Source organism: Solanum dulcamara, chromosome 10 (assembly GCF_947179165.1).
Source record: "Solanum dulcamara chromosome 10, daSolDulc1.2, whole genome shotgun sequence".
Taxonomy (NCBI): Eukaryota; Viridiplantae; Streptophyta; class Magnoliopsida; order Solanales; family Solanaceae; genus Solanum; species Solanum dulcamara.
Genome location: NC_077246.1, coordinates 3,869,423 through 3,940,587, shown reverse-complemented (window position 1 = coordinate 3,940,587; position 71,165 = coordinate 3,869,423). Strand labels below are relative to the sequence as shown.

Sequence of the window (71,165 nt, the reverse complement as noted above, 5' to 3'; positions counted from 1 at the left end):
ACTCCGTTCCTTATAGCCTAGTCTATATCCATAGCTAATCGACCCTGGGGCAAGCTTTCCGGTGTCCAAGTGTCAAGTCCCGAGGGTTTGTGTCCGCCAAAAGCGTTAGAAATCGTAGTCAACATTTTTCCAGTGCTTCAGCGGGAGAGAAAGGAGGCATTACTCCCATAAAACGTGCAACCAACCTTTCCTTCCCGCTTCTTCCTTGAGATTCGATCTCATAAAGAGAGAGCAACCTGTGCCTTTGAGTTGAGGCCGCTAACGGCGCAGAGCGAAATATCTCTGACACTGGCTGTTCTTTCTACCTAAACTTGCGACCAGTCCATCCTAAGACAGATAAAAAAAGAGTGGGGAACATATCGGTCGGTTCGATTCGATTTGAAGTTTGTCAGTTTAACTTATCAGTTATCGAATCATAGTTATGTTAAATTGTTATGAAATTGTGAAGCTATTGACTTATCGATTATTGATCGTTATTGATTTGGTTATCGGTTTAACCGTAAAAATTTGACACAAAAGAAATCATTGAAAATCACTTAAAATAAGCTGACAAACCAAATGAATCATGTATATGAGTTATAAATTGTAGTTTGCTCAAAAAAACATTATCACATTATAGAATAACTGAGAGTTTAGGATAACCTGAAATAAAAGTATAAAACTAAACTCTAAGTCAAGAGCTTTATATACCAAATGGTATAATAATTTACTATCGGTGTTATCAATTAACCCATTATGAAAAAATTTTAAATTGTTAAGAACCGATAATCCAACAATAAAAAAAAATTAAAATCATTATCGAAACCGCTAAACCAATAACCATTATCGATAAATCAATAACTTTTTTTTATTGGATTATCAATTTCGATTCGATTTTAAACAGCCCTAAGTATGAGATAAGTGATAACACATGTGTACACTCTACCTCTCAAACGTTATTTATAAGATAGATTTTACTGAGATAAGTGATAACATATGTGTACACTCTACCTCTCAAACGTTATTTATAAGATAGATTCTACTAGATATGTTATTATTGTAACTTGTATGTATCAAAATAAAAAAAAAAATATTTTTATTCTATCTCAATTTATATAATATTTGTTATATCATATTAATATAATAATTAAAATTTAGATAATTTAAATTTCGAGGAGCAAAAAATACAAGAGGATTAGTAGTACTAATGTAAGTATTATTGTATGCAAATTTGAGTGCGTTTAACAGATCACCTCTAAGAAGGAACGTATAATATTGAATTTCTTTAGCAAGAAGATTTATTTAAATATCTAAGATGTAAGAACAAATTGTGAGAATTGAACTATGAAATATTAAGTAAAAAAAAATAATCACATAAACTTCATAGTTGAATAATATTTTGATTGGAGTATTCAAAGAGAATTGATAAATTGAATTAAATTGAAATAAGAATTAATAGTAGTTTGATTTAATTTCATATTGAAAAAGAAAACATTATAATTGTTTGATTTGATAATAATTAATTATTTTTATTAGCGTTGTTTGTTTTATGGGTTTTATAATTGTTATTTTTGTTTATGTTATATTTTAGTTCAATGTCATGATTTATTTTATATTTGTTTGAAAAATTATATAATTGTTATATTTCACTAATTTATTTTTTTTGAAAAAATTAGTACGAAGGTCTTATCGAAAACAGAATCAAATTCAAAAAAAAGTAAATAAAATCAAAATCAAAAGAATTAACTTTAAGGATTGATTTGATTGAGAAACAAGTTATTTCGGAATTAGCTATTCTAAGAATTTTATTTCATTTTTAAATAATTAATTTACAATCGTTTTACGATTTTATGCCAATTAAATATAAAATAAAATTATTTTAAAATTAATTATATATTTTTTATCTCTCATATTAAACAAGTTTCGAATAACATGCAAAGTTGAAAATGAACAATTAAAAATGAATCGACCTTAAAATTAAAATAGCAGCTAGAAACTAGTCAACAAAATTACATTATTACCTTTTTAAAAATAGTCTTCGTCGTAATTTCGAATTTTCCGTCGGACTTCCTTCTTATGAGAAGCGCCGGAGATCGGAGTTTCGTTTTCCGGGCCCATTCTCTCTCTACATTATAGGTACTTTCTCTCTCTAAAATGTAACAAGGCATTGGTAAAGCTAATTCATTTTTGGCTTATATGTAATTCGTTTCGATTTCTTTATAAATGATGGATTTTAGCTTTATAAAGTCATTTTATTTCCTAAATTAGGTTTAATTTGAGCAAAATGATTAGTTAATTACAAGTAAAGTTGGGATTTTGAATGAATGGGGTTGATTAGAGCAAAAAAATAAAAAAATACGGATGTTTCATTTGTTAAATTGATTGATTGATGGATGGATAAATATGAAAGCTCGAGGGAATTTTAGTGTCTCAGTTGATTGGTTACATGAATTTTCACCTCTTAAGGTGAGAGATCGATTCCGTACCTTTTAATCCCCTCTGGATTTCCCTATCCCAAACCCCCAATTTTTTAAAAAAATAAATATAAAAGCTTATGAATTTCTTGTGTTTTAAAACTTTAAGATGTTTTCAGTTTGATGTGTTTGGAGCAGCATTATCAAATCTTGGAAATAAAGGAGAGAAAAAAAAATGGGTGTGAAGCAAGCATTAAGAGCTATTGATGCATTTCCTCGAGCTGAAGAACACTTGTTGCAGAAAACCAAGTTTGGTGCCTTTGGTATTTGATCTTAATCCTTTTTTATTCTTGTGCTTTTTCTTTGGTTTACAAAATGAGCCTGCATTGAGTGGAATATATATTGGGATGATTCTTATAGCCAACCTTAACTAATGTGGGAATGAGGAATAGTTGATTGATTCTCTGCATTTGTTCTTAATTATTTCTTAATGAGATAGGCTCGCATCTAGAATTCATATAGCTAAAAAAGAGGAGCCCGGTACACAAAACATCCCACGTTAGGAAGATTCAGGTAAGGGCTTCATCCCAAGGGATGTGATGTTGACAGGTTACCCTAATACAAGTATTAGTGATTGCTTCCACGGTCTCATACAGATGATCCAACTAATTTGGGATCGAGGCATAATTGATCAAAAACAAAAAGTGTTGAAAGGTTTCATTTACCCTTGTGAGTGGAATGAATAGAGAGGATTCTTATAGCCAGCCTTAACTAAGGTGAGAATGATGCATAGTTGATTGATTCTCTGCGTTCTTAGTTGTTTTACTGGAATTCATATAGCTGACTTGAGACAAAATTGATCAATTCCATGTATTGTCTTAATCTTCTCTTCTCTTTATATGAGAACCTAGGAATTGTTTTGTATTTTATTTGGATGATCATGAGCTAGTTTTTATGTGATCATTGAATTTAGGAAATGATTATAAGAGATCATTTTAAGGCTTTGAATAAAGTAGTATCCTTTTCCTTGTATGATCGCTGTCCAGAAACGAAATGTCTTGAAAACTTCTCTTTATCCTTGTTAGTGTTACTAGTTACATTTTCACCTCTTTGCCTTGGCCATCTTTGATTTTTTTTCCTCTTTGGTTCCTTCGTTTTGATAATTTGATTTCAGATGACAGGAGTTTTGACTACTCTTATTCTAAAAAGTATTCTCATAGCAAAACATTTGATCTTAAATCCAACAATTATTTAGTACTTTTGGTTCATTGTTAGAGGACGGTTTTAATTTTTAATTACAATTCCCATCTTCATCAAGTATAGGGTTTTTGGTTGAGATTGGTTTGAAGAAGAGGTGCATGCCTGATAGTTGTGGAGAATAGATGAATGATGTGTTCATCAATTGTTCTCTCTATTATCTAGAGTACTGCCTTGAAATTCAGGCACTTTACTTTCTAATTTCTCAAACTCATTTTCCTCCTATTAGAAACCATATGGCCTTATCCCACATGAACCGGGCCTTGTTCTTGCTCTTCCGTCGATTTGCCTCCACGGATTCCTTGCCAAAAGATTTTTCGGTGGATATGGTGTATGGTACCACTTGCTTCTGAGCTATTGGATTGATTCCAGTACACAATCCCTGGAACATCAACCAAGGAAGTTAATCCCAAAAGAATGAGAAAATCAGTTAGATATAGGAGATCTTTTTAGCTGATTTTAGGTAGATGTTCTAGAATAGATTTATTCATCAGATATTGGAATTCGTTTGATATGTAAGTTTTCATGTTCTGCAGATGAGAGTATTCAGATGTTTGAATTACTGGATTTTTCTTAGCATTAGATGAGAATGACACTTGAGTACTGTTGAGTAGCAGAACTTCCACTCCTTATTTTCACCCACCCCAATTGTTTTTCTCTTATTTTCATGATGATTTGAATGTTAAAAATAGAAAAAGATAGCTATTTCGTAAGTAACAGATTACGAGGATGCAACCTATTGATGGTGAATGCCACAATGTTTATGTGGGTGAAAAGTGAAGTTGATCTTTACCTGATTGGTGCTAACCACTATATATTTGTGCTTTATCTGTGTTACCTATCCCCGACCTTTTCCGTGAGAATCATAAGCAATTCTCTCTAACATTTTCACCGATTTAGCTTTACTTTTGAATGAACATGTAGAATATTTCTTGCTTATGTTGTGTCTGTGTTTTACTTGAGTTTGATTCTTTTACTAACTTTACTCTTTCTTCTTTTTTCATTACCAGTTTCTGTTGTGGGACTGCTAATTATGGTAACATTGTTCTTGCATGAACTGAGTTACTATCTTAATATAAATACTGTTTATCAGGTAGTTCACATCTCTTTGATGAAATCATCTTCAAGTTTAGCTTAGTGTAGCTCATTTGAAGTGAGTTTGTGTTGTGACTTTCGTTTGTGCAGATGGCTGTTGACATGAGACGTGGAGAAAATCTTCCCATTCACATAAATATGACATTCCCCTCTCTACCTTGTGATGGTAAGTCAATATTCTCTACTTGCTGTTCGGATTTGTTTATTTATTTTAATATGAGTTTTGCTTTTCTTTGGTAATAATTTTTTCGTAATGTTTCAGCGGTTGATCAATTTATTCTTTTTGGTAGTTCTAAGTGTAGATGCTATTGATATGTCGGGGAAGCATGAAGTAGATCTTGATACAAACATATGGAAGGTAATTGGTCTACTGTGACAAATGAAAAAATTCCGCTGCCCATCGAACTGAAAACTAAACAAGAATGTTTTGTACTACAGGGTAATGCATAACACGGCTAGATTGTTACACGTTTTAGTAAATTGTGTTTCTTACTGTTTCAAATGAAAAAGAGACTAGGATCATAATGTTAATGTTGTTGGATTCTAGTTAAAGAAACTTTTATGCCTTAGATAAAAGTTTTATGGGATGAATCAATTTGTTATCATGTTATCAGACCTACAATAGTCAACGCAATTATTCTGGTGCCTTTCCAGTCAAAAGTATTGTAAACAAAACTTTTTGTTTCTGGTTTGTCATATAGAAAAAAAAAATCTACTTTAAGCGTGCGTGTCAGGGAAATGGAAGAAGAAAAGGATTGTTCTGTTTTTACTGATTTTTTGGATTTCACTTTTGTTTTTGGTTGTCTTCTTCTAAGATATGTTTGTAAATTTACTGGTTATCTAGTCACTGGTTCTTTTTTTTTGGCCGGGGGGGGGGGGGACGTTTGATTTTATCGTATCCAAAACGGGCAATCTAGTCATAGTGGCATCTGAATAATTTAACGAATATAATGTGTTTCTAGTTTTGATGGTTATGACTTGCAGCATTGATTATGCCATGCTTAGGTTTTGGGTAAGATACTTTGATGTCCATTCTAGTTTGTCATAACTACTTATCCTCCTCCTTCATTACAATTTCAAAATAACTTGTCATCATCCTACCTTCTAAAGTTACAGTCTTTAAATACTATTGATACTATAAGAAAAGTTCTCTTAATGGTAAAAGCCAAAAAGGAAAACTTAACAAACACAAAAGAGATGTAGGTTAAAATGATTGACCTTTTTACTGTTACCATTGTCAAAATAAAATAAAAAATGATTGACCTTTTTACTTTTCTTGTATTTCCCATTAACACTTCATATTGGTTTATATTCTGTCAGTAGCTTCATAGGCTAGATTTTTCGTAAACATATTAAGGATCTTTTAGCAATAAGCAGGAAACTTTTTGCATGGGTGGTTTGTCCAAAATACCAATAACTTATATGCCCAAGAGGCTGTAGTTATGGAAATGAGAGAGGCGGTCGAGGCTTTGTACTAGTAAATTACAACTCTACTGTAGTTTTCCCGAGAAAAAACGTAATGCCTCACAATATGTAGGACAATTATTATAATTCCCTATCACCTGCTCTCTTTGTTAACCCGGCAATTAGGGATGACAGTGTAATTTCCCCAACATTTCTCATTCTTTCTTAACTTGGTATTAGCAGGCTAGAACTTCTGGTAGTCTTAAATCTTACAAATTTGAATTGTCGTACCTTGGCATCCACACCTTCCCAGTTTCAGTCTGTTAGTCAAGCGAATATATCTTTGCAAGCTTTGTAACACTGAAGCAAACTATGAAGATATTTGTTATTTGTCTTCTATTTCATGTTTATAGTAGTTGCAATTTTCTTTTTTGTCAAATTGGTATTTATTTTTTAGATTCAATCTATACTCTATAGTGTATGCATGCCCAGGCATATCCTTTTTTTTTCATGCCTTTTCGGCAATCAAGGTTGAGAGTTTTTGCAGCTTCGCTTGAACAGTGATGGCCATATCACTGGCACTGAGTATTTGTCAGACCTTGTTGAGAAGGAACATGAAGCTCATAAACATGGTAATGCCTTTGGTTCTTCTGCATTTGGATAGTAGCATTAGTTTAACTCTCTGCTTCTCTTTATCTGAGTCCAAGTTGTACACTGGTGTGCTTTTGCCTTAAACCTGCTTTATGCGGCCTTGGCTGTTGATCATGTTAATGTTAATTTCTTGACAACTATAAAGAACTTTGGTTGAAGGGGAGCCTTGGAGTAACTGGTAAAGTTGCTGCCATGTGACCAGGAGATCACGGGTTCAAGCCTTGGAAACAGCCTCTAGCAGAAATGCAAGGTAAGGCTGCGTACAATAGATCCTTGTGGTCGGGGCCTTCCCCGGACCCTGCGCATAGCGGGAGCCTTAGTGCACCGGGCTTCCCTTTTTTATAAAGAACTTTGGTTAGACCTTAGCGGCTTTTATCAAATTCTCTCTTTCTGGAAGCGGATAAATGGATCCAACTTGCAAAAACCAAATTACTTGAGAAATTCTTTTTTTATGGATGTATCAGTTGATTAATTTGTGCTCTAACTTGCATAACACAATTGAGTATTAATCTCCTACAAATTGATAACATGGTTTTAAGTAACAACTTTTACCAGATGTGCACAAAGAACATAATGAAGATTCAGACAAGATCCATCTACAGGGCATTGATGAAGAATCTCAAAATATGATCAAGAAGGTTAAGCAAGCATTGGCTACTGGGGAAGGCTGCAGGGTATGTTTTGGTTGCTTCGTATTATGCCTGTTCTCGTATTTGTGATTTCCCCCCACCCCCACCCACATTATCTTTCTCTCTTTGGGCCTAAAATATGTGGCCACTTTGGCTAACTAAGTGATGGCAGTGTTGCACCAACTGATGATGACATTGTTGTGTGCAGGTGTATGGCACTTTAGATGTCCAGCGAGTTGCTGGGAATTTCCACATGTCCGTTCATGGATTGAACATTTTTGTTGCTCAAATGGTCAGCTCTGTTGATATTTTATAATTTTTTTTATAGATTTGATGGAAATACACTACTGTTGGAAAGTGTATACTATTGCATTGAATTTTGTCCTATTCTAAGGTATCTATCGGGTCAAATTGTTTGAGCAATTGTGATCCTTGAAATTACGGCGGTATAGTTGGAAGATGCTAAAAAGAGTTTGTTTAAGAAACTTGGGCAATAACCCTCCCAAAGGTGTGAGAGTTAGACAGTTCTTTTCGTCGGCTTCCGGTGTTCTATCAAGTTATATGTTGGTGGTTTAAGTAAAGTGAAAGCTCTGATTCAATCAAACTTGCTAGTTATTTTGTACTTGTACACGGCAAAAGGAAGGTTGTGCTGAAGCTACTTTTCAGATTTTGCTTGTATTTTGATCTATGATTCTTAAGTTGTACAGAGAGTTTCTAGATAGTTTGTGAAACGAGTATAGAGAAATTAGCAAGCCATATTTCTTAAGTTGGTCTGAGTTCAGAAGCTGATTTTCATTTTTATTTTAATCCATGTTATGAAGTACAAAGACTAGCCTTTGAAGTATTACTTTCTCTTTTCACTTAAAGAGTATTTGCTCACTCTTATTTGCATCCTTTGAAAATGCAGATTTTTGAAAGGTCTACTCATGTCAATGTAAGCCATATTATCCATGATTTATCATTTGGGCCCAAATATCCAGGTATTCACAACCCGCTAGACGGAACATCACGAATTCTCCGTGGAGCTAGTGGCACATTCAAATATTACATTAAGGTTTGTGAATATCTAATTTAGTGTTTTGTTTGAATGCATTGCATAACAACACAGCCTTGGCCATTCTTTCTATCTTTTTTTTAACATAAGGAGCCTTGACCAAGTTTCTTGAAGTGATGGAAAAAACATACTTGTATTTATGGCTGCATGCTTCAGTAATTTGCTGGATTATTTCGTGTTGTATGGCATATGAACCAAATTGAAGTCCTAACCCTGCATTATTTTCCTTTACTGTAGGGACCTAATTATCTTATTCTTCACCAAGGCTAAATATCTGCAATTGTTAGCAGCCAGAGTGAAAACAATTAGCGGATTTGTTCTTTTTGAAATCCTCTCCCATGGGCCAGCAGTGCCCTTTACCACTTTTTTATTCCTTGATGACTTGGACCAGTAACCTCATGGTTGGAGGTTAAAGATCTCCTCCACTAGGCCAACCTCCTCTAAACCATTTAGGGGTTTCGTATGTTGCGAATCTAAAATAAACAAATAACGTGTTTCCTCTCTAGCGACTTAAACTCTTAGATGGGACAATTTACAAAATAATTGAGAGCTTAATCCAAGTCTTACTGCCACTCAACACAATTATTTCCATGTGTTTGGATAAAGAAAAAAAATGAAGGCATGAGAAGTGTGTTGTAGACTTGAAATAGGTACGTCTCCTTTATAACAAAATTAGACTAGATGAGACGGTTCACACAATCTAACAGTGTTGACAAGAAACATTTGATGAAACATGCATCCAGATTGGCTTAACTGGATTTCCTTGTTGTTTTACTTTGAGGGGAAGATAAGTGTTGAGTCACAATGATTTTTTAATCTCTTGGACGTACTCTCGTGCTTCCTTATTTTTACGTTCTGGTTTTTGTCATATAGGTTGTTCCAACTGAATATAGATATATATCAAAAGAAGTTTTACCGACTAATCAATTTTCTGTAACGGAGTACTTTTCTCCCATCCATGATTTTGAACGGACATGGCCAGGTGAGTCTCTGTTCTCCTTCTCCCTTTTCCTCTTGCTGTATTTCATTGTTCACTGAGTGTCTTTTGCTACTTTATGCAGCTGTGTACTTCTTATATGATCTGTCACCAATTACCGTGACCATCAGAGAAGAACGTCGCAGTTTTCTGCACTTTATCACTCGGCTCTGTGCAGTTTTGGGTGGGACATTTGCCTTGACAGGTTTGCCTTTAATACTTAGCTGTGTGGTTTAATTAAGGTGAAAACCACTGATAAGCCATAAGTCCCTGCTCCTCATTTAATTGAACCGAAGGCTGTTGACTTGAATAACTGTGAAGAAGTGAAAAATCATTTCCCCAGGTGCACGATAAATGTTGAGCAATGTTTGGTATGAGAAACTTTGAGTCTTGGGCTTGTCTTTGTTCTTCCTGATTACCCATAAATCAAGAGCTGAATGCTATTTCCTAGGGGGAAATCCTTCTCCAATAGTCTCAAGCAAGTGTTTGAATCTCTTTTTCCCTGTTCTCATGCAAGGAATCTCTGTTTGAACTTTGTTAAAGTTTTTTCTTGACTGGCATTTCCCTCGTAAATTGCTTCTTGCAGAAGAAATCTAACTGTTAGTCAGCCTCTATCAGAAATCTTCAATATGTAGTCAAACATACTGATATGTTGGTATTTGTTTTGTGTAATAGGTATGCTAGATGGATGGATGTACAAGCTTCTTGAAGCTGTTACAAAGAAAAACAGCAGAACTATTGTGCGCTAAACGTCGAGGCATTGCAATACTGATATGTTCAGCCAAGCTGAATTGCAGAACTGGTGAACTAGGCAAAGAGCTTTAGTCAACAAAGCAGATCAACATCAAGTTTATGAACAAAGTTGTTTTTATTCCAGTGATTTTGGTAGCACTAGAAGATCAATTCATTCATTGGTCAATCTAACAAAAACTAGGATTATGAACATTTTACTGGCAATTTTGTTCACTTGTTGAAAAGCTATATAAATTAGCATATTGATCTCTTTTATCAAAACATAGCAGCTCTCTAGTAATAGTTTTTCCTTGTTGATGGGCATTTTTAATGTATGTTTTAAGTAAGCTAATACATTTTTTTAAGATTTGAAAGAAATAGCTTATTTGTTCTAATGATACTGTTTGAAATGTCCAGAATAACACTATGAAGTCTATAATAGTTTAGAAAAATCACTATTTCCAAGTGCAAAACATAAACTAAATACACTTTCCATTGTAACCTTTTTCACCTGTTGATTCAATAATTCAATACATCCTCATAAAATGGTTAATAAATAAGGTCTAGGCTTGTACAAAATTTATACTGAAATCAGAACATTACAAACACTAGGTACTACTAGCAAGTGCCAACATGATCTTTTGCAAAAAATATTCATCCCAAGCTTGAGATCAAAGAATTATAAACATAAAGCGAAGAAATACAATGCCAGTAATGATGAGAACTTGGTAGCTATCGATTACATATAAGCATGTAGGTGCCTTTCGAGACCAAGTAGATGTTGAAGTGTTATTTTATAATGTAATGAGTTATAGCATCTTGTGTAGATGCTGATACTCTAACTACAGCACCTGATAATCAACACATACACTTCACACATCGGAGTTCATCTTCATCATCATCTATTGAATGGCCACATCTCCTGAATCAACCAAAGCCATTACGTGAGAATATAATCCTTCGGTTAAAACCTTAGGAGCTTCCTATGATGGAGGCAGCATGATATTATTAAAACCTTAGGAGCTTCCTATGATGGAGGCAGCATGATATTATCAGATCATTCTTTGCTTCTGGTATTATACATCAGACAAGAAATATACAGGACCTCTAAACAACATTTCACTATTAATAACCATGTTTTTAGTGGAACCGATCTTTCATGTTATGTTATATGTTTGGTAAACATCATTTTTTGTTATAGCATCCAAAAAGATATCGGAACAAATGATGTTATAGAGAGGTTTGACTGTAATATCCCCGCCCCCTAAATTTTTCTGGTCCTAAGTACAATGAAATGCAGCATAGTAGTCAAAACAATCACATGCATATGTTGGTGGGCCTAATAGCATCATATCAACCAATGTGAGTTGACTGCAGTATCTTTGGAATAATTCATCAGCTGCAACATGTTTTATGTCCTTCTGAAAGAATTCTTCCCACAACTACAAAAACTATTCAAGGAGCAGTCCCTCCAATATGTGCATCATGACAGACCCAATAATAAACCGCACGCTAGCTTAACATCCTATAGACTTAGCTTTTTTAATCTTCTTTTCAACATTTTATGTTCAGTAGTATCTACAGGTATTGGAGAATGAAACTTGCCTTGCAACGGAGTTAGAAATGGTTCCTTCCCCGACTCTGATCACCATTCCCCACTATCTTTGTCATCTCCGAAGTCATCAAAACGGCTTGAAGGGGTGTTTCGGTCATAATCCGAATCTCCAAATCTTCTAGAACGGCCTGAACCCAACTCTTCTGCAAAGTTAGTCGACCGATTTGAACTTTTGGAGCTTCCAAAACTACCAAAGTTACGGAAACCACCCAAACGTTTTGAGCCTCGTGTGTCTCCTGAACCACCACCAAACTTTCTGGAGCGGCCTGAGCTAGGTCCACTAAAGCCACCCCTTGATCTTCCTGAACCAGTTACACCGTATCCACCTGTTCGAACAGAAGATGAAGCGCCTTCTCGATCAAACTTGCTGCTCTTATTTCCATAGCCACCAGAACGGCCTCCACCAAAATCACTAGATCGACTACGCATGGTGCCGCCTCCATAGGAGGAGCCAAAGCGGCCAACATCTTTGCCCATGTCACTATACATTTCTGCTGCTCCAGCTTCTACTTTAATTGTTGGGAGCTTTTTTCAGCAAGTACATGCAGAAAAGATAATTCGATGAGAACAATTCTGTATTCAGTGTAGCATGACAAGAAAGAACAGGGGAAAACTGTCAGCATCATAAAGGAGAGAAGTCCGGTCATCACCAGCTAGCAAATTTTCCTTATTTAAGATTTGAGTTTAGGAGATGAACCATCAAGAACTATTAGAAGTGAGTATAGAAGAACTGCAGAATATTTCAGCCCAAAAATGGTATAACTAATATGAGGATAAGTTATATGGAAATTTATGTATTATTTTATATGGGATAGAAGGTGGAATATGGATTTTAATTCCGGAAACCAAACCTGGTATAAAGTAATACTGATTTACATACCAAGATTAATTTGGCTTATACCTCAAACCAAACGATCCCCCAAGGGTCTGCGGCTAGAAACAGATCATTATGCAATTACCACAAACAAGCATAGCAACATGCATCTATTGCATCCTCCCTATCTCCATAAGTGAAAATGACAGCAAATTCAAGTGAGGATTGAATAAGTAAAACTGTAAGGTATAAGCATCCTTACCTCAGTAAATCTGCATCCGGCATCATGTTCAATACCTTTTACATCCCTATGCTGTCTTGTGGAATGCATGAGAATGGCACTTCCTTTCTTCCCAGCACGTCCAGTTCGACCAGATCGATGAACAAAGATCTCTGAATTGTTCGGAAGTTCATAATGTATCACCTGAGCACCAAAATCTCTACTTTAACTTCACAGAGCAAAATAAGATAAAGCAAACTGCATTAAAGAAGACTCTAAACCTTCAAGCATGAACACATTTCTTCTCTTTCTGTTTTGGATAACAGCATAAAAGACTTTTTTTCTTAATAGTTATTGAAGAATCACCCAACTGCTTCCTTCCCTGAACAGCATTTTGAGCTCACTAGACATGCAGCTATTGAAAAGCCATTGTAGTGCGCTCTTGGTGCACATTTCTCTTATGATAAAATATTTACTTATATTCTTGAAAAGGTTTTGTTTGTTTCTGAAAGGGTGTTCAAAAATGACTCTGTAAATGATGTGAAATTTGTCTCATATATGGCAGTGTTTATATGTTTATCATAATTTCTTTAAAATTTTGTGTCCTACACTTTCTAAGATTCCATAAACATTTAAGTTTATGTATAGTAACTTCTAACCTCAGGTGACGTATGTAGCCATAACTCTTTCTTAGAACCTAAAACGGATTTATAAGCTTATCTTCCCTCCTCAGTGTTTCTTTTCATGAAGTGGAAATAGAAAGGAAGACAAGGAATAAGAATGCTTGAAACATGGTTAAATAATTAGGCAAATAAAAGCATGAAAGACCAACCAGATCAACATTAGGTACATCAAGTCCTCGAGCAGCAACATCGGTGGCCACCAATACATTAAATTGACCTTGTCGGAAACCAGATAAAGTTCTCTCCCTCTGGCTTTGTGAGATATCTCCATGCAAAGCTTCACACTTCAAAGTTCTTTGCATTGCACCTGCTAACCTATCAGCATCACGCTTTGTTTGAGTGAAGACAATACACTTGCCTCCTTTTGCATGCTCCTGAAGAATAAATATATGCTCAGACATGAAATTTTATTAGAAAAAGAACAAGAAGTCATTTTACTCCTTATGGTGGGCGGCAACAACATATATGACAATAAGAGACTTATAGCCTGTTAGACCAAGCTTCTAAAATCAACTTAGTTTAGAAACAGTTTGTATTTGATTAATCAATTCAAAAATCACTTTTGAAAAGCAATTAGTGTTTGGCTAAACTTTTAAAAAGTGCTTCCAAGGGGTCATTTGGTAGTGTGTATTAGGTAGAATAAAATGCTGCTATAAAATTTTAGTACAATGTTAGGTTGCAAATTTAAGTCTAGCAAAACTAATATTAGTATTACTTATACACACTATTCAATACTATTCTTATACAAAGTAAACCATGGCATTAACAATACCAGTTCTATTCTTATACTTATGCATGCGGTACTATTTATGCAAGACAGCCTAGTAAGCTATAGATTCATACCGATATTAAGGGTCCAAGAACTGCTGGTTTTTGACGCATCTCACAAGCAATTGAATACAAGGAAATGCCATCAGCTAATTTCTGGTCAGAATCTCCTACCTGCACGCACATTTACACATAATTATTGAGCATAGAAAACCTCTAGGATACTCGACACAAATAAGACAGTAAGTTAGAATAGCAGCCTCACAAGATCAACGTGAATTGGTTTCTTCAAGAACTTCTTGGTAAGTTTCAATATCCAACTTGGCATCGTGGCTGAAAACATCAATGTCTGATGTTTCTGCCGAACATTTTCTAAAATGGTTTCAACATCCTCTGCGAATCCCACATTAAGCATCTGATCAGCTTCATCTAGAACAACAAACTGAATATCTGACAAATTCAAAGACCCTCTCTTCAGCAAATCTATGATACGACCAGGTGTCCCAACAACAATGTCTGCTCCCCTGTTCAGAGTACTCATTTGGCGTGAAATGGGGACCCCACCATAAACACATAGCGTATCCAAAACAGGAGCAGACTCATAAAATTCTTTATCCACCTGGCGTGCAAGTTCTCTAGTGGGAGCCAAGATCAATGCTAAAGGGTTTCTTCCCCGTCTGTATAGTTTAAAATAACCAAAAAATAATTCAATTGTAACGAATTTAACATTATCAACAGATTAGCAGAATTTAATAGTCATCAATAACTCAAGAAAATGACAAAAATGGTGCCTTATCTTTGATAGTAGGTTTAAAATAGTCATTTAAGTATCACTGGAGCAGTTTTGATCCTTTAAGTTTGCCAAAAGTGAGCATTTTTAGTCTTCGTCGGATATTAACCAAACTCTGATTGTTAAATTTAATCGAAACAATGAAAGTAGAAAATATTTAACGGGAACTCACATTTAGGAGTACAAATTTTGTAGTATATGTTCTTTTTTGTCTATTTCAAGAGCTTGGTGCAATACCACAAATAATGGACCATTTTTATCATTTTCTCTCAATAACTCTTTGACAAGCTTAAGATGAGATAATACTTTATGTTGCTACCATAGCTTCTTTTTTTTTTTGAAACTAAATGTTGCTACCAGATCTACCTATTACTAAATAAACCTCACAAAAAAACAGAGTGAAGTGATCAAACCCATTTTTTTTGTTGAAGCGAATGATCTTATCCATGATAGGAATGCCAAAAGCTAGTGTCTTTCCAGTTCCAGTTCTAGCTCGGCCAATCATGTCGGACCCCTGCATTGCTGGTTCCAAAACAGCTTTCTGATACAAGCCAAAAGGAAAAACATCCATCTTGAATCAGAATTTTTTCATAGATTTTCAGTTTTGATCAGAAACCAAGCCAAATGAAAATATGTCTATTAGAAGAACAAATATTTAGATATCTCTTCCTTTATCCGAGGGAGGCCCAAAACAACATATTAAGCAAAGCATATAAGACCAAACACAAACAAGAAAGCTCGCCCAAAACAATTGACAAAAATAAGTAAAGAACAATCTTTCACACCTGACACACCTCAATGTTCTTTACAAGAATTTATTAAGGGGTTGTTGTTTGACCATGAGAATTATTCATTTTTCTCTATACTGGGATTTGTTGCACTTGAGCCGAGGCCCGAGGGTCCTTCAAAAATAGTTTCTCTACCACCGTGAGGCAGTGGTAACTGATAAGGTCTGCATACATTCTACCCTTCCCAGACCTCACTTGTGGAATTTCACTGAGTATGTTGTTGATTTCAAAATAATTTTTCACTTTGTTTCAAAATTACTATTTGGTTGTAAAACTCCGCAAATCTAACTTGGAATTAGATTCCAAATTTGGAGAAGTGCACAACAACATACCCAATATAGTCCAACAAAGTGGGATCTAGCAAGACTAGCGTGGCCCAAGTTTAAATAGTCCAAAGCATTCTAGAAAAAGAGGTAACAAATGTACACGAAATAACTTATAGTAAGATAGTAACAAAAACAACATATAGTAACACAACAGTAACTACAACAAATTAATACCACAATCAAAGTACAAGATATAGCAGATAGTAAAAGAACCCGAATTACAAAATCTACAACAGCAACACTACAACTATTAGTAAGGACGGATATCTAAACAAGGCACTTCAGAGAACCGCCTTTAAGCTTAAATTACTATTTTTTTCTCAAACACAAAATTATACTTAAAAATAAGAGGTAAAATGCTTTTCTTTTTCTCAAATGGAAATTACTCATTTTATCAAAAAAATTGAATATCAATCAACGAATACACAAATATAGCAAAATTAGGAGCTAAAAATGCAATCCTTTTAAAAATAAAATAAAATTATAACAGTTTAAAACACCTGAATTGGAAAAAGACTAGTAATTCCCCTTTGTGCCAAAGCTGAAACAATTTCCTCAGAAATCCCAAGTTTCGAAATCTCAATCCCTTCATCACAATCCTCTTCCAAATCCACCATCGCCGTCGCCGTCGCCGTCGCTGCCTGTAAACAACAGCCACCCCCATGAAATCCCTTAACACTATACCCAAATTTACCATTAACCCAGTTCATTGGTGGTTCTGATATCGTTAAAGAAGTGGTAAAGCTGTGAATTTGAGGAACTGGAAGGGCATTTCTGGGACTAAATTTGTCACTGAAGATATGGGAAATGGCATTAATGGAGACCCTTTTTGAGGTTAGTGAAGATGAAGACTTTTTCAGTAGAAAAAGACTGTTCATTTTGCTATATCTCAATGGACAAGGGAGGAAAGCCATGTTTTTGCTAGGGTTTTGGTAGGGTTTATGGAGAGGAAGGAAGAATTGAGGAGAGTGTTAAGTGATAAGGTTTTCAAGAAACACTGGAAAACCAAATCCAAGCTGAAAGTCTAAACTAAAAGGACTTTAATAAGATAAGGGGGGAAAGAAATATTTAGTGACAAAATGCCCCTTAGGTCTAAGACTAGGGGTTGTTCGGTTCGCGGACTAAAATATTACGAATTTAGAACATATTTGGATTGTCGTGTAGAATATAAATATTGAAGTGGAGGGGCCGAGCTAGAGGAGTGGAAGGGGCAAAAAATCATGATATATATATACAAGGTAAAATGGTTGTCCACTTTACAATGGTGGATAGTCCATTTACTTTTTAAGTGGGTAAATTGTCCATTAATATTTTCCTCCACTTGTAAATATGGCTATAAATATAGTCTTAAACTTCAATGTAAAAACACACAAAACACATAAAAGAAGAAAATTACTATTACTCTCTCTATATTACTACTCTCTCTATATTAATACTTATATATATATATATATTCTCTTGTTCTTCTTCCTTTATAAAATTGTCAAGTTAGTTAATTTATAACACGTTATCAGCACGAATCTCTAATTTTTCAGAAAATTAACTTCTATATCAGGGATATCTACTAAAGAAATTTAATTTTTAAGTTATCTTTGTTACTTTTAAATTAATTTTCATTATGTCAAACTTGTCAAAATTGGAATTTGTGGCACTTGATATTTCTGGTAAAAATTATTTGTCATGGTACTTGATACTGAAATTCACCTTACCGCTAAGGGTCTTGGTGATGCTATAATTGAAGGAAATACAGCATCAAGTCAGGATAAAGCAAAGGCTATGATTTTTCTTCGTCATCATCTAGATGAAAGCCTAAAAATGGAACACTTGACAGTGAAAGATCCACTTGAATTGTGGAAAGACTTAAAAGGGAGGTATGACCACCTCAGGGCAACGGTATTGCCAAGGGCTCGTTATGAGTGGATGCATTTACGGTTTCAAGATTTTAAAACCGTAATTGAGTATAATTCTGTTGTATTTAGAATAACTTCTCAATTAAAATTATGTGGGGAAACTATAAATGATGAGGACATATTAGAAAAGACACTAACTACTTTTCATGCCTCTAATGTAATATTACAGCAGCAATACCGTGAAAAGGGTTTTAAAAAATACTCCGAATTGATATCATGTCTTCTGGTGGCTGAGCAACATAATATTTTTTTAATGAAAAATCATGAAGTCCGTCCCACTGAAACTGCTCCGTTACCGGAGGTAAATATGGTAAAAGCACATGGTCAGTCTGAAAGAAGACAAAATAAAAATTATGGGCACAATAATGTGCGTGGACGTGGCAATGACAGAAGACGATTTAATAATCGTCGAGGTGGTGGTCAACATAAAAGGGAGAACAATATCAGTTCTCAAAATGGCACTTCAAGAAGTAACTGTCATTGTTGTGGCATGAAAGACCACTGGAAAAATGAATGTCGGACGCCTGAGCATTTTGTAAGACTTTATCAAAATTCTTTCAAAAGAAAGGCAAATAGAGGTGGTGTCTCTTCTTCTAATACTTATGTATAATATTTATTTAAGGTTAATAAGTATATAATTCCATAAACTAAATTATTGTAACATTCATCATAATTGAATCATATGATTTTTTAAACTTTTAAATTACCATAATTTAACTTTTAAAAAAAAGGGACTTATGTTTTTCTAGCAAAATTGTTACTTATTTTATTTCTTACAATGCATTTTTATTTTATGAAGATAAATAAAATTATCAGTCTTCAATTGGATTTAAGATGAATAATAAAGATATGTGCATTTTGGATAGTGCCACAACTCATACGATATTAAAAGAAAAAAAATATTTCTGTCATTTGATTATGAAAAAGGCCTATGTCAATACAATATCTGGTAGTACAAAATTGATTGAAGGCTCTGGAAAAGCGGCCTTATTACTACCTGGAGGAACGATATTGGTAATTGATAATGCATTGTATTGTAGTAAGTCTCAAAGAAACTTGTTAAATTTCAAGATTATTCGTCAAAATGGCTATCATATTGAGACTGCAAATGAAGGAAAGGTTGAATACCTTTATATTACTACAATAAATATGGAGACAAAAATTGTGCACGAAAAATTACCTGTAATTTCTTCTGGGTTGTACCATACAAATATTGGTACTGTTGAATCACATGTCATTGTAAACAAAAGGTTTACTAATTCTAATAATTTTATCATTTGGCATGACCGATTGGGCCATCCCGGTTATAATATGATGCGCAGAATTATTGAGAATTCACATGGACACACTTTGAAGAATCAGAAAATTCTTCAATCTAAGGAATTCTCTTGTGTTGCTTGTTCCCAAGGAAAACTGATTATCAAACCATCAACAACTAAGGTTGGGATTGAATCCCCTGCGTTTTTGAAACGTATACAGGGTGATATATGTGGGCCAATTCACCCTTCATGTGGACCATTTAAATATTATATGGTCTTGATAGATGCATCTACAAGATGGTCACATGTGTGCTTATTATCAACTCGCAACATGGCTTTTGCGAGATTGTTAGCTCAAATTATAAGGTTAAGAGCACAATTTCCAGATTATGCAATAAAGACAATTCGTCTTGATAATGCTGGTGAATTCACATCTCAATCATTTAATGATTATCGTATGTCGGTTGGAATAAAAGTTGAGCATCCGGTCGCTCATGTACATACTCAAAATGGTCTAGCAGAATCATTGATTAAACGCCTCCAATTGATAGCTAGACCATTGCTAATGAGGACAAAACTTCCTATTTCAGTATGGGGTCATGCTATTTTGCATGCAGCAACACTTGTGCACATAAGACCAACAAATTATCATGAATTTTCCCCATTACAGTTGGCGTTTGGAAGGGAGCCAAATATATCCCATCTTAAAATATTTGGGTGTACGGTATATGTCCCAATTGCTCCACCGCACCGCACAAAGATGGGTCCCCAAAGAAGGTTGGGAATATATGTTGGGTATGAATCTCCTTTTATTATAAAATATCTGGAACCTATGACTGGAGATTTATTTACGGCAAGATTCGCTGATTGTTATTTTGATGAATCAGTATACCCAACATTAGGGGGAGAACATAAGCAGTTGAAAAATGAGATAGATTGGAATTCATTGTCACTATCTCATTTAGATCCTCGAACAAATCAATGTGAGAAAGAAGTTCAAAAGATGATTTATTTGCAGAATATTGCAAATCAACTGTCGGATGCATTTACTAACATTCCACGGGTTACTAAATCGCATATCCCAACTGCTAATGCTCAAGTTCGAGTTGATGTCCCGGTAGGATAACTTATTCAGGCAAATGAGTCTAGGCCACGCTTAAAACGTGGAAGACCATTTGGTTCCAAAGATAAAAATCCTCGAAAAAAGAAAGGAATAAATGATCAAGATGATCATAATTTGAAGGCGAGTGATCAAGAAGAGCCCAGAGACACAACAAATGGTGATACCACCAAGGAGATCCAAGTACCTAAAAATAATGAGAATGAAGAAATCTCAATAAGTTATGTCTCGACAGGAAAATGGTGGAACCGAAATGATATTGTGGTCGATAATATTTTTGCTTATAATGTTGCCATTAAAATAATGCAACAAGATAAGGATCTTGAACCAAAATCTGTCGATGAATGCAGATAGAGAAATAATTGGCCAAGATGGAAGAATGCAATTCAAGCAGAGTTAACTTCACTTGAAAAACGTGAAGTTTTCGGATCAATAGTTCGAACACCTGAAGGTGTCAATCCAGTAGGACACAAATGGATTTTTGTGCGTAAACGAAATGAAAAGGTTGAAGTCGTAAGATATAAAGCACGACTTGTAGCCCAAGGTTTTTCGCAAAGACCTGACATTGACTATATGGAAACATATTCTCCTGTGGTGGATGCAATTACTTTCAGGTATCTAATGAATTTGGCAGTTAATGAAAAGCTTGAAATGCACTTAATGGATGTGGTCACTGCTTATTTATATGGGTCATTGGACCACGACATTTTTATGAAAATTCCCGAAGGGTTCAAAGTGCCTGAAGCATACAAGAATTCTCGAGAAAATTGCTCAATAAAGCTTCAGAAATCTTTGTACGGGTTGAAACAATCAGGGCGAATGTGGTACAATCGTCTTAGCGAATATTTGCTAAAAAGGATATAAAAATGATCCAATTTGCCCTTGTGTCTTTATGAGAAGGTCTGGATCTGAATTTGTCATAATAGTAGTATATGTTGATGATTTGAATATTATTGAAACTCCGGAAGAGCTTTCAAAGGCAGTAAAATGTCTGAAAAAGGAGTTTGAAATGAAAGACCTTGGAAAGACAAAAAATTTTCTTGGTCTACAAATTGAACATTTTACAAATGGGATATTTATCCATCAATCAACATATACTGAAAATATTTTAAAGAGATTTTATATGGATAAAGCACACCCATTGAGTACCCCAATGGTTGTGAGATCTCTTGATATTAATACAGATCCGTTTCGACCTTATAAAAATGATGAAGAACTTATTGGTGCTGAAATACCATACCTTAGTGCAATTGGTGCATTAATGTATCTTGCCAACAATTCTAGACTAGATATAGCTTTCTCAGTAAACTTGTTAGCAAGATTTAGTTCTTCCCCAACACGAAGACACTGGAATGGAATTAAGCATATATTCAGATACCTTCGAGGTACCATTGATATGGGATTTTTTTACTCAAATGATTCCACGTCACAATTGATCGGTTATGCAGATGCGGGATATTTATCTGATCCCCATAAAGGTCGGTCGCAAACAGGCTATTTATTTACATGTGGTGGTACAGCTATATCATGACATTCAACAAAGCAAACTATGGTTGCCACTTCCTTAAATCATGCAGAGATAATAGCCATTCATGAAGCAAGTCGAGAACGTGTTTGGTAAAGATCAATAACTCAACACATTCAAGAAACATGTGGCCTTTGTTTGACAAAAGACGCTCCAACAATATTATATGAAGACAATGCTACATGTATAGCTCAACTGAAGGGAGGATACATCAAAGGAGACAAAACAAAACATATTTCACCAAAATTCTTTTTCACTCATGATCTTCAAAAGAAGGGTGAAATAAATGTCCAACAAATTCGTTCAAGTGACAATTTGGCAGATATGTTCACCAAAGCATTGCCAACTTCAACCTTTGAGAAAATGAGATACAAAATTGGAATGCGTCGTCTTCGAGATATTAAGTGATATTTTCATCAGGGGGAGCAAAATACGCGTTGTACTCTTTTTCCCTTAGTCAAGGTTTTGTCCCACTGGGTTTTCCTGATAAGGTTTTTAATGAGGCAGCACTCAAGACGTATTATCAGATGTGTGTACTCTTTTTTCTTCATTAGGCTTTTTCCCACTGGGTTTTTCCTAATAAGGTTTTAACGAGGCACAACATCTATGGATGTTCAAAATAACAATGTATATTATTTTATTTTTTGTAAAGTTTTAACGAGACACATTTATTGTGGACATCCAAGGGAGAGTATTATCAACCAAGTAAAATGGTTGTCCACTTTACAATGGTGGATAGTCCATTTACTTTTTAAGTGGGTAAATTGCCCACTAATATTTTCCTCCACTTGTAAATATGGCTATAAATATAGCCTTAAACTTCAATGTAAAAACACACAAAACACATAAAAGAAGAGAATTACTATTACTCTCTCTATATTAATACTTATATATATATATATATATATATATATATATATATATTCTCTTGTTCTTCTTCCTTTATAAAATTTTCAAGCTAGTTAATTTATAACAAAATTCATATTTTTTGTTTATATATAGTAGATGATCAATCTAATTGATGAAAATCGTGCACCTGCAACTCCGCCACTAGTGAAAGGTGCGGTTTTAATTTAGTTGGTATGAGTTAAAATAAATTGGGTCCAAAATTACCGACGTGGATAGTTTAATTTTAGAACATGTATAAATTCTAGTTTTTCAAATTCCGTTATTTGAGCAGTTAGTGAATAGTGACATGGATGTGCAATTCTGGTCAAAGCTAGGGCATAAATATGATCAATTATTGACGAATTGCATGGCTATGTCATTTCTGAAAGTTATGTTTGAGCTTTTTCCCTTTGAAATGTTACGCTATCATAAGGAAGGAAAATAGTTTTGAACCTGAAAATCAACCCAATAATTAATATGGGACCCGATCCTGACATTCAAATCGGACAATCAATATGGGATCCGACCCCGAGACCCGACCCACAACCTGACCCCGCCACCCGACCCGAAAACCAACATTCAAATTTGAGTCGATACTCGACTTCAATGACTAATTCGAGATTTGATCATGATACCTGACTCAGACCCAGACACCTAACTCAAGACCTAGCACCCGAACTGGATCCAACTTTGAAATCACCACTCGACACCCGACACGGGACCCAAATTTCGAATTAAACCCCAAAACCTAACCTGAGATCCAATCCTGAATCCTAACCCAGGACCCAACTTTCAAACCGAGATCGAACCCCGACCTCGACTCCAGAATTAGGACCCAACTTCCAAATGAGGACCCGACCTAGACTCCCAATTAAGGATCCAACTTTCAAATTGGGATCCGACCTCAACCTGGTTCGAGATCTGACTTCCAATTCGATATCCAACCTCGACACTCGATCTCAACACCCAACTCGACGACCAATCCTAGACCTGAACCCAACACCCGACTTGGAACCCGGCCTCAACTCGGGATTCGACCCTACTTTTGAATCGCGACTTGACACCCGAATCAAGACCTGACTTCCAAATCGGGACACGACAAACCGACCTAGGACACGACTTACGAATTAGAATCCAACCCCGACACCCAACCCAAATGAACAATTTGAGACCCTAACCCAACACCTAACTTGAGACCCGACTTGGACTTCCGACCCAAAACCTGACCTCGACTTCTAAATAGGAACCTAACCTCGACATCCTATCTGGAATTCGACTCCGGGATCCAACTTCTGACTTAGGACCCAACTTCTAAAGTAGGACCCGATCTTGAATTTCGACCAGAGACCCCGACCCTAGATCGGGACCGACCCTGACGACTGATTCAAACCCAACACCTAATTTGGGACCCGACCTCGACTTTTGACTTGAAACCCGACTTCGACACCTGACTCGAAACCCCACCCCGACACCCGATCTGACCACGAATCCTAACCCGAGCCCAACACCCAAAGCAGGATTTAACCCCGACCCGTCTTGGGATCTGAGAGTTGGGTCACAAATTGAGGTCGGGAGTCAGGTTCTCAATTGAGAATCAGGAGTTGGATCCAAGATTACTATCGGGGATCGGTACCTAAGACTTGAGTTTGGGTGGAAAGTTGAGGTGTGAGGTTGAAAAAGAGATTGGTAAGTCATTTTTCTCAAATTTGAGGAAAATAAGTTGATTTGGAAAAAGACTTTCCAAAATATTTAACTCAACCAAACAAGAGAAAATGGAAAATATTTTCCAGAAAATGTTTTCCTTCCTACCAAACACAGTGGGGAGAAACAGAAAGGAGGAAATAGCACAAGGATGTAGTTTAAGAAAATGGAAAGATTGCCGAGATAGACAAAAGGACTCCTGATACAGTCAAATCTCTCCATAACAACGTCGTTTGTTTTGACATTTGTTTGTTGCTATGGTGAAATGCTATTATAGAGAACATATGGTAAACCATAAGATTTCCAACAAGTATTTTCTATGGCTTCATTAACTTTTTCAAAAGATTCTTATAGCTTTATAATTATAAGTTATGATATGAATGAAGTTAACTTAAATAGAGAGAAATAAACAACACAGAAGAAAGATCACAGATAAAGAAGCACAAAATTTCTGGCAATACTTCAATAGAAATCAATTAAAGAGACATACCAATCATTATAAGAACTCTTTTTGATCTACTTATTTTAGGATCACAAATCACTGATGTTGTTCCATGACAATAAGAAACTTACGTCGTTCAATTTTAATATCGTATTTGAGGGGATTAAATTTTAAGTGTTTGCCTCCTTCGTGTATTCATATGAAGGCTTCAAATTCTCTTAAAGTCCTGAGCAAGGAGAAGCAAACTGAACAAGCTCATCATTTCCTTCAAATGCATACATCTCTCCTTCTTCCAAGTTTACGATCACTTCAAGTCCGTCCCCATTTTGGTTATCCATCAAGACAAACATATTTATTGGATAAGTAGCAATATCCACTTTTCTTGGCCTTCCCCATCCAAAATTCATGGCATTCACTGGGAATTTCCTTAAACTAATCTATACATAGAAACGTCATTGTTTGAGGTCTGTTCGTTCATTTCTCTAGCTATTTTAGATACCTTTGAACATAACAATTCTTCTGATTCAATATATTTGAGCATATCTTGAATCTTCTCTTTACCTTTTCTAAGCTCACTAATTAGTCTTTGCAAATTCATCTCTTCCTTATTCGTTGCTGATACATCGAAAGGAAGAGCAGCATTCCCGGTTAAGTCTGTTGGAACTATTGCATCATTACTTGTTCCGCGTAGATTTACTGCTTGTATCAATAAGGATGGTGTAAAAGTTGGCGTGTTGACGGATTTGCATAGGAATGAAGTGATTGCTTCTACAGTCGTAGGACGGATTTGGCTTCCGGAATCAGCTGAATTAATCAAGGACTTGAGAGCTTTTAACTTAGAGGCTGAAAAATGGTATCTTTTTGATACATTTTTATTTAAAGGAGGATCATTAACCACTTGAAATGATATATGGTTCAACTATTGATGCTCCATTAAACAGAGGAGATGGTTTTGCTTCTGAATCTCACGCGACCATGGCCCAGTCCCATAGGAAATTAGCCATAGTGTAACCATCACTAACCTTGTGGGAAAGGCATGCACCGAGCGCTATGCCACCACACTCAAAATGACAAAGTTTAGCTGCTACTAAACTGTCCGTAGATGGGTACCGAGGATCTATAGGAAGTACCAAGTTATCGATATAAGTACGAGGGTGGTCAAAGATACTAGACATTGGACAATCAATTTGGACTTGGGATAGATCGGCTCCCATGTCATTACATTCGACAAAGGAGTTGGCTCTTAAATGTCCAGCAAACGGCTAGTATGACGTTAGGACTTTGGAAAGGGATTTTTCAAGAATTTGGGGTATCTTCGTTGGATCTGGCATGCTTGTCGTGGTGTCCTGTTTCGGGTAGAATAACATAGCTGCCATGTAGGAGTGAGTGCCCATTTGATCCATAAGTGAGAGCTAGTGAATTCGATGTGAAAGTGGAGTTGGAGAAGAAGGTTTAATAATCTTTTTGGAAAGTAAAACAAGTCTTGAGGCAGACATTTTTAGTTGAATGAATGCAAATGGTTTCTTTTAGCTGCAGGGCACTTCTGGTGTGTACCCTCATATCTAACTCATGATATATATATATATATATATATATATATATAATAGTCTTGAAATTGGCAAGCTAAAGGTGTGGCCTAACAATAGACAAAAGGCGCGCTAGGTGATTTATTCCCCTCTCGTCACACATAATATCCGCAGTTATTTTTATCTATTTTTTGAAATTCAGAAATTGTAAGCGATTCCATAAGGGATTTCAAAGGATTTCTGAAGTAAGTTATTTTTCTTATTATGTTAATATTAATCAAGAATTTCTTATATAGCTAAAACGATCCTCACAAATTGCGAATACTAATTTGTTAAGAATGAATCGGATTGGGGATATGGCGTCATCATTTGCTGGAATTGAAATCTCTGCGAGATTGCGGTCACAATTTGTATCGGTTAAATAAATTGTTGGAATTCCTTAAGTAATACACTCTCGCAGGGCTGTATATTCTTCGTGCTGATCAATGATGATAAGCGCGCTAAGAAAGGTTGCTTCTATCGCCCTTTCTGTGCAACAGTCCACCAGTAGCACAAGAGAGTGTTACCGTACATACAAGAGCGATAGAGAATAAAAGGCAAGAAGTTGACTCAGAATTATTTCAAGGTTAAGTGATAGACAAAAGATTTCTCAAATTCATTAGTTTGATGTAAACACTGACTGTGAGCAAGAGTTCAACTCCAAATTGTCCCCTGATGATGCAAAGAACTTTCTTTAAAAAAAACATCTAAAGCTACACTATGTGTTTTTAAGTAGGGTAGGTAAATATACTTTTGGGATCTCTTATGTCTTTTCTGTTATATCTTACAGTATCCCACATACTGTAAGATTTATGAGTAGTAGTTTCATGTGTTAGATTATTTTGGAGTGACCAATGAGACATGCTATTCTCTCATTCTTGGCATTTGCTTTATAACTTCCATGTGGAAGTTAAACATCATCAAAATTAGCATGTGAATAGCATTCAATAATTCCTCTCCTGAAACTTAAATTTTTGAAGCATATCATAAAAATAAAATAAATATTTTTAAAAAAGGGTAAGGTACTAGCCTACTTTCTAGTGTGAATGTGGATAAAGGGAATGTTTTGTGTATATGATTTCTTGAAAGACTTCTTATATAGTCAAACCTCTTTATAACAACATCGTTTGTTTCAATATTTTTTTGTTGCTATAGTGAAATGCTTTTATCTCGAACATATGATATACCATAAGATTTCCAAAAAATATTTGCTATGGCTTCATTAACCTTTTCAAAAGATTCTTATACCTTTATAATTATAAGTTCTGATATGAATGAAGTTAACTTAAATAGAGAGACATAAACAAAACAGAAGAAAGATCACAGATAAAGAAGCACAAAATGTCTGTCAATACTTCAGTAGGAAACAATTAAAGAGATATACCAATCATTATAAGAACTCTTTTTGTTCTACTTATTTTAGGATCACAAATCACTCGTGCTGTTATCGTATTTGAGGGGGTAAAGTAATGTGTTTGCCTTCTTCGCGTATTCATATGTTGGTTATTCATATGAAGGCTTCAAATTGTCTTAGAGTCCTGAGCAAGGAGAAGCAAACTGAACAAGCTCATCATTTCTTTCAAATGCAGACATCTTTCCTTCATCCAAGTTTACGATCACTTCAAGTCCATCTCCATTTTGGTTATCCATCAAGACAAACATGTTGATTGGATAAGTAGCAACATCCACTTTTGTTGGCCTCCCCCATCCAAAATTCATCTCGTTTATTGGGAAGTTCCTTAAACTAGTAAATCTATACATAGAAATATCATTGTTTGAGGTCCGTTCGTTCAGTTCTCTAGCTATTTCAGATACTTTTGAACATAACAACTCTTCTGATTCAATATGTTTGAGCATATCTTGAATCTTCTCTTTACCTTTTCTAAGCTCACTACTAGTCTTTGCAAATTCATCTCTTCCTTATTCGTTGCTGATACAACCAAAGGAAGAGCAGCATTCCCGGTTAAGTCTGCTGGAACGAGTGCGTCATTACTTGTTCCGCGTAGATTCACTGCTTGTACCAATAAGGATGGTGTAAAAGTTGGCGTGTTGACGGATTTGCATAGGAATGAAGTGATTGCTTCTACAGTCGTAGGACGGATTTGGCTTCCGGAATCAGCTGAATTAATCAAGGACTTGAGAGCTTTTAACTTGGAGGCTGAGAAATGGTACCTTTTTGATACATTTTTATTCAAAGGAGGATCATTAACCACTTGAAATGATATATGGTTCAACTATTGATGCTCCATTAAACAGAGGAGATGGTTTTGCTTCTGAATCACGCGACCATGGCCCAGTCCCATAGGAAATTAGCCATAGTGTAACCATCACTATCCTTGTGGGAAAGGCATGCACCGAGCGCTATGCCACCACACTCAATGACAAAGTTTAGCTGCTACTAAACTGTCCGTAGATGGGTACCAAGGATCTTAGGAAGTACCAAGTTATCGATATAAGTACTAGGGTGATCAAAGATACTAGACATTGGACAATCAATTTGGACTTGGGATAGATCGGCTCCCATGTCATTACATTCGACAAAGGAGTTGTCTCTTACATGTCCAGCAAACTGATTGTATGACGTTAGGACTTTGGAAAGGGATTTTTCAAGAATTCGGGATATGTTCTTTGGTTCTGGCATGCTTGTCGTGGTGTCCTGTTTCGGGTAGAATAACATAGCTTCCATGTAGGAGTGAGTCCCCATTTGATCCATAAGTGAGAGCTTGTGAATTCTATGTGAAAGTGGAGTTGGAGAAGAAGGTTTTATAATCTTTTTTGAAAGTAAAACAAGTTGTTTGGAAGCAGACATTTCTAGTTGAATGAAAACAAATGGTTTCTTTTAGCTGCAGGGCACTTCTTGGTGTATAGTACTCTCATATCTAACTCATGATGGTTATATAATAGCTTTGAAATTGGCAAGCTAAAGGTGTGGCCTAATAATAGACAAAAGGCGCGCGCAAGCAAAAGAAGAACAAAAAAGAGGGGCCTCTGGCTTATTAAGAAGCATATAAACGTGATTTATCCCCCTCTAATCAAGACCACGGTGAGTAGAGTTATTCGATATATGTGTCGATGGAGGTAATGTATCCAGTGGAATAGTCGAAGTACATACAAACCGTGTAGTATCAATCATGAAAAGGAAAAACTTGTATGAAGTATGGTTATGTCATAAGCATGATTAATGATGTGAACAAATCTATTGTTTCAAGCAATTTGAAAGATTATTGAAATGAAGTTGGAGAAGGAAAAAAATTAGAAGTTACTAGTGTGTGGATGATTTCTTCTTCTTCTCTATGTATACTCCTTTTTGTTCTTGGTGAATATTTATCGGCACTCAGTTTTTACATCGAATTAAATAATTTAACCTTAATTATTAAAAAATTAAAGTAAGAATACATAATGCTAAACGTTTGGATAAAAGATGTCTTAAATTCATTATTTTGATGTGTAAACATCGAGTCCCAGTAATAACTTTGTTTTTCCTTGGAAACATCTTAAGCTACACTATGTGTTTAAGTAGGGTAGGTAAAAGACAACACAAGAGGAAAGACCTATAGGGTGTGAGGGATAGGTTATACATGCTGAAATTAAATAATCTATGTTAAAAAATTATTTTCTATCACTTTAGTCAAAATAATATGGTCCATTAAACTTGTTACTTTAGAGTAAGAAAATCAAGATATGTATTGAATATTTTATTCCAAACCCCCTCACTACGGATTGCAAATGGATTGTTTGAATTGAATTTGAGCGATTAAGAAAAATTGAATAAATAAATAAATTAGAAAAATATATGATATATCAAATTTAATGGTGGTGTATATCAGGTTCTTTAAAAAAATATTGATAATGTAGTAAGAATTTAATGCAAAAGTATAATGAACTATGTTGCTTTAGATAGGGGTGGACATAAAATACCGGAAACCGAATTACCGAACCGAACCGACTATTTCGGTATTTCGGTATTCGGTACTTCGGTTCGGTATTCGGTACCGAAATTTAATATTTCGGTATTTCGGTTTCGGTATTTATAATTTTTCCGTTATTTACCGAATACCGAAATTATTTCTGTTGGGCCTCCTAAAAGATGACTTTTAAACATAAAGGGCTATAGGCCCATTCCTATAATTTAACTTGAAGTCCAGCCCAGTCCTTAACAGCCCAATTAAGTATGTTTTTCATTCACTACATCCAGCCCAATTGAACAAGGGTTCCTATGCTTCTCTACAGCAATAGAAATGGCAGAAACTGCTGCATCTCTTTTCTCCTGGAGCCTCTGAAGTGAAGCATGCTCTTTAGCAATAACAGTTGCTTGACGCTTCTCCAACATCTCTGTAGATTGAACAATTTTTGTCTCAAACTCCTTCTCTTGGTCTTCCAGTTCAGTGAAACGCCTCTTCAAGGACTTCTGAAGCCCATGAAAGTTTTCTTCAAGTTGCTTCCATTGCAAGTTGAGAGTAACAGCACGACGACTTTCCAACTCAGCCCTTCAGCTTCACGCCGCCATCCCTTCACTTGAAGGTAAGTTCTCTTTGCTTCTTCTCTTCCTCTTCCTCTTCCTCTTCCTCTTCCTCTTCCAGTCTTCCTTCACATTCTGTCTCTATTTCCCCCCCAAATAATACGCGTACCCTAAATTCCATTTCAAATAGATTATGAAGTTTTTGTCCTTTTTTGAGTTTAGTTGAAAAAAGTGGACAAATATATCTATACACCACGATTTCTGACTTGTGTGTTCTGAAATCTGAACCCTATACGAATTGCTTCTCACTCAGCAAAATACCACACTGACTTGTGTGTTCTGAACCAAGACTCACATATTTGTTGTATTGACATTTTCTGAACCAAGACTCACATATTTGTTGTATTGACATTTTCTGAACCAAGACTCACACAAGACACAACACTTGCCTCCTAACTGTAAGTCATCCCATCCCTCCTAATAACTACTCTTAATTTTTGTATATGGGAATGTGAATTTTTTGTTTTATTTTTGTGATTCTGCATATTTTTTGTGTGTTTTGAATGATTGTTAATTTATGTCTTAAGATTGAGCAGGTTTCATTTTCTATATACTATAAGTGAAGTTTGTGATTTGAAATGAATTGGAAAAAGTAGTAACCAGCTCTTAGGCTCTACTCTCTTTAGCTTTCACTTAGTTGGTACATTACAATTACAATGAACTTGGTTGAGAATTAGGGCTGGCAAAATCAAACCCAATCCGCCCAACCCATTTAAGTTTGGGCGTATTATTGACCCGCTCATTTATAAGTTCAAGAGAAATCTTGTCAAAAAAATTTCATTTTTAAGTTGATATGTTATATACAGCCATAATTAAAAAATAATAATTTTATTAGGTACTAAAATATTGTAAAAGAACAAAAAAACAATTAAAACTTACTAACAAATGGATTGGGTGGGTCTTAACGCATTCTGTAACCCACTACCCAACTTGTTTTGACCCAAGCAAATTTGGATTGGGTTGGGTCTTGACCCGTTTTTATCTTAAGCCATTATGATCCGCCCAAGTTTGAGGGGTGCGTAAGCTGACCCAAACTCCACACAAATTAAAATAAAAACACAGAAGCTGCTACATAGTCACACATTGCTTTCTCAGTGAATACATTAAAAAAATGTATATTGCTAAGAGGATTCACACAGCAGACAATGGCTGCCACTACTTGTAACAACAGTAAAATGGCTACTGTAATAAATTCAAGCACTAATTTGCAAATAATAAAATATCTAAGAAACTTTCCTGCCAATTCCATGTGTAATAGGCTGTCATCCCAGTACCTTGCCATATAGTGTCTGATATTCAAGTTTTCCTTCTTTTGCTGTTGCATTATCCCTGTTCCATTAGTACCTAATGTGTATGGTTATAGTCACCATATACTACCTGGGCAACCTTCTTTTTTCCATGCCATTGCTTCTCAGTTTCTTGAAGTCCAGTGCTTTCTGGGGTCTTTCTTGAGCTATTTGAAACAATTCGTGGCTTATTCAGTTCTTGTTGGTGGCTGCTCATTTGCATGAATATCTCTCTGTGAATTAGACAGGGTGCTGTATTTGCAGTCTAAAATGTGCATGACATCCTGAAACAAAAATCAAAAAGGAAAAAGATCTCTTTGTGAACGTATTTGTGCGCTACATCAAAAGGTTAAGCTGCATAGGCTACATATGTGTGTGTGTGTGTGTGTGTGTTTGTCATCAATGTATCATCCCTAATCTATTGAGAAGTTAACACTCATAATCCTGTCCTTTCCTTGTTTAGCCAAAGCGTAAACTCGAATTGTTATCTTTATCAACAAAAAAAAGCGTAAACTCGAATGAACCCCCTTCATTCTATTTCAGTAGCAAATATGGTACATGTGTGTACTTATATAACCTTAAAAGTAGTACAACCTACCTGTAAACTATGTTTTTTCTTTATTCAGGTTAAATTTTGAAAACAATATATCTCTTTCTTCATGGTACATGACTACATGTGTGCACTTATATAACCCAAAATGTAGTACAACCTACCTGCAAACTATGTTTCTCTTTTTTGAAGTTAAGTTTTGAAAACAATATATCACTTTGCTGTTGTTTATCGGATTTTGTTTATATATATAAAAAAGGGAAAACTAAAATCAGTGGAACCAATGGAACATTGGTAACTCTTCTTACCTAACGTGGTCTTCACATAATTTTCTGGAAAATTTAAATGCTTGTGCTGTAAATTGTAATAATCTTCCACCTCTATCCTTCCAGTAGTGGAAAGATTCAGGGTTCTCTAGGAACACTATGAAAATTTGGTGTCTTCACTGTCAAATGTGAGTGGGGAATGTCATTTTAATTTCATATTTTCGTGTAGATAGTATATATGTTTTTCCTCAGTATAGTCAGGAGACCACAATTTTACCAAATATCAAGTGTTAGAATTACAGAAAAATCTAATCGTATATTTTTACTACAGTGTTATACATATGAAAGGAAAAAAACATACTTCTTTTTTCCATTCAATTCCCTATTTCTCCCATTAAACTGTACATCCTTAAAGTCCACAAGTACAATCTAGTTGTCAAAGAAAGTCACAACTCAAAGTAATTCATGTGTTCGAATCCACAAATGTCAGGATTTGTTGCATGCATTACACCAATTAGTGCATATATGTTGTTTAATGAAGGGTTTATCATTTGTCATGATTAAGTTATGTGTGTTGTTACTTGAGTCCATCCTTAATCATGAAAAATAAGTTTGATTTGATGCAAACAGTGCATCGAAGTAATTTTTTTCCTTAGCCGATTTGCTCGGTTGGCCTCTGCAAACATATTAAATAGAAATGATAAAAAACTTACACCTTTGCAATAATGCTTAAAAAAGTTTTACCTCTTCCCATCAGGTGTTCTTTAGCTGCACGTCAAAGGAAGATGAAAGAACAGATGGCTATATTAGGGAATAATAGAATTGAAGATGTTCGGTGGCTTTGTTCCTTAACCGAATCTGAGCTTGTAAGTTATCTCTGCTCATTTTTCCCTTTTTCTTTTGGGTGATGACAAATATCTTATGTATGATCTGGTTGAATTTTTAGGATTTATTGATAGGTTTGAAAGTTCTGATACAACAACGTGCCAAAAAGATTGGTCATAAGTCTTTAGCTAACAAGTTTGATTTGAAGACCCTTCGAGCTCTCAGTGAGTTTTTTCTTCCTCCTCTCCATAAGATTGTAAAAATTATTCGTTACTCGAAATTTGAATGGTGCATCATCTATAAACTGGGTTTTGCTGTAGTAATTGGTGAATTCTTTGTCTGTTTTTATTTTCCTTCAGATTGACAGTAACCTCTCTTTTTAAAAAATAAATTGTTACACTTGAACTCAATAGCGAAAAACTTGCACATTTATCGTAAGTAAAGAACAAAAGGAGAAGGAAAAGAATGCAAGCAAAAGATGAGAGGGAATATGAGAGGAGGGAATTCAGTTTTTCAGTCATTACATCTGTATTATACTTCCAAACATAATTTAAAGAAAGAAACGTAGAATGGGCAAACAAGTCTGAGATGACATATTCGAGGATTCTAGAAGGCTTAGGACGTATTGGGAACGGCTTGAAAGAGGTTTATCTATGAAGAGCTTTAATGGGTTCATTATGCAGTCGGGCTACTTCATAAGCATCCATGAGGGTGACAGGGTTGGCTATCCTCACTAGAGACTTGAGCTCACATTTCTATACATTGACAAAGCAAGTTACAAAGTGGAATTCAGTAAGATGGAGGTTAATCGTCATCATAACGGTTGCACCCTCCAGTTGCCCCAAATAACTGTCTACATTTCCACATTGCTGAAGTTTATTGAACTTATCTATAAAATCGCTAAACCTCTTGCCAAGCAGAGTCTCACGAAATTTCCCCTCTTTGCCTTCAATTACATCAGAAAATATAAATCTGCCCAGAACATTACCAAGATATACCATCCACTGGGAATCCATCAAATGCTTATTAAATCAGTAATTAAATTGATGCATTAATTGTTAAACATAATTTATTTTTATCTATTTAGGCACAGAAGCGGACGCTTCTTCTTCTTATAAGAAAATAAGAAGAATGGTAGCTTATAGGAAACTTGGTATTTAGAAACGCAATGTATTTTTTCGCATTTCTTTAAAGTTGAATGTTCGTAGAATTATTGAGTTATTGTGGGTTTTACTACCCTAGTGAGGGTTCCTACTTCCTTCATTGCTTATTTCTTCTTGTGTTGTTGTTATTTATTTATCCTGCATGAATATCTTGCATTATTGTGACTTCAAAAAACTTTACCATATATGCCTTAATGAGATCAGGTTTACTCCCCTGGATATTTTGAAAAACAATTCACATAATCACACCTGTTTTTCGGCTGCCTAGGCTTTAACCTACCAAAGTCTTTTTCGGTGTAATTATTACTCCTAGTTATAACATGCAGAAATAATCCATGTAGTTAACATGAATCACACGTCCGTTTAACTGAAGTTCTGATCACTTCATTATTATTTGATAATGTCTTTCGGCAGGTTTCATTTTGATGGAGAATCTTAATGGAAAACTTAAAGATCTCTCTGGTACACCTGGTACAGCCGAGTCCTCATCAACTTTAGATGCATGTAATTTGTTGAATTATGGTCTAGACAAGACTTTTGCAAATATGGGGGTTGAACAGCTGAGCTCCTACATTTGCAACGATAAGAGGAAGAGAATTATGGAGATGTAAGTTCTCTAGAACTCACTTAATCATTACCCCATGAATTGATTTATGAATCATACTGGATTCCCAACTTATTGATAGCTTTGAAAGCATGACTTCACGCACCCAAGGGTGTGGTCTAGCGGTCAGAGAAATGAGAGGAAAATCATGAGGTCTTAGGTTCAAATCTCAACTGAGACAAGAACACTAGGCGATTTCTTCTCTATAGTCTTAAGCATTGGTGAACAGGGTTACCTGATACCTATTATTGGTGACTTGGTGGGAGGTGATAGGTATCCCATAGAATAAGCGAAGTGCATGCAAGCTGGCCCCGGACACCATAATTATTAAAGGCAAAAAGAGCATGACTTCACGATTCGTGCATTTTTGTGAGCAATCTCATTTTCTGGACACTTAATTAGATCTGCATAAAACAATGTTTTGTTTCCTAACTTTTGATTTCCTCGATACGTTAAGTCACATTCTTTTCTATAATTTATAGGTCCAATAAATTTTCTATGGTCTCCCTCGTGGTGTCCTACTCTCCCTTGGACCTCAACTAATTTAGATTCATGCCTGGTAAGGCCCATTAAAGAGGGAAGTGCTCCTTACCAGGATTTTTTCTATTTCTGTGCCTCGAACTTGAGGCCTTTGGTTATTCGAACTATAAATACCGTGTGTTTCAATATTCTTTTTCGTGCTCTGAAGACGAATGATTTCAGACCTTCACACACAGCCTGGGTACTAAGTTCTTAACTTGTGCTGTAGGTTTTTTGAAGACATGTCTCCAAATAGAAAGCAGAGAGTTAACAGTGACAACAGTAGATCCATGTAGCTATACAAGCAGATTATAAGTTCTTTCCTAATATGTAATATTCAAAATTTGATGTGAAGGGTTATTATTGCTTATTTTGCTTTCACTTTTTGAGCTATATAAGGTGTAACTTTAATATATTTTTACTTTTAATCTTCTTACCGATCCTTTCATTATAGAGGCGGTATCAGAATTTGAAATTTATGGATTCTAACTAATCTGGAGTTACTTCACATAAAGCCCCTCTATATCAACTTCTTTTTGTTATGACCACAACTCAAACCTGAAATCTTAGGCTTGAGTGGGCATCTTCATCCTACCACAATACTTGGTGGTAACCTCAAGTTAATATCGATTATTAATTGATAAATATTTATATATGTTTGATGAATTTTTTAATATTTATTTTGATTAGAGCAAAAAGTTGCTGAATATTCGTCAAACCTCTAGATTATGCTCTAGTATATCATACTCTCTTTCTTAACCAAAAGACCCATAAATGTATTTCTAATCAAAAGCTTCGTACCGGAAGCCAACTATTGCGGTAACAATGTTTAACCTTAATATTTTTACTTGAATTTTCACTACTATTAAATTAGCTAATGATGATAATAATAATTTATTCAGTGCAATGGAAAAGATAGTATGTACGTGATTTTATATATATAAAAAAAAGAAATATGAACAATAGTAGAGAAAAAAATAGCACCAATTAATTGTATGAGAAATTAGACAATGCTCAAATATAATTATAATCTTCTATTATAATCCTCGTCTTTCAATTAGCTACACAACAACATCATTAATATATCCAGTGTAATTTCACTAAGTGAGGTTTGAAAAAGATAAAGCGTATGCAGACCTTATCATTATTTTGAAGATAAAGAGATTTTTGAGTTCAAGAAAAAATAGGCCAAAGCAATATAGAGAAAGAAATAACAGAAATTGAACGTAACGACAAAATACTATAGACAAACTGTTAAATCATCCTAAACAATAGTTATAATAAAATAAAATAATAATTGAAGTGTAAAAAAATTATAGATAATAACTAAATTCAAAGAATAAAAAATTATAAAAGCGATATCATGACTAATAGTACGACTAATAGTATAGGAAAATTAGCTAATGGTGTTATAAAAATATATAAAGGTACTTCTCAGTTTTTTTAAAATAAAATGATTTGACTTGTTAATTAGTGAGCATTCGTGTAACTGAGTGATTATATACTTATTTATTGGAAAAAAAATTATTATATATCTTTTGTAAATGTAAGGTCGTCAGAGATATTAACCATCGTAAAATATAAATAAATAAACTCTCTTCCCAATGCTCACACATATCTTTACCGTATATTCTCTGATCCGTGTGTGAAAGTGATAAATTCGTGACCTAGAGATCATATGAAAATAATTTTATCGCTTCAGATAAGAGTGGATTTAACTTGATTATAAGTAACGAGTTTATGTGAATTTAGTTAAGAAATTTATTAATACCTTATTTGGATGGGTTTTTTTCCAGATAGAAATGACATAAATAAACTAAATTTTTAATGGATGACATAAATGCGCCTTTTATCAAAGTTTAATAGTATATTTGAATCTTTTTCATTTTAAATAATAATTTAGTTAATGACGTGGCCGAATCATAATTGGCCACGTACAAAATAGTTTTGCAAAATGAAAAATATTTTTAGTTTGCAAATAATGGCATAGATGAGTCTTTTCTCAGATAAAAATGACATAAATAAGTCAAACTTTTAACGGATAATATAAATAAATCTTTTTTCAAAGTTCGATGACATATTTAAAATTTTTCGCTTGTTTATTATATCTTCAATAAAAGTAGAAATACTGTTACACAGAGAAACAATCATGGAACACAAGAACAAAGAAACGTTTATTTTTGCAGAGATACAAATAGTTATATATTTATCTCTGCAGTTTTTTCATCTGCTTTCTGCAAGTGGCCTTTTACAAAAAAGCTTAAATAAAAGATAAAAGATAAAAGATGAGTTTAAAAGTTTCTTTTTTTAAAAAAAAATGCCAAAAAATGAACTGAATTTCATATATATATATTATTTTAGTAATTATTTACTGAAGAGGGTAGTGGCTTAGCACTGACAGTACATCATACTTAATGGTAATCTTATTAATTAAATTAATTAACGGTCTTATTTGTTGATCTTTACCTCGTTTAGAGGGTAATTACAATGAATTAAATTATAATTACTATGGATGGAATAGTGTAATTAATTAGTAGAGGAGAATAACTTGTCAAACTTTTAATCCTTCTATTTTAACCATATTACTTACTCTGCGAGGATTCGTATAACTGATCCCAATTTATTTGCATAGACGGAGCTAAGGGGTGTAAAGGGTTCGATGAATTTCCTTCTTTTTCGTGTGTTTAGTATTTTTTTTTTTAATATTTTGATTTTATTTAGTAAAATTCTGATCCCGTCACTAATTGATATATTGATCATGTTGGTAGGAACTTCTTACTCTAATATACAAGTTTTATTGTTTCTATCTTTCTATATGCAACTAGTATAAATACATGTACGATGCGCGTATATTTTAAAATATAATAATTTTTAAACTTAAAATAACTAATACGAATTGTTATTAAATTTAAAATTTAAATTCATAGATCAATCTAAAGCCATATGTTTAAAAATGACATTATTGAAGAAAAAAGTAGATGACTGTGAGAACTTGAGGCAAAGGAGCGTAAATTTTTCTCTATTTGGTATTTTTAGATTTGTTCTTTTATCATTAAAGACTAAAAGGGCAGTCTGACGCACTAAAACTTTTATTATGCGCAGGATTCGAGAAAGGGCTCGACCACAAAGGTCTATTGTACGCAGCCTTACCTTACATTTCTGCCAGAGGCTGTTTCCAAGGCTTGAACCCGTGACCTCCTGATCACATAATAGCAACTTTACCAGTTACTAACAAAACAAAATACTAAGACAATATATTACTATCTAACTAATTTTAGACTAACAAAAATACAGAAATCAAATCGTTAAATATAATAAAATCTAACAAAAAAAAGCAAAAAAATTAAGTTATTTTTTATTACTATACAAAAGAACCCTTCTTTTTTATATCCAATATTTTTTGTGATTTTTTTTTTCAATTCAATATTCAAGTAAAAAATTTCACATTGTTTACCCTATTATCATTCACAACATTTCATGTATTTTTTTTAAAAATATTTTAGTTAGCAATAACTAAACAAATCTTAGCAACAACTTGAAGACACCACAAAAAAAAAAATCAGAACTAACCTTTTGCTTCTTCCATTGACAAATCATCCATGAATTCAAACATCTTTAAATTGAAATTCAAAAATTAATTAACCACATTCAATATTATTATTTTTCTTCTCAAATTTTTGATTATTTTTAATTTTTATTTAGTTTATTTATATTTTAATTGACTTGATATCTTTAAAGTAGTTTTGCTGATCTTGATTCTTTAAATTCTATTTGTTGTATTTTTGATGCACAAAAAGGATATGTAAGATAACATTTCTGGTCATTATTTTCTGTTTATGTTTCATCTTTCTAATTAATCAATCAAATTTATAATTATCCCTACTTACCTCAATATCTGTTTGAGAAGTATGCCAACAACAATTGTATAGAATCTTTCATGCTCTTAACAATATTTTTGACTCTTTTTACACCTTCAATAACAATATTTTTATTTTTATTTTCAACTTTCAGTCAAGAAGAGGAAATAAGAATTTTCAATAATACAAATATCTATATTAAAAATAGAAGAAGGGGGGATCCAAAAGAGGGATAAATGTTTTTTTATTTTTTTCTAAAAAAATGATTTTAACCGGTAAAATAGTTGTTTGAATAAGTATTGGTTATGACTTTTTACCTTTTGTTTCTTCCTCTTCTGAGTTTTTACCTTTAGTCCATTTTCTTGTCTTAGATGCTTTTAGACAGGAAAATTACTTACTAAATAATATATTTCTATTCTTACGAACTATTTCTAACTTTAAACTTGTCATTTTTCATAAAATGTCATATTTTTATAGTCATGACATGTTTATGATCACGATTTTTAAACTTCAGGTCATGTTTGTGTGAAATGTAATTTGCACATATATAATCAAATATTTTTTTTTATTTTTTGATTTGTCTTTGATATATGTTGAGTATAAGACTCAACAATGAATGGGTTTGGATAATTGAAAAGTAACAACAACAACCCAGTGAAATCCCACAAAGTGGGGTCTGGGGAGGGTAGAATGTACGTAGACCTTACTCCTATCAAGGTAGGACGGCTGTTTCCTGGAAACCCTCGGCTCAGTAAAAGCATAAACGCATAAAAAAATGTTAGATAATTATAGGAAATAAAAACGATATGGGAAAACAAAAAATAAATAACGAATAGATAACAAATAAATAATATAAATAACGAATAACCAATAACAAATAACGAGTAATTAAATAACGAGAACGTCGCAGATAAAACAAAGTAATTAATGAATAGAAAGTAATAATAATAACAGAAATAATTGAAAAGTAACCTGACGGAAAATTCTTAAATGACTAATGCAGTTGCATGTATCTAATAGAGTAATTACTTGTGTAGCTGAGTCTGAGAGAGTTAGAGCCTGTTTGGATGGTTTAAAAAAAGTAACTATTATGTATGAAGTACTTTTAGAATTTTAAAGTGCTAAAAGTTATTTTTATAAATAAGCAGTTGAGTGTTTAGATAAAAGTACTTATGCTGAAGAAATGAGGAAAATGATGTGAATTTTAGGATTAAAAGAATAAAAAAGGTAGTTTGGGAATTTAGTTGAAATATAAGGAATATAAAAGTAATTTTCATGATCAAAGAAAATGGTTTTAAGCACTTTATGACTTAAAGTTAGCATTAGGCAAACACCACAATAAGCTAAAAAATTAACTCATAAGCCCATCCAAACGGGCTCTTATATTTGAGAAAGTTATTTGATCAAAGTGCTATTCATAAAAAATGTCAAAGTGAAATTGATGAAGATACGATAAAAGGAAAAGCTATGTTGCTTACACCCAAAACATTTGCCAAATTACATATCAATATGTATACTTAAAATGAAAAAGAAAGAAGTGATTCTTAAATTTATTGTAATAATCAAAATAAATTCAGTAAAATATATTTGGAAAATGAAATACCATACCTTTCGGGAATGGCTTACGATTGTTTGTGAAACTCCAAAATAATTCACAAGAGAACTAATGTTAGCAAGGAAAATATAGATCTTTCTTTAATATATTATCACTATCTTAAATTAAAATTAAATTTACATAAGGATAAGCAAGGAGGATATCAAAATTGTATCTTAAAATTTTAAATTACATGTTGTGTTATATTTCAGTTCAAATACCAACTCTATATCTTAAAACTTAAAGCAACCTCTCTTTGAATCACTTATAATCTCCAACATCTCATTATCTATAAATGATCATTTTTAAAACCTTCTATGAGGCTATCTCCTTGAACATTTCTCTATGATAAGGAAAATGAGTACTTCAATTGTACTACATAGAGGCATACACATACATGCAGTATTATAAGTAAGTGTAAAAATCGATGAAGTTATCTTTATTTTCTATATAATAAACTCTAGTGAAAACTGATTTATGATACTTTCGACATCTTGTTGCCTATAATTTGTTGATAGAATTAATGTCAAGAGCCATATTTTCTGAACTAAGACATACTAAAGGAGAGAAAACAACTTACATCATCTTTTGCTCTAATTATTGAGAGTTGATTCTCTTAGACTTTGTGATTGAATCTGCAAGAAAGTGAACCCAAATTTCAAAAGTTTGATTTTTTTTATTACATGTACTATTAACACTGTCTAGATCATGTTCCACATTTAAAAAAAAAAACAATAAAGATAGCCAAAAGTAAGAAATATCGGTTCTGCAGTAAAAATTTTGATTTTGAAGGAGTAAATATTTTTTATTTGTTTGATTGTAAAAAATTTGTTCATTTTTTGTAGATCAATTTGGAGAAGCCAGTGTTCTTCCTCCGTCCATGAAATTCTTACATATACATGGAAAAAGCAAGTTCACAAACAACCTTTTAGTGACAAAATTATGTAAACAAATATGAGATCGAAAAAGGAAAGGGAAACAGACAAATTGAAAGAGAAAAAAAATATACTTCAGAAGCTCTTGTTTAATATGATATGCCATGAATTGTCATGCCTCCGTGCTTTGATTTTTAATATCAAAGAGATAAAAAGTGAAAGATACCATCATTGAACTCTATAAATTAGTTAAAACTAAGGAATTAAGAAGCAAACTTTATCAATAACAATGTAAAATTTAAAATATAACAAAATGAAAATCTAAACAATCAAATCCACCGGACAAAGGATATTATTGAGATGTCTGTCAGAGAAATTGATTCATCCTTTTCGAGTCGAAATTTGAGGAATTAAGAAGCAAATTTTATCAATCATAAAAGAGCAAACTACAGAGAAGGAATTTAGAGGTTTGGTCATCACAGTTTCGTAAGATTTTATTTAAAATTTTGAAAATTAAAAGTAATTTCGGTGAATTCCAATTAATTGAGAAAGAAAACTGCTTCTTAAAACTTAAATAACAAAGCGTATGTTCTTAAAATTTAAAAACTGATTTTAGCGGTTAGAAGAAAAGTGAATTTCTTTTTATGCCTTTATGTCACGGACTTAGACTTCACACTAAGACTTCCGTGCGGCACTTGACAACTTACTCACGAATCTTTCACGATCTTGTAAGCTCAAGTAAGCCTTTAAGACTAGATCGCTAAGGGAATGCTAGATTGCAAGAAAGACAAGAGAGCTTTTATGAAGAAGGCTTTTGTATTGCTTTGGAAGAATGCTTGATTGCTTGATGATCTTCTACAAATGAATGCCCCCTCTATTTATACTACTCCTAAGGGCCTAAGTGTAAATAAAATTTACTATACAAGTCCTTCCATATTTACAAAGAAGTCCCTACTCTAGAACTCTCCACACACTCTAGAGAATTCCAAGTCTTTCAATACTTCTCTACAAGCTTCTACAAGAATCTAGAGTCTTTCACTAACCTCTCCAAGACTCTAGGTTCTTCTACCTTCTTCTAGAATTCTCTTGGACATTCTAGAGCCTTATATTAACCTCTCCAAGACTCTAGGTTCCTCTACCTTTTTCTAGAATTCTCTTGGACATTCTAGAGCCTTCTATTAACCTCTCCAAGACTCTAGGTTCCTCTACCTTTTTCTAGAATTCTCTTGGACATTCTAGAGCCTTCTATTAACCTCTCCAAGACTCTAGATCTTTCCCCATTTTCATGATCAAGTGGCGGGTCATGATATTTAGCTCTATTTTGAAAGTGGGGGTAATGGGGTATTAACCGTATAAAGGACGTGTAGATAGTTATATCGAGTTTATTCTTTATTTTAAAATAATTTTTTTATTAAAAAAATCGTGATTGTTTTTAAAGTAGTTTTAAAGATATATACAATATTGTAAAAAACTGTTCAGTTTACCTTAGTTAACATGTAGTGAAATTAACACATTGTATAAGCATAAAAACTAAAGAATTGTTATTTGAATTTATGTAATATTTATTATTATATAAACTGATATTCTTTACACATTTTTTCAATATATAAAAAAAGTAACCAGCATAAATTTTCATGTATTTTCTAATTAAAAAAATAAATTTACTAATCTATTTATTTAAATTTAAATTTGCTGGTTTAAAACTGTCCAATATACATTTTTATATTTTAGATTTTAAAAAGTATAATGTAACCATTTTTGAAACTATAAAAAAAATTACAGAATTAAAAACGGGCTTAATAGATTATTAAATTAAAAAAATAATGTAAACAACGACGTGTCTATTTTATTTTTTTTTGCAAAAATATAAATTTTTAATATTCAATAATTAATTATATGTAGGTAGATTTAGATTTCAAATATATATACATATTTAATTAATTTTAAATTTTTTATATTTTATATTTTAAAAATTATAATGTAACCATTTTTAAAACTATTTTCAAATTAAATTTTAAAATCTATATCTTTTAAAACTGATCAAGCACTCTAAATCAAATTGTAAACAATTAATATAAGCAATTTATTAAAAAAATGATATAAAAAAGAATTACAGAAAATAATATAATTTAATTTAAAAAAACTGAAAATTCAAAGAATTTTGTAGTGCTGACATGTGGCACTTTTGCCTCTCTTATTATATATAAATAGATACTCTCCTTCAATTTCATTTTAATGTTTTATAAAGATTTTAATGTTTGATATTAGGTGATTCTAAAGTGAGTGTTGGAAACAGGGGCAGAGTCACATTATAGTTAGGGGTTCATCCGAACTCGCTAGGGGTTCAGATTTCAAACTTCTTTCGGCGAAAAATTATATTATTTATATATGATTAAAAATATTTTTTTATGTATAAATAGTAAATGTTGAACTCCTTTCGACTAGTTTGTGTGGCTACTTCTTCAAATTTTTGAACCCCTTTATTAAAAATCTTGATTCCGCCATAACTAGACACCAAATTTTAAATGGAAAGTTAAAAAAGGAAATAACTTTTTCGTTGTTTGATTTTATTTTATTTTTCACAATCGTCCTATTGAGTACAATTTGCATGTTCATTTCCAATTCCCATATTTGCGTGACTTTTCATAAACATAAATTTATCATGACCAAAGTACACAAAAGTGCCACCCCCTCAACAAAAAAATAATAATTAACCACCTCTAATTTCATGATTTTCACGTACAAGTTTCATGATTTAACGACAACGATAATTTATTCAGTGTAATTCAATAAAGTGAATTTGAATACGAAAAAATATATGTAGATCTTATTTCTAGATTTATGAGATAAAAAGATTGTTCTTGATAGATTTTTCGGTTAAAAAAATATAATCAACCTGAAATTATAAGAATATAAAACAGTAAAATAACTAGAAATTGCATTTATGTAAATTTAACCAGAAATTGTTATTTTTAGTTTTTCTATTTTAAATTAAATAATACAAAAATTCAGCTTGAGGCAAGGTGCTCAGAATTGATACCATTTGTCTATATGAAATTTCACAACCCAATGCAACTGCCACGTAGATATTTGTTTTCATGCTTACTTGTCTTTTTTGTTTTTTTAATTATTATTATATTTATTTTATCTCTTTTAATTTTAATATGATATATAAATAATTAATTAATGGAAGAATAGTACATAAAACCAACGGTTTCCAATAAATAAATGTTTTTACCTATAAGTTATGACACATGAGCACATGTAAATGTTCAACTTATTCTGTGAGATTACAATATGCAACTTGTGTATTAGAATTATCATTGAAGAATGGTGAAATGATAAAAGGTTTCCTTAATCAGAAATTTTCTATTCAAATTTTAAAATTTCTTTTGATAAATAACGTGATTTTTGAAATGATAGGCTTGATACTTGCAGTTAAATGATTTTATTTCGTATGTTTTACCTGTTTTTAGTTCATGAACACAAGATTTATATCTTAAAATTTTTTTGCGATTAAATTAGAAAGACCGCAGTGATGCTACTGGAAATGCAATTGCAATATTTTCCATATGCAATCATTTGTATATACGTTGTGGTAGACGGACTATATGATGGAATATATCCACTAATATGCCTGTAATATGATGAGAGGCTATTCCTCCGACAAAAAAAGGATCAAAATTTTCCACGTTTCATGCTGAATTTATAAGCTGTACTTTTTTCGTTAGTTCATAAGGATCGAACACCCATATTCTGAAACTATATAACTATGTTACATAAAATGCACCAAAATCGAGTAATAGAGTTCCTTTCCAGGTAGATTTTCAATTCATGCCCCTTCCAATGTCGCAGTGAGATCGTCTACACATATACTCACTTTTTCATTTAATATTCAACTTATATCATCACTACGTGAATCAAGGGCGGAGCTAGAATATGAATAGAATATTATTTAGTCGAACTCAATAATTCTAACTTAAATTATGTATTTATTTTAAAATTTTATTAAATATATACAAATTATTAGTTTAGAATTCAGTAACTTGAAAAGATTAAAATATAATACTAACTCATAAGCTTCAAATGTTAACTCCGCCTACTATAAATCATCATCTTTTTATTTAAGCGCAACTCATTGCAGTATACATTATACACTAATTATATACTCCCTCAATCTCATTTTATATGACTCATTTTTCTTTTTAGTCAATCCCAAAAAGAATGATACATTTTTATATTAAGTAATAATTTAACTTTTAAATGTCTATTTTATCTTTAATAAAATCCATCACTTATTTTTTACCACACATTTTAAAAGTATTTTTTTTTTCTTAATTTCTGTATCAAGTTAAACTAACTCATATAAAATGAAACGGAAGAGGTACTTATTTACCTTCCGATGACAACTACAAACCATTATGAAAGTGATAGTTCTTCGAGAAAAATCAACAATAACAATATACCCTGTATAATTTCAGAAATAAAATCTAAAACGCTCAAAAATAAAAAAGAAGTAAATAACCTCAACGGGAAAGTACCATAAATGACCAGTATCCACTCCACTTTCATGTGAAACATAACAAAAAAAAATAAAAAAATCTTCAAAATATATTTAAAAATAATAATTAAAAAAGTAAAGTTTAAAAAAAAAATAGGCTCCTTCCCCACTTTAAAAGGCTCAGTCTCTCAACTTTCTTCATTACTATACTCCCACTTATTCTCCGATTAACCGGAAAATCGCCGGAAAAATCACCTGAAAAACTCTGTTTTACTTTTTTCAATTTTTCTGATTGATATCTCAAATGGGTGATCAAATTTGCACAAGAAAAGTGATTGTAGAAGTCTGCAATGCCAAAAATCTAATGCCTAAAGATGGCCAAGGCACTGCTAGCGCCTTTGCCATCGTCGATTTTGATGGCCAACGACGTCGTACAAAGACCAAGTTCCGAGATCTCAACCCTCAATGGGATGAGCGTCTCGAGTTTTTGGTACACGGCGTCGATTCAATGGCTTCTGAAACACTTGAACTAAATATTTATAATGATAAGAAGATCGGAAAAAGGAGAAATTTCCTCGGAAAAGTTAAGATTTCCGGCAGTACTTTCGTCGGAGTTGGGTTGGAAAGTCTGGTTTATTATCCGTTGGAGAAACGGAGTGTTTTTTCGCAGATTAAAGGTGAGATTGGCCTTAAGATTTGGTATGTAGATGAACAAGCTCCTCCGCCGCCGCCTCCACCGACGGAGGAGAAAAAGGAGGAAGTTGCAACAGAGACGGCGCCGGAGGTGAAAGAGGGTAATACTCCGCCGCCGGAGGTGAAAGAAGAGAAACCCCCTACTCCGTCTGATGAAAAGAAAGAGGAGCCGGAGAAGAAGGAGGAGGAGAAAAAACCCGATGAATCAGCTGAAAAGAAGGAAGAAAACCCGCCGGAGAATCAGAAAAAAGACGGCGAAACAGCACCACCGCAACTACCACCACCACTGCAACCGGAAGTAATGGAGCATCCTCCGATAGCTCAACACAAACCCCCAAACAAAAACCCACTGGCAAATGAAAACACCAGTGAGCTCAAAGTCCTTCATCAGAATCTCTCCACCGGTGTGGATCGTCGAACAGGGGTTGATCAAATGCCCTTCCTTTATGTTCGACTAGTGAAGGCGAAACGGGCTCATCACGAACCCGATTCGTCTGCTTATGCAAAGCTGGTAATCGGAACTCACAGTATAAAAACCAAATCACTCGCAGATTACAGAGAATGGGACCATGTTTTAGCGTTCGACAAAGATGGATTTGATAGTAAATTGTATTGTAATTATTAAAAACAGTAACAACAACTAAAGGTAATAAAACACAGAATCTGGAAAATTAATGCAAGAACAAAATCGAGCCCACTGAATGTACAGTGTGTCCTTAAGAAAATTATTCCAAATCCGTAGCCGTAGCCGTAGCCGAAGCCGAGCCGAGCGACGACGACGACGGCGGCGCGAGGGGAGACCCTCTTCTTGACCCTTTAGCAACATGAAGGAGTGTTTCTACTTTTAAGTATGAGACATTTCATTTCCACCACCTATGTGAGACCAAAACTTATTTAATAAAGCAAGAGAGAACACTTCTTTTTCCCTCAATTTCCCATTCAAACTATCAATTAAACCCAATAATCTCCCAACATGAATGGGGAATGTCTACAAGATAAAGGAATGCACGGATAAGTGTGTGATATACAAGCGAAGATTAATTGCATCTGGATAAGTAGGTTTCCCTTTGAACTTTCCATAGTGAACTTATATAGGATATACTCGATCAATCAGTAGATGCGATATCTTTGAACCGTCAAACTTTGTTGTATAACTAGACAACATAAGTCACACAATTAATCATCAACCATCTATGGTTCTCACGGTTGTGTTCTTTTCAGCCATGAACACCGCCTGATTTCGTGAATGCATAGAGAATGGACCTTTACCGTCATTCCCCTTGAAGCGACTTATACTTCACATTCACATAGGTGATTTCTAAACGTGTAGTCCTATAGACACACTATCTAGTTATTTTCCGCCAGACTTAGATAATCATTAAAAAACCTTTAATGCTGTATTAACTCAGCAAAAAGCCTTAAGGTTTTATCCTTTGTTTCTGAACATTGTCATCATCACGAGAATGGATTGAGTTATTTGACAATGTTGAACCGCCAATCATAACTTTGTTTGATCTCTTTGAACCTAGTTCTTGGGATCTCCAGTCTACTAGGTAGAGTTACTGCCATGATGACTTGTCCTAGGCCTTAACCCCATTCCCCTCGATGATCTTTCAACAGCCTCTCTAGATAAGCCTTTTGTTAGTGGATCCGATACATTATCTCTTGACTTTACGTAGTCAATAGTAATAACACCACTAGAGAGTAGTTGTCTAACAATATTGTGTCGCCGTCGAATGTGACGTGATTTTCCATTATACATAACGCTTCCTGCCCTTTCTATTGCCGCTTGGCTATCACAATGTATACATATGGGTGCCAAAGGTTTGGGCCAAAATGGAATATCTTCCAAAAAATTTCGAAGCCATTCAGCTTCTTCACCAGCCTTGTCTAAAGCTATAAATTCAGACTCCATTGTAGAGCGGGCGATGCATGTCTGTTTTGATGATTTCCAAGACACTGCTCCTCCACCAACGGTGAAAACATATCCACTTGTGGATTTAACTTCTGATGATCCGGTGATCCAGTTTGCATCACTATATCCCTCAATTACTGCGGGATATTTATTATAATGCAAAGCATAGTTTTGGGTGTGTTTCAAATACCCCAAGACTCGTTTTATTGCCATCCAATGAGTTTGATTGGGATTATTCGTGAATTGACTCAACTCGCTAATAGCACATGCTATATCTGGTCGTGTACAATTCATAATATACATCAAACTTCCCAAAACTCGTGCATAGTCCAATTGTGAGTCACTTTTACCTTCATTCTTTTGAAGTGCAAAACTTACATCAATTGGAGTTTTTGCAACATTAAAATTTAAATACTTGAACTTATCAAGAATGGTTTCAATATAATGTGACTGTGATAATGCTAGACCTTGTGGAGTTTTATGGATCCTAATTCCTAAGATTAAGTCAGCAACCCCTAAGTCTTTCATGTCAAATTTGCTAGCAAGCATACGCTTCGTAGCATTTACATCGGCAATGTCTTTACTCATTATCAACATGTCATCAACATATAAACAAACAATGACTTTATGATTTGGAGTATTTTTAATGTAAACACATTTGTCACACTCATTAATCTTAAATCCATTTGCCAACATTGTTTGGTCAAATTTTGCATGCCATTGTTTAGGTGCTTGTTTAAGTCCATAAAGTGACTTAACAAGTTTGCACACTTTCCTTTCTTTACCTGGAACTACGAAACCCTCAGGTTGTTCCATGTAAATTTCTTCCTCCAATTCTCCATTTAAGAAAGCCGTCTTAACATCCATTTGATGAATTTCAAGACCATATACAGCTGCAAGTGCCACTAACACCCGAATAGATGTTATTCTTGTTATCGGCGAGTATGTGTCAAAGTAATCAAGACCTTCTTTTTGTCTATAACCTTTGACCACAAGTCTTGCATTATATTTATCAATAGTGCCATCAGCTTTTATTTTCCTTTTAAATATCCATTTTGATCCTAAAGGTTTATTTCCAGGAGGAAGATCAACCAATTCCCATTTATGGTTATTCAAAATTGATTGAATCTCACTATTGATTGCCTCTTTCCAAAATGCTGAATCAGAAAAAGACATTGCAGCTTTAAATGTTTGAGGCTCATTTTCAAGCAAAAATGTCACAAAATCTGGTCCAAAGGAAGTAGATATCCTTTGACGTTTGCTACGCCTTGGATCCTCTTCGGTTGGTTTACTTTCCTTTGGTTCTACTCGTGGTCGTTTAGATCTTTCACTTGAGGACTCACTTTTAGTTTTATACGGATAAATATTTTCAAAGAATTCAGCATTATCTGATTCAATTACCGTATTAACATTAATTTCAGGATTGTCCGATTTGTGAACCAAAAATCAACAAGCTTTGCTGTTTGTAGTATAGCCAATAAAAACACAATCCATGGTCTTTGGTCCGATTTTTACCCTTTTGGGAAAAGGAACTTGGACTTTTGCTAAACACCCCCACACTTTGAAATATTTCAAGTTGGGTTTTCTTCCTTTCCATAGTTCATATGGAATAGTTTGTGTTTTGCTGTGGGGTACTCTGTTGAGTATTCGATTAGCTGTAAGGATAGCTTCCCCCCACAAGTTCTTCGGTAAACCGGAACTTATTAATAAAGCATTCATCATTTCTTTTAATGTTCGGTTTTTCCTTTCAGCAATTCCATTTGAATGAGGTGTGTAGGGGGCAGTAGTTTGATGATTAATTCTATATTCTAAACATATCTTTTCAAAAGGAGATTCGTATTCTCCACCCCTATCACTTCTAATCATTTTTATCTTATTATTCAATTGATTTTCCACTTCGTTCTTGTATTGCTTAAATGCATCAATTGCTTCATTCTTACTATTAAGCAAATATACATAACAATATCTAGTGCAATCGTCAATAAAAGTTATAAAATACTTCTTTCCACCATGAGTTGGTGTAGACTTCATATCACAAATGTCTATGTGAATCAATTCTAAGGGACTAGAATTCCTTTCAATAGATTTATAAGGATGCTTAGCATACTTAGATTCAACACATACTTGACATTTTGATTTATTGCAATCAAAGTTAGGCAATATATTTAAATTAATCAATTTCCGCAAGGTTTTATGATTGACATGTCCTAAACGTGAATGCCATAAATTATTTGACTCAAGTAAGTAAGAAGAAGCTTGAACTTTATTATCATCAACAACCATTACATTTAGTTTGAAAAGACCCTCAGTGAGGTGGCCTTTTCCTAGATACATTCATTCTTACTGACAACTACTTTGTCTGAAACTAGAACACACTTGAATCCATTCTTGATAAGAAGGCCGACAGACACCAAATTCTTTCGTATTTCTGGAACATGATACACTTTGTTCAGTGTCACCACCTTGCCGGATGTCATTTTCAGAAATACTCTCCCATATCCTTCAATCTTAGCAGTTGCAGAATTTCCCATATAGATCGTCGCATCAGGTGCTGCAGGGGAATAAGTAGAGAAGGCTTCTCGGACTGCACACACATGCGAAGTAGCTCCCGAATCAAGCCACCATTCTTTGGGATTACCTACTAGGTTGCATTCTGATAGCATTGCACACAGAACATTGATACCTTCTTTATTTTCCACCATATTGGCTTGTCCCTTTCTCTTGTCCTTTTTCGGAAGACGACAATCTGGAGCTTTGTGTCCAACTTTCCCACAATTATAACAATTGCCCTTGAACTTTTTCTTGTTCTGCTCCTGATTCTTTCCAAAAGGTTGCTTCCTTTTCTTATTCTTTGGAGCAGCATCTTCAACGATGTTCGCTCCCATAATTGTTGAATTTCCACGCGACTTCTTTTCTGCTGTTTTGTTATCTTCCTCAATCTTGAGACGAATCACAAGATCTTCCAACTTCATTTTCTTGCGCTTGTGATTTAGATAATTTTTGAAATCTCTCCACGAAGGAGGCAACTTTTCTATCATCGCAACCACTTGAAATGCTTCATTAACTACCATACCTTCAGCAATAAGGTCATAAAAATAAGTTGTAGTTCTTGAACTTGGGTTCCAACAGTTCTGCTATCTATCATTTTATAGTCTAGGAACTTAGCAACCACAAATTTTTTCAAGCATGCGTCTTCAGTCTTGTACTTTTTCTCAAGTGCATCCCACAATTCTTTAGAAGTTTTCACAGCACTGTAGACATTGTACAAATCATCATCCAAAGCACTTAGGATGTAGCCCTTGCATAGAAAATCTGCCTGTGTCCATGCCTCAGTAATCATAAAGTTTTCATTGGCCGACATAGCAGCAGCGGGCACAAGAGGGTCTTCGTTGGTGAACTTCTGCATACCAAGAGTGGTAAGCCAAAAGAACACCCTTTGCTTTCATCCTTTGAAGTTGGCTCCAGAAAATTTTCCTGTTTTTTCTGCCGGTGGCACAGAAGTGCGGCTTGTTGCAGCAACAGTCGCAGAAGTAGTAGCAGTATCACTTGTCATTTCTTTTCACTATCAAAATAGACAAACTGTCTTAATATTCCAGAATATCAACCTTTTACAAAAACAACGATGAAGTTTTTATACTCTTCAAATCATTGTACAAGTATGAACTTTAATATTCCAACAACGTTTTTATACTCTTCAAGTCAGAATATTTATTTCATACGGAGTAGAAAACCACACAGGTTTTAGTCTCCAAAAACAGAATACAGTTTAATCTGAAAAATAAAATAACGTTAATTTCCTTAAGATTGTTAGTAAACTGTATTGTAAATATTAAAAACAGTAACAACAACTAAAGGTAATAAAACACAGAATCTGGAAAATTAATGCAAGAACAAAATCGAGCCCACTGAATGCACAGTGTGTCCTTAAGGAAATTATTCCCCTCAAAGTACCCGAGGTTTTGGAATCTTTCCTCCTAGGATAGAACGATTTACTCACCAAATTTTAGTAACTGCGAACCACTTGAAGGTTGTATATCACATGATTTTAGAAAGTGCAGAAAGAAGAAGAAGAAGAAGATGTTATTTCAGAATTTTCGTATGGAACATTCTGAGGATTAACATATATATAGACTGTTTACACCTTTTAAGAAAAGGCACTTGTTGGAAAAAGATTTGTCTGTTGAGAAAAGGTTTGCAACTTTTCGGACAAGGTTGCAACCTTTCAAAAATCCGTTGGAAAAACGGAGGGAAATATTTTTAAATTAAGAAAAGGAAAGAAACGGGTCGCGGATCAGGATTTTTTCACTTAATTAATTAAAATTTAAAGAAAATTTGGACCGAATCCGAATCCGTAGCCGTAGCCGTAGCCGTAGCCATAGCCGTAGCCGTAGCCGTAGCCGTAGCCGTAGCCGTAGCCGAAGTCGAGCCGAGCGAGCGAGCGACGACGACGGCGCGAGGGGAGACCCTCTTCTTGACCTTTTAGCAACATGAAGGAGTGCTTCTACTTTTAAGTAGGAGACTTTTCATTTCCACCACCTATGTGGGACCAAAGCTTATTTAATAAAGCAAGAGAGAACATATCATTTTTCTCTCCACTTCTTTTTCCCTCAATTTCCCATTTAAACTATCAATTAAACTCAACAGGATTGAACTCAACTTCGTTAGAAGTCTCCATTTGGGTCGAAAAGAAAGGTGCTGATGATAAAACCGCCGAGAATTGCATCGAAACAGTGTCGTTTGATTTGCAGGAAGTTCCGAAAAGAGTACCGCCGGACAGTCCATTAGCTCCATAATGGTACAGTTTAGAAAGTGTCACCAGCAATCAGAATCAGACCTCACCAGAAAATGACGTCATGCTGGCGGTGTGGGTCGGGACTCAGGCGGACGAAGCATTTAACGAGGCATGGCAGTCGGACTCCGGTGGGCTGATACCGGAAACCCGAGCCAAAGTTTACCTTTATCCGAAGCTGTGGTATTTAAGGCTAACGGTTATCCAAACCCAAGACTTGCAGCTAGGTTCGGGTGGTGCCAAGCCTAAGGTTCGAAGTCCGGACCTCTACATGAAAGCTCAACTGGGCGCGCAGTTACTCAAGACGAGCCGAACAACAGTAGGCTCGTCTAGCTCGGCGTCCAATCCTACGTGGAATGAAGACCTTGTATTCGTGGCCGCCGAGCCGTTCGAGCCGTTTCTAGTGATCACAGTGGAAGATGTTAGTAATGGTCAAGTGGTGGGGTATGCTAAGGTGCAGGTGACATCTATCGATAAGCGTACCAACGACAAATCAGAGCCGAGATCAAGGTGGTTCAATTTGATTGGCGATGAGAAAAAGTCGTATGCCGGTAGAATACATGTGCGAACTTGTTTGGAGGGTGGTTATCACATGCTTGATGAAGCAGCACATTTAACAAGTGATGTAAGAGCGACGACAAAACAATTGTCCAAACCACCTATTGGATTGCTTGAAGTTGGTATTAGAGGGGCCAACAATCTCCTCCCTGTGAAAACGAAAGATGGTACACGTGGCACCACCGATGCCTACGTGGTGGCAAAGTACGGGCCCAAGTGGATCCGGACGCGAACCATCCTTGTTGTTTCAATCCGAGGTGGAACGAGCAGTATACATGGGATGTGTACGATCCTTGCACCGTGTTGACGATTGGGGTGTTTGATAATGGGAGGTACAAGCACGACGATGCCCTCAAGAAGGATGTACGACTCGGGAAGCTAAGGGTACGACTCTCTACGCTCGACACGAATAAGGTTTACATGGGTACTTATTCACTTATGGTCTTGCTCCCTAGTGGTGCAAAGAAAATGGGTGACATTGAGATTGCTTTAAGATTGAATTGTTCATCATGGTTGAGTTTGATACAGGCTTATACTAATCCTATGTTGCCAAGAATGCATTATGTGCGCCCATTTGGACCAGCCCAACAGGACATATTAAGGCACACAGCTATGAGGATTGTGACAGCAAGATTGGCTAGATCAGAACCAGCATTAGGCCAAGAAGTGGTTCAATGTATGTTGGATTCAGACACACACATATGGAGTATGCGACGTAGCAAGGCAAATTGGTTCAGGGTGGTAGGGTGCTTGTCTAGAGCAGCCACGTTAGCTCGTTGGCTCGATGGAATTAGGACATGGGTGCACCCACCAACAACAATCTTGGTACATATACTATTGATAGCCATTGTGTTATGTCCACACCTAGTGTTACCTACAATATGTATGTATACATTCTTGATCATTTCCCTTAGGTTCTGGTATCGCCAATGTGTTGCAATCACCATGGATCCTCGATTGTCCTATGTAGATGCAATAGGCCCCGATGAGCTCGATGAGGAGTTTGATGGGTTCCCAAGCTTGAGGCCTATGGAACATGTTCGTGTCCGGTATGACAGGTTGAGGGCACTAGCAGGGAGGGCACAAACACTACTAGGTGATGTAGCAGCACAAGGGGAAAGACTAGAAGCACTGTTCAATTGGAGGGATCCTAGAGCTACTGGTATATTTGTGGTGGTGTGCTTATTTGCTTCATTGGTCTTTTATGTGGTTCCATTCAAGGCATTTGTGTTAGGGTCAGGACTGTACTACTTGCGCCACCCTCGGTTCCGCAACGACATGCCATCCGTCCCCGTCAACTTTTTCCGGCGACTGCCACCACTTTCCGATCAAATACTTTAAGATTATTGAGTGGTCTTTTTTGTTTTTTAAATTTTTAGCTTTTAGACTGGTTGCTCTGTTTACTTTGTGTAAAACATGGCAATTAGCATAACTATTTTATTTTATTCATTGTTTTGTTTTCTCAACAATGTATATTTTGACCGTTGGTGTATTGGGGGAAAAAAATATATGAATACTTTAAATTTGGGTTGATGGGAGTGTTAAAAAGTGGACCATAAATTGGATTTAAATGTAGTGACCTTTAAGATGAGTCAAGATATATAACTTGCAGCTGAAAACAAGGAATAATCTTTTCTGGTAATTGACAAAGAGGTATACACTTGTCATACACTAGCATTTAAACATAGATTTGGTTGAAAAAATGAAATTGAAGTTTAAGTTTAATAATGAAATTTAGAAAATGAAGTTGGAAAATGGTGTTTAGAAGTTGAGGGTTGTATCGAACAACAACAATATACCAGCATAATCTCAAGGGTAGGGTATACTCATGGAGGTAGAGAAGTTTTCAAAAACTCAAATAACTCATAATAAATCAATGTTAAAAATAGCATATAAATGTAAAGCAAACATAACAAATAATAACGAAATCATCTCATAGGATAAAAAATAAAAAAAACGGAATAACAACACATCAAAGTAATGCGATTACAAAAACTTGGAAAAAAGTAATTGAAGTTTTGTGGGCTTAGAAAAATTGGTCAAAACAATTTTTTCTTGAAAATTTAATCTTAAAAAACGAACCAAAAATCAATCCTATGTATATGGAAGAAAAAAAAAGGAAAAAGAGGAAAACACTCTATGGATAAATGGGGCCATTGCCACCAAGTTCTACATAGCAAATGGTACTCTTGAAATAGAGCATCAATCATTAAAAATTCTCTTCTATAAATAAATATCAATCTTTAATGTGTGATAACAACATACTCAATGAAATCCAATAAGTGAGGTCTGAGGAAGGTAGAGTGTATGCAGATCTTATCCGACCTCATGAAGATAGAGACGATAACCAAATTATTTTACTTCATGCAATGCACATCAAGCATAAAAGTATTATGATTTTGCATAAATATGCTAATGTAGACAAAGGTTGCAACTGAACTGCATTGAAGCAAGAAGCATACACTCTGAAGGTCATCCAAACCAGTACTTTCACTACTGGGTTACCCCCAAGCAAGATCCCTATGGAGCGCAGTTAAAAGTCGTAACAGGCAGATTTCAATTTTCTGCAGTTGCTTCTTTATCTCCAGGAAAGGCTGAGAAGAAACATCTTGCTCCTGTGACTGTCGCTGATGCTGTCTTCTGCGAAAAAGAGAAAGAAGAAAGCTTCTATTGCTGCCAAAAGCCCCGTCTTTACATCAATCTTTATTGCAGAGTCGTAGTTCTTTCCTCGTGTCTACTTTGAGGGAGGATTTGTTAGGGAATTTCATTACTTCAAATCAGAAGTTGTATAAACCAAGAATGACTGACTCCTTGTATAACTGGAGATGAAGGCCTTTCCAGCTGAGGTGGGCTGAGAATAGGCTAACTCTGAGCGTTTAAGAACCAAATCCTTGCAAAAACTTTCCCTGCATTGGAAAATAAGAAGCAAGTTCAGATTAAACTTTAATCATATGCAGTGCAAATATATGTGGTTTGCCATTTCAGAATGCAAATGTCAAATAAGGAGTTTAATTTAAAGAGAATAGTTTACTATCCCTTTTACCAACTTCAAGCAAATTACTTGACCAAAATGCAACAATTGTTTTCCATACCACATGGTCATGCAATAAAAAGTAGACTGAGATTATACCAGTGGATCATGGTTCGAAACTCAGTTAATAATGGACCTGTCCCTCTACCTCTATCAACTTAAAAACCAAGCTTTTGTTTGTGGCAGGATTGGAGACCGTGGCATGCACTTAACCCACACATCGCGCATGAAATAAATGAATTTATCCAGGTGGGAGGAGCCAGGGCTCTGACAGCATGCCTGTTAAAGAATGAGCCGGCGACTCATAGGCAGTGGCTTGGTTAAGGGAACCCACCAGTTGTGTTAAGATAAGCTGTACATGAATTGGAAGTAGCCATCTTACCACTAAGCCAAAGACCTGGGGGCAATCATGTATTTTATCATGGTGTCGAATATTAAATTTTAATGGAACGATAGATCAGGCCCGGCTGGCTATTAACACTATCAGGCCATGGAGTACAATAGAAATTTGTTGTCTTGTCACATTCATTTTCCGTCAAATCTATACAAGTTGTTCTTGAATAAATAGAAAGACTTTACTTTAAGGATCACTTGAGGAATGTATATTGCCAATTCCAGATACCAAGAGACTTTTGATGCTAAGTTACAAAGCTTTCAATTTATTCTTTATGACCGCAGTCATTAGACATTAGAGAACCAACATCATGTTGTGCAAGGAAATACCCACTCAAAAATCCCAGAACTCCTTAACTGATAGCTAAGGACAGTTGCATCTTGATTCCACCATTCTCCAGTAACCTTGACTAAAGCATAATCCTTCCCTAAAGTAGCAGCGACTTCATCACCATTGACAACTTAATCATAGCCTGAATTTAAAACCGCTGTACGTTGAATATATAGGAAGCAGTGGACGAAACCTTCTTCATTGTCAAGAAATGGACCTTAGGCCTAACTCAATTTCCAAAATTTAGCTCACATTGCCCAAGATATAAAAGGAGACAACCCATTACCTCCACTAACGTGGGACACCTAACAATAATCATCTCTAAACCATCTAGATAGCACTCAGTTATATTCCTCAAAACAAATTTCTTATCAAGGCAACTTTTGCTTGAAAAAAACAAGAGGTATTTTGTATGCCAACACGTCGATTGTTGTGCCATATCAACATTTTTCAAAAGCATTAATTATGCCCGAAACTGCAATAGCAGCAGGAGTGTAAAACTGTCAAGTCTTTGGTAAACTTTAAAAAGCCGGAGGATAGCTCTTGATCTTGAAAAGCACCATAAACAAAGCATCTCAGTCATGTAATGCAGCAGCAGTCTACACCATTCTGATTGTGCAATATAGATGGAGACTATAGTAGGATCCTCTCATACTATATAGATGGAGTACACCATTCTGACCTTGAGAATGCTTGCATAACAGGACCGTTTCATAAATTATCAAGTGTGAGTGAAGAAGAATTCAGCTACAAGTTCACAAAAGACACTTATCAAGTCAGAGCATCAGACTGCTTACTCTATCAAAATTAGGTTTGGTGATCTGTGACAGCCAGCTTCTTTTCCAGTGGTCTTGTTTCTCAGACAAGAACTTTTTTGTTTCCAATAGAAACCAAGGAGCAATTACTAGTTTAAACATCTGACTTTCATCATTGTAACTTCACTGAGCATGCAACTTATTTTCAATTAAAAACTTCAAGGAACCATAACAACTCTGAGAAAGTGAATGGTGTTACCTAGCAGCATCAAGTAAATAGCTGGCAATATGCTTTCTTCTGTTGGAGGGAGTGACCCAAATGGCTCTAATGCCACATAAAGCAGATACAGCTTCCTTCTCACACAACACTACTCCACTGTCGCTTTCATCAGACTCTTCACAGCTTTTGGTTGATTGATTTCTTCTTACCATTTCCCTCTGGAAACTCACTCCCCCAAATTGGAGCGTGGTTGAAGTCTGTTTTGCTTCCTTCTCTGGTGAAACATTACACCTGCTGCCTTCTGGTCTTGAGAGAATCTTATATGCCCTCTTAATGGGCTCTGCTACCAGACATCCAGATATTCTTTGAGAAGATACAAACAGATACACCTGTTAACAGGAGATATGTTTTAGTGTTTCATTCACAGAGCTAGTAAAACTCAGCCTGTCACATAACCACCACACAAAGAATTTTTCACTAAAATTAGTCAGCAAAATGAGAACATACATTCAATGACATAGGACGATTAAGAAGCTCATTGAACTCAAGTTAAAAAATAAAATGAAGCAGAGAATAGGAAGCCGGAAATTTGAAATTCGATATTAATTGGTGAACAGCTTTGAACAATGAAGTTTACTTTCTATGACTGTAAGTTTCTAAGAATTGCAAGAGTAGGAAACCTTGCATAGCTGATGATATATCCACCCATCTCCAAGTTCCATCTCCATCATCTTCACAACTTCCATTACCTGCCAACAATGCACTCTCTCTTAAGTCTATGAACCATGTTTAACATGATTAACTAGAGAAATGCCAATCAAGGAAGTAAAAATACAGTTTTTCATGCATAAACAAATAGTATCTGTAAACCTTGTTTCTCTGAGGAGTAGGGTCATCTTCCAGCACCAAGATAATTCGTCCAATTTCAAGTGTAGGAATTCGAAGAATTCTTTCAGTCCGCCAACCCTGGACATTTTGTCAAAGCCCGGTGGGATAAAACTTTAATCTTTTTCATAATATTTTTTATCAAGCACAATAGAATATTTTGAAATACCAAATTTTGTTGTTGAATTACCTTAAATGGAATACCATGCGTATAATTCTTGTGAAATGTCTTATGAAATTTTTCATCCTCTTCATCACCTTTGGCATATTTGAATCCACAGACAGTACAAGTATGCAATAAAAAATCAGACTGACCAAGTTCCAAATAGAATTGGGCGTACTTTCTCTTCTTATTCAGAATTTTCCCATACTTTCCCACCTCCAAGCTTGGCACCTCCAAGTTTATTTCCTTGGATGCTTCACCAGTTGATGCAACATTCATTTGCCTGCAAAATCAGCTTAGCATAAGCAAAGAACTTGAAGATGACATACGAAAGGTCATCACTGTTAAGTAGTAACCACTCTGAGATATAGTTTCTTTTCAAACACATGGCTAAAGCCCCAATTTAGCAGAAACCCAATTTGTTTGACAAAATGACTTGAGAAAGACCGAGTAACGATCAAACTTCTATACTCAAAAGCATTTAGATTAGTTTAATGGTGTGATTTTAAGAAACTGTCATGAATCATTTCTCCTTATCTGCCTTAAGTGTCTGTTTCGTCAAAATAGCCATCTCATCCTTTAGTCTTATAGAAGAGAGCAAATGCTAGTATCAACCAAATAAACAAATTAATTGCAAGTTGATGACAGACATGATGAATGAGTATGTGTTGGCTCACTTATCTATCAATTGATCACCTTCTTAATTGGCAAAAGACTCATGAACTACATACCCCAAGACAAAAAACACTAGGCGATTTCTTTCCATTTGTCTAAATCTTGGTGGACATAGTTACTAGGTAACTGTGCTGGTGGAAGGTGTGGGTAGCCCATGGAATTAGTCGAGGTGCATGCAGTGTGCAAACTGGCAGAGATACCACATTTAGAAGGAAAAAAAAAAGACTAGTAAACACAGTTATTAGCTTTTGAAGCCACCGCTCTGAAATTCAGAACACACAAAGTTGAAATTCTAGCTCCACCACTGAACTGAACCGAGTACTTCAAAACGGAGCTTAGATATAGAAGTAAAAAACATCAAATTTTCAACAAACATTACTACTTTTTGAAGCCACTTTTCTAAAAGTGTAATGAGACTAGTGGAAAATCATGAAAATTTAACCCATCAAGTTAAAATTCTAAATCCGCCTCTTGCTACCAACCAAACACTTTTCTTGGCAGAAATTCCAAGATTCAAAGGGCATCTAAAATACAGAGGAAAGGGGGTTGTTTCTTAAATCGTCACTTAATTAATAATTATTATATCATAAAGTCACTTTCTTTATTGAAGAAAATTGGAATCGAAAAGAACTGACATAATAACTATTAGTCAAGTTAACGTCCAAGAAATCGGAAAAGAAAAACAATTCAATGAAGGGAAACAGAAAAAGAAGTAATTTTACAACATACCCATTTGAATTTTGACATCTTCTCTTGTATGTAACCAAAATTTCTGGTTGTACCTTTTTATAATCAAACTCATCACTGCAAATATCAGATGAATCTACATTCTTGTGCGTAATCGATATTGAAGAAGAAAATGGCTTAAAAAAACTGTTAATCTTCGATTGCATAGCTTCAATTTCTTCGATTTCCCCTCAGCCTTTTTTCGCCTTTCACCTGTAAATTTCAAATGGAAATTTTTGCTGTAGCGCCATTTTTCTACAAGAATTTCCCGCCTTTGTACTCCTAATTATTATACTTGGATGCCCAAATGTTTGAGAAATAGCATTTCACTCCCTCAATAAATTAATCAAATATATTCTACTCTATTTTTATTCACATGTAAGTAAAGGCAGGTGTTCGGATTGTATAAGTATTAATTGTGCACAACCAAACATTGAAGAATAGATTTCACTCAAATTAAATAATCTTTCAAATTGCTTGAAACAATAGATTTGTTCCCATCATTAATCATGTTTATGACATAACCATACTTCATACAAGTTTTTCCTTTTCATGATTGATACTACACGGTTTGTATGTACTTCGACTATTCCACTGGATACATTACCTCCATCGACACATATATCGAACAACTCTACTCATCGTGGTCTTGATTAGAGGGGGATAAATCACGTTTATATGCTTCTTAATAAGCCAGAGGCCCCTCTTTTTTGTTCTTCTTTTGCTTGCGCGCGCCTTTTGTCTATTATTAGGCCACACCTTTAGCTTGTCAATTTCAAAGCTATTATATAACCATCATGAGTTAGATATGAGAGTACTATACACCAAGAAGTGCCCTGCAGCTAAAAGAAACCATTTGTTTTCATTCAACTAGAAATGTCTGCTTCCAAACAACTTGTTTTACTTTCAAAAAAGATTATAAAACCTTCTTCTCCAACTCCACTTTCACATAGAATTCACAAGCTCTCACTTATGGATCAAATGGGGACTCACTCCTACATGGAAGCTATGTTATTCTACCTGAAACAGGACACCACGACAAGCATGCCAGAACCAAAGAACATATCCCGAATTCTTGAAAAATCCCTTTCCAAAGTCCTAACGTCATACAATCAGTTTGCTGGACATGTAAGAGATAACTCCTTTGTCGAATGTAATGACATGGGAGCCGATCTATCCCAAGTCCAAATTGATTGTCCAATGTCTAGTATCTTTGATCACCCTCGTACTTATATCGATAACTTGGTACTTCCTAAGATCCTTGGTACCCATCTACGGACAGTTTAGTAGCAGCTAAACTTTGTCATTGAGTGTGGTGGCATAGCGCTCGGTGCATGCCTTTCCCACAAGGATAGTGATGGTTACACTATGGCTAATTTCCTATGGGACTGGGCCATGGTCGCGTGATTCAGAAGCAAAACCATCTCCTCTGTTTAATGGAGCATCAATATTTAAGCCATCCAATTCTTCATCATTTCAAGTGGTTAATGATCCTCCTTTGAATAAAAATGTATCAAAAAGGTACCATTTCTCAGCCTCCAAGTTAAAAGCTCTCAAGTCCTTGATTAATTCAGCTGATTCCGGAAGCCAAATCCGTCCTACGACTGTAGAAGCAATCACTTCATTCCTATGCAAATCCGTCAACACGCCAACTTTTACACCATCCTTATTGGTACAAGCAGTGAATCTACGCGGAACAAGTAATGATGCACTCGTTCCAGCAGACTTAACCGGGAATGCTGCTCTTCCTTTCGTTGTATCAGCAACGAATAAGGAAGAGTGGGCATGATATGGTATGTACCTAATTACTTTACCATATCAAAAAATTTGATACTGTAATTTTGATATAAACTTGAATTGCTGACCCAATCCAAAATTCCTTTATTTATTTATCATTTTTTATTATCATGATATTTGGTATAATATATGGTATAATTTTTTTTATATTCTATATTTAGAAATAACATACCGAAGTATATAGTTACATAAATAACATCTATATATATTATTATTAAAATACTAACAAATATGAAATCTAGTATTAGTATAAACTAAATGTTTAGAAATTGAAACTTTGACTACTTTATTTTGATTGAAATATATTTTAAATGTAATTGAAAAATGAGTTGTTTATACTTTTTTTTTGAATATATATTTCTACATGTGTAATGTGTTATTATGATCAATTGAAACCTTTTTTTGAATTGTCGAAGTTATAATACTCTATTATACGAGTATATATTAATCGAAATTGAAAAAACTATGATTACCGATTTACCATACAATAAAATATAGAAATCAAACTTCAAATACCGAACCATACCAATTGGTATGGTCATAGTATAATAGTTTTAAAATTCTAGCGAAATTACCATATCAACAACAACAACAACAACAACAACGAACCCAGTGTGATCCCACCATGTGGGGTCTGGGGAGGGTAGAGTGTACGCAGACCTAACCCCCACCTTAAAAGGTAGGGCGGTTGTTTCCGAAAGACCCTCGGCTTAAGAGAGAAGAACAAGGGAGGAGAAACAAGGAAAAACAAGACATAGGTCAGTAAAGCCAGGCATATAACAGACAATATAAAGATATAAATAATGAGAGCGATAAAGCGATAAAGTCAGGGTAGGAAAGATCGGGGATAAAGGGGCATTAACTACTATAGATAAAATAGGATACCCAAAGTAGACTGGGCCAACTAATATAAGCAGTAATCCCATGCAAAATCCTATGTTAAGACAAATGAGCGCGACTACGACTACTATGGAGAACCGATCGGCCACCTAGCCCACTATCTTAGTCTGAGTCCTCCATAGCCTTCTATCTAAGGTCATGTCCTCGGAGAGCTGCAACTGTGCCATATCATGTCTAATGTCCTCTTCCTAATTTCTTCGGCCTCCCTTTGCCCCTCCTGAAACCGTCCATAGCCAACCTCTCGCACCTCCGCACTGGAGCATCTGTGTCTCTCCTCTTGACATGCCCAAACCATCTCAGTCTCGCTTCCCGCATCTTGTCCTCCACCGATGCCACTCCTACCTTGTCTCGGATATCTTCATTCCTAATTCTATCCATCCTAGTGTGCCCACACATCCACCGCAGCATTCGCATTTCCGCGACTCTCATCTTCTGGACATGAAGTTTCTTGATTGGCCAACACTCCACCCCGTACAATAGGGTCGGTCTAACCACCACTTTGTAGAACTTGCCTTTGAGTTTTGGTGGCACTTTCTTGTCACACAGCACTCCGGAGGCGAGCCTCCATTTCATCCACCCTGCACTGATGCGGTGTGAAACATCGTCGTCGATATCCCCATCTTCCTGTATAATAGACCCAAGGTATTTGAAGCTTCTTTTCTTTTGAATGGCCTGGGTACCAAGCCTCACTTCCCCGTCAGCCTCACGCGGCAGGCCACTGAAACTGCACTCCAAGTATTCTGTCTTGGTCCTACTCAATTTAAATCCTTTAGACTCCAACGTCTGTCTCCAGCCCTCCAGCTTGTCGTTAACTCCGTTGTGAGTCTCGTCAATCAGGACTATGTCATCTGCGAATAACATACACCAAGGCACCTCACCTTGTATTTGTCTAGTCAATTGATCCATCACCAGGGCGAATAGAAACGGGCTAAGAGTCGATCCCTGGTGCAACCCCATCGTAACAGGAAAGTGCTCCGAGTCCCCCCCTACCGTCCTTACCCTGGTCTTAGCTCCATCATACATGTCTTTAATCGCTCTAATGTATGCCACAGGTAAACATTTCGCCTCCAAGCATCTCCATAGGACCTCCCTTGGAACTTTGTCATAGGCCTTTTCTAGGTCAATAAATATCATGTGTAAGTCCCTTTTCCGCTCCCTATACTGCTCTACCAATCTCCTTAAGATATGAATGGCTTCTGTAGTCGAGCGCCCCGGCATAAATCCAAACTGGTTCTCTGAAATAGACACACTACTCCTCACTCTCATTTCTATCACCCTTTCCCACACTTTCATAGTGTGACTTAGCAGCTTGATACCTCTATAGTTGTTGCAGCTTTGAATGTCTCCCTTGTTCTTGTACACGGGAATGATTGTACTCCACCTCCATTCTTCAGGCATCTTCGATGTCCTGAAAATGACATTAAACAGCGCAGTCAGCCACTCCAATCCTACCCTACCTGCATTCTTCCAAAATTCCCCAGGGATCTCGTCAGGTCCGGTCGCTTTTCCCCTGCTTATCCTACGAACAGCTCCCATAACCTCCTCAACCTTTATTCTCCTACAATACCCAAAGTCGCGACGCCTATCCAAGTGCTCCAAGTCTCCCAACACAAAGTCTTTGTCCCCTCCTTCGTTCAAGAGTTCGTGAAAGTATGACTGCCATCTCTGTCTAATGCGGGATTCCTGTACCAGTACTTGACCATCCTCGTCCTTGATGTACTTCACTTGATCCAAGTCGCGTGACTTCCTCTCTCTCGCCTTGACAAGCTTAAATAGCTTCTTATCTCCGCCTTTTTCCTCTAGTTCTGCATAGAGGCATTCAAAGGCTGCCGTTTTGGCCGTCGAAACTGCCATCTTCGCCTCCTTATTCGCTAACTTATACTTTTTCCTGTTCGTTCGCTTCTCTTCATCATCCTTGCTATATACCAACTTTACATATGCCTGCTTCTTTGCTTCTACCTTTTCCTGGACTTCTCCATTCCACCACCAGTCCCCTCGGTGCCCGCCATGGCGGCCTCGTGAGACCCCCAGCACCTCTCTAGCTGTTTCCCTAATGCAGCTGGCCGTCCTATCCCACATACTGCTCGCCTCCCCCCTACTATCCCACGCCCCCATAGCTATCAGCTTCTCCCCCATCTCTAGGGCACTAGACGGAGTCAAACGACCCCACCTAATCCTCGGTCGGTCATCCACGACCCTCTTCTTCTTCTTCCTTCTTATCTCCAAGTCCATGACCAATAGTTTATGTTGGGTCGTAAGGTACTCACTTGGTATGACCTTGCAGTCCTTACAGAGGCTTTTATCCTCTTTTCTAAGTAGCCAGAAGTCTATTTGCGTCGCCGCCCTCGAGCTACGAAAGGTTACCAATTGTTCCTCCTTCTTTGGGAAACTCGAGTTGGCCACCCTTAAGCCAAAAGCCTTTGCGAAATCCAAGAGTGAGGCTCCTCCACTATTCCTGCACCCGAAGCCAAATCCTCCATGCACCTCGTCATAGCCCGTCGAAACAGACCCAATGTGCCCATTGACATCTCCTCCTATGAATAGCTTCCCAGTAGGCGGTATACTGACCACCACTTCGTCCAAGTCCTCCCAAAAGCGCCTTTTTGTCTCCTCGTCCAACCCCACTTGCGGCGCATAGGCACTAATAATGTTCAGGGTGATCCCTTCATTTTACCATATCAAAGTTTCAAATATCGTATCATATCATACCATGCTCACCCCTAGTCCATAGTATAGCCATTCTTACATACCACACAACAAATGAATACATAAGGATGTGTGCCTACTTATTCAGTTTATTATGGTGTCGTTTGTCCTTAAATAATTTTTGGGAAAAACTTGGGAAAAACTTGAAAACTAGTGTTTGGCCATATAATTTGTAATTAATTGGCAAATATATTTGGCAAACATCCCAAGTTTCCAAGTTCTAGAAAAAACTAGAACTTGGAAAGCTGAGAAGTTTTAAAAATTACTTCAAACTTTTATATTTATAAAAACACTCATCATTTATTAATTCAAACTACTCCCTCCGTCCCATATTAGTTGTCATGTATACAAAAAATAGTTGCCAGTTTAAACAATCAAGAGAAAATTAATTATCATTTTTCAACTTTGCCCTTAACATTAATTATTTTAGAATTAAGAGGCACGTAAATAGATAAAAATTTAAAAATTAATAAGGGTATATTAGTCAAACAACGATCCAAATTAATGTTTTATTAAGAGTTGTCCAAAGTGTTATCATGACAACTAAAAAGGAACGGAGGAAGTAATATTTATCTAAACATACTCTATTAATGTGGTCAACCAACACCACTAAATAACACCTCTATCTACCTCTTCCGGAAAAGAGTAGTTTGAGTAACAAGATTGAGAAAAAAAGAACAGTTTGTTTTTAATGCAATTAATGTATTGTTGTTGCACATATTATTATTTTATTGTTGTTGATTGCTATCAATTATGTTATAAGATTTATTTTTAACAAAACACGTCTATTATAAAATGATAATACAAATTTATGAGTATCTTTAATAATTTTTAGAATTTATGATTACAAAATAATATTTTTGAAACAATCAAATATTTTTGAAAAAAATAGTGGCTAAACACACGGTAAAACTTCATCAAAAAATAACCTGCTAAAAATATTTGAAAATTTGGAGCCAAACACTAGCTATAAGTGTTAATTGTGCACAACCAAACATTGAAGAATAGATTTCACTCAAATTAAGTTAGAAAAATATGTTTATGTATTATGACTAACAAAAATAAGGTATAAATTATAATTGCGTTCAATTTTGTTATTCAGAACAGATTTAATGAAATTAACAAATCGTAAGTTATTTTCTTTGTAGACTCATTACAACGTACAACTTAAGAAACATCACACACTAACTCAGATCCACAAACTGATCAACATAGCATAAGTAAACAAGACATCTAGCCCTAAACCATCAAATACGCCAACCCAAGACGCAAAGTACAGATACAAGATGACCCAGGTAGAGAAATCAAGCAAAGAGCAGAACTAGGAAGAAAATTTTAATGCTTGGTGACAACCCAATAAGCAGAGCACAGATACAAGAGGACCCAGATAGAGAAATGAAACAAAGAGCAGAACTAGGACGAAAATTTTAATGTTTAGTGTCAACCCAATTAGCAAAGCAGGGATACAAGATGACCCAGATAGAGAAATCAAGCAAAGAAGAGAACTAGGACAAAAATTAAAGTTTGATGTCAACCCAACAAACAAAACACAGATACAAGGGCACCCATATAGAGAAATCGGACAAATAACACAACTAGGACTAAAATCAGTTGACCACATACTATAAATCGGTCGAACTAGCATAACTGAACGAGACATTTAGCCCTAAACCATCAAATTCCTTAAGTTCCACGTCAACCCAATACACAAATCACAGATACAAGATGACCCAGATAGAGAAATCATGCAACAAACAGAACTAGGACAAAAATTAAAGTTTGATGTCAAACCCAACAAGCAATGCACAGATACAAGATGACCCAGATAGAGAAATCGAGCAAATAACACAACTAGGATAAGAAAACAGTTGTACAGATAAGAGAAATCGAGCAAAATAGCATAGCTGAAGACATTTACCACTAAACCATCAAATTCCTAAAGTTTCGATGTCAACCCAATACACAAATCACAGATACAAGATGACCCAGATAGAGAAACCATGCAACAAACAGAACTAGGACAAAAATTAAAGTTTGATATCAACCGAACAAGCAAACCACAGATACAAGATGACCCAGATAGAAAAATCGAGCAAATAACACAACTAGGATAAAAACAGTTGTACAGACAAGAGAAATCGATCAAAATAAGCATAGCCGAACCGAGAAATTTAGCCCTAAACCATCAAATTCATAAAGTTTAACGCCAACCCAATACGCAAACCACTGATACAAGATGACAATGGCACACGGAAGAGAAACTGATTAAACAATAGAAATTAAACAAGAACATACTCACCAGATCAAATCCAGCAAATGCTGAATCGGATTGAATCTTCAGAGGAGGAATTCGGTTGCAGACTTGCAGATGAGGAACAAGTGTTGAGTCTATACTCAGATCTGTGAGATCCAGAGAGAGAGAGAGTAGTGTGTAATGTTTCTTAAGTCGTATGTTGTAACGAACCTACAAAGAAAATAACTTACGATTTGTTAATTTCATTAAATCTGTTCGGAATAACAAAATTGAACGCGATTATAATTTATACCTTATTTTTCTTAGTCATAATACATAAACATATTTTACTAAAGCATGAAGCCACACCCCTCAAACCTCTTGTTATGAGCTGGTGGCTTCACAAGTACCGCACAGAAGCTCACAAACTTATCCTTCACTCCACCCTAATATTTATATGTTGGAATTTGTGGAAGAATAGGTGCGCGAGCAAATACGGGGGAAAGATTTCTAGCCTGGCGAGAGTGAAATTTGTCGTTTTCAAAGACATCTCTAATCTACTTAGAGTCGCGTACCCCTATATCCATTGACCTTCGAACTGGATCCACACTATTTCCTGCATAGATAAGTGTGCTCATGAAATGAAGATCACCCAAGTCTCGTGGACTAAGCCACAACTCGGTTTCGTTAAGCTGAACACTGACGGAAGCGCGTTGGGTAATCCGGGGGCAATTGGGGGGGTGGCATCTTAAGAGATCATATGGGTAGATTCATCTTCGCCTACGCCATACCGTTAGGGGAGGGAACCAACAATCAAGCCGAACTAGAGGCGGCAGTTTATGGGCTTAAATGGTGCATTCAACAGGGCTTTCAGCACGTTATCCTAGAAGTCGACTCAGAGTTGATCACTAAATGGATCAATCATCAGACGAAACCTCCGTGGAGCCTTCACCGGGTAACTCATGACCTTGTTGTTATTTCCGAATTATTTGTTTTCTTTTCTTGCAGACATGTATACAGGGAGGCAAACTTCACTGCGGATGCTCTCTCCAAGCACAGTCACACTCTTACCACTCCAGGCCACTACACCACCCTCCAGCAGCTACCTCGGGGTACACGAGGATACTACATGCTAGATAGAGCCGGCCTACCTAGCTTTAGACGGAGGAAGACCAAAAGGATTAAGAAACCTCCATGATCTACTACTTGTGTTGCAGCATTGGATTGAGCG

At 35.3% G+C, this 71,165-nt stretch overlaps 4 protein-coding genes and 4 pseudogenes across 10 annotated transcripts; 4 read left to right on the top strand and 4 right to left on the bottom strand.

Annotated features, from left to right (window-relative positions):
• The first annotated feature begins 1,980 nt into the window (after positions 1-1,980).
• LOC129870300 (uncharacterized) lies at positions 1,981-10,480 on the top strand. 3 transcript variants are annotated; one of them, XM_055945030.1, is made up of 12 exons: positions 1,981-2,115; positions 2,592-2,716; positions 4,661-4,743; positions 4,836-4,911; positions 5,036-5,103; positions 6,697-6,781; positions 7,356-7,474; positions 7,638-7,721; positions 8,337-8,483; positions 9,357-9,465; positions 9,545-9,664; positions 10,135-10,480. In XM_055945030.1, exons 2-12 carry the CDS (start codon positions 2,629-2,631, stop codon positions 10,206-10,208), a joined length of 1,053 nt encoding a protein of 350 aa, XP_055801005.1. In that variant the 5' UTR covers positions 1,981-2,115; positions 2,592-2,628; the 3' UTR covers positions 10,209-10,480. The 3 variants fall into 3 exon arrangements, with proteins under 3 accessions (XP_055801005.1, XP_055801003.1, XP_055801004.1); XM_055945028.1 differs by having other exon boundaries at positions 1,991-2,115; positions 2,573-2,716; XM_055945029.1 differs by having other exon boundaries at positions 1,991-2,115; positions 2,563-2,716.
• A 186-nt stretch (positions 10,481-10,666) lies between these two features.
• Positions 10,667-17,266, bottom strand: LOC129870299 (DEAD-box ATP-dependent RNA helicase 53, mitochondrial-like). Its single transcript, XM_055945027.1, has 8 exons — positions 16,696-17,266; positions 15,495-15,622; positions 14,557-14,968; positions 14,367-14,465; positions 13,673-13,897; positions 12,883-13,044; positions 11,797-12,331; positions 10,667-11,113 (listed from the first exon to the last, which is right to left on the bottom strand). Exons 1-7 carry the CDS (start codon positions 17,107-17,109, stop codon positions 11,837-11,839), a joined length of 1,935 nt encoding a protein of 644 aa, XP_055801002.1. The 5' UTR covers positions 17,110-17,266; the 3' UTR covers positions 10,667-11,113; positions 11,797-11,836.
• Positions 17,267-25,258: 7,992 nt separating this feature from the next.
• Positions 25,259-26,536, bottom strand: LOC129904923 (acylsugar acyltransferase 3-like; annotated as a pseudogene).
• Positions 26,537-28,135: 1,599 nt separating this feature from the next.
• Positions 28,136-29,508, bottom strand: LOC129871159 (acylsugar acyltransferase 3-like; annotated as a pseudogene).
• Positions 29,509-30,810: 1,302 nt separating this feature from the next.
• LOC129870306 (uncharacterized) lies at positions 30,811-36,773 on the top strand. 3 transcript variants are annotated; one of them, XM_055945041.1, is made up of 6 exons: positions 30,811-31,126; positions 31,490-31,522; positions 33,984-34,092; positions 34,173-34,275; positions 35,629-35,821; positions 36,567-36,773. In XM_055945041.1, exons 3-6 carry the CDS (start codon positions 34,012-34,014, stop codon positions 36,631-36,633), a joined length of 444 nt encoding a protein of 147 aa, XP_055801016.1. In that variant the 5' UTR covers positions 30,811-31,126; positions 31,490-31,522; positions 33,984-34,011; the 3' UTR covers positions 36,634-36,773. The 3 variants fall into 3 exon arrangements, with proteins under 3 accessions (XP_055801016.1, XP_055801014.1, XP_055801015.1); XM_055945039.1 differs by lacking the exon at positions 31,490-31,522; XM_055945040.1 differs by lacking the exon at positions 30,811-31,126 and having other exon boundaries at positions 31,157-31,522.
• Positions 36,774-47,383: 10,610 nt separating this feature from the next.
• LOC129870308 (FT-interacting protein 7-like) lies at positions 47,384-56,661 on the top strand (annotated as a pseudogene).
• A 653-nt stretch (positions 56,662-57,314) lies between these two features.
• On the bottom strand, positions 57,315-70,165 carry LOC129870305 (protein CHROMOSOME TRANSMISSION FIDELITY 7-like). 3 transcript variants are annotated; one of them, XM_055945036.1, is made up of 7 exons: positions 70,001-70,165; positions 62,302-62,511; positions 60,925-61,180; positions 60,720-60,815; positions 60,530-60,598; positions 59,889-60,238; positions 57,315-58,025 (listed from the first exon to the last, which is right to left on the bottom strand). In XM_055945036.1, the coding sequence occupies exons 2-7, from the start codon at positions 62,463-62,465 to the stop codon at positions 57,887-57,889; spliced, it is 1,074 nt and encodes a 357-aa protein (XP_055801011.1). In that variant the 5' UTR covers positions 62,466-62,511; positions 70,001-70,165; the 3' UTR covers positions 57,315-57,886. The 3 variants fall into 3 exon arrangements, with proteins under 3 accessions (XP_055801011.1, XP_055801013.1, XP_055801012.1); XM_055945038.1 differs by lacking the exon at positions 62,302-62,511 and having other exon boundaries at positions 70,001-70,164; XM_055945037.1 differs by lacking the exon at positions 70,001-70,165 and having other exon boundaries at positions 62,302-63,793.
• On the top strand, positions 63,175-64,087 carry LOC129870987 (acylsugar acyltransferase 3-like; annotated as a pseudogene).
• Positions 70,166-71,165: the final 1,000 nt, after the last annotated feature.

Coding starts and splice junctions, on each gene's coding strand:
- LOC129870300 (XM_055945030.1), top strand. CDS start 2,629: ATGGGTGTGAAGCAAGCATTAAGAGCTATTGATGCATTTCCTCGAGCT. Junction 8,484..9,356: donor CATTCAAATATTACATTAAG/GTTTGTGAATAT, acceptor TTTGTCATATAG/GTTGTTCCAACTGAATATAG. Junction 9,466..9,544: donor TTTTGAACGGACATGGCCAG/GTGAGTCTCTGT, acceptor TACTTTATGCAG/CTGTGTACTTCTTATATGAT.
- LOC129870299 (XM_055945027.1), bottom strand. CDS start 17,109: ATGGCTTTCCTCCCTTGTCCATTGAGATATAGCAAAATGAACAGTCTT. Junction 15,623..16,695: donor CTAGTCTTTTTCCAATTCAG/GTGTTTTAAACT, acceptor GGCTTGTATCAG/AAAGCTGTTTTGGAACCAGC. Junction 14,466..14,556: donor AACCAATTCACGTTGATCTT/GTGAGGCTGCTA, acceptor ATGTGCGTGCAG/GTAGGAGATTCTGACCAGAA.
- LOC129870306 (XM_055945039.1), top strand. CDS start 34,012: ATGAAAGAACAGATGGCTATATTAGGGAATAATAGAATTGAAGATGTT. Junction 34,276..35,628: donor GAAGACCCTTCGAGCTCTCA/GTGAGTTTTTTC, acceptor GTCTTTCGGCAG/GTTTCATTTTGATGGAGAAT. Junction 35,822..36,566: donor AGGAAGAGAATTATGGAGAT/GTAAGTTCTCTA, acceptor CTTGTGCTGTAG/GTTTTTTGAAGACATGTCTC.
- LOC129870305 (XM_055945036.1), bottom strand. CDS start 62,465: ATGCAATCGAAGATTAACAGTTTTTTTAAGCCATTTTCTTCTTCAATA. Junction 61,181..62,301: donor AGATGTCAAAATTCAAATGG/GTATGTTGTAAA, acceptor CTGATTTTGCAG/GCAAATGAATGTTGCATCAA. Junction 60,599..60,719: donor CTACTCCTCAGAGAAACAAG/GTTTACAGATAC, acceptor CATTGTTGGCAG/GTAATGGAAGTTGTGAAGAT.